The 72,089-nt window shown below is 37.5% G+C and overlaps 1 long non-coding RNA gene across 1 annotated transcript; it reads left to right on the top strand.

Annotated features, from left to right (window-relative positions):
* Nucleotides 1-30,088: 30,088 nt before the first annotated feature.
* LOC139699082 (uncharacterized) lies at nucleotides 30,089-71,412 on the top strand. Its single transcript, XR_011703050.1, has 3 exons — nucleotides 30,089-30,665; nucleotides 68,435-68,676; nucleotides 71,297-71,412. It is a non-coding gene; the product is annotated as an uncharacterized lncRNA (long non-coding RNA).
* The last annotated feature ends 677 nt before the right edge of the window (nucleotides 71,413-72,089 follow it).

Below are 72,089 nucleotides of genomic sequence, written 5' to 3'. Positions count from 1 at the left end.
CATCATATTTTCGGTTTTGTAAAAAATGATCCCTGGCTAATTAAGCCAAAAATCTATCCCCATTAACTGGAGGGATGAAGTAGTTAAGTCAATGGTGGGTAATATGTAGGTACGTTGCCCGTGTTGTCTTCGGAATTCCCAGCGAAAATAATTTCTCAAGCGTACAAGTTTCCGCGTAAGGACGTAATGCGTGAAATTGTTGTGGTTTAGTGTTGCACTCAATGGGTTCGCGGAGATGGACCATTCGAAATTTGGATCATATGAGATTAGAGGCCTTCCAAACCTGGAGGTAAATGCCGAAGATCAAGTGGCCTGATAAAATAAAAATCTTAAGGGTACACAGAAGAATTGAAGAGGATAAGTAAATATGATTTGCTTTAAAGAACACGTAGATACCCGTAAAACGGACAGACGCTGAGACATAATGGACCTCTTGGAACCGTAAAAAAGTGGAGACCTTACTTAGAAATATAGACGGATGGATATGTAGGACAAGTGAAGAGGACTATTGGATGGAATAGCTATCAGGAATAAGGAAGGCTGAAGAAAAACGTTCTTCCTAGAGAAATACTGATGATGATGGGCAAAACTGTATCGGCCTTAAAGAGATTACATGTGGCTATGAGAAATGAATGGTCACTTTTCTGTGAAGTTGATAATAATGGAATGCTTTTGTTTAACGGAATATTTTATTTAACTTCATCATAACCTGTACATCCTGTACACTACGTATGGTGTTGTTGCTTAATGATATACCGATGCAATTATTAATGCCATTCTGCGTACTGTTTCATTTACATCTGCACAATACCCAGTAAGCCGCCTCAAGGGCGTGCGGCGGGAGATTTTACGTCACTGCCCGTGAACTAGAATAAAACTGCATGCAAAACCAAATCATGATATCTCTACGTAAATATTAGTTTGTTTGACAAACGTTAATCACACGAAAGAAAGTACTTACATGCAAAAATATTTATTAACAAGATACGTACTTTCAAATCATGCTGTAGAACTGTTAGTTAGATAAGTCTGTAAAATAAAAATAAAAACTTGCAAGATATAGACGGAGGTTTACACTAACAATTCTAATTATCTCCTACGCGATTGCTGTCATGTATATATTGATATAGTATAATGGTACGGAGAGAAAACGACATTTTTAATATATCCGTCTACAACTATCTGTCTACTACTATCTACAAGTAGTTTTAGATATTGGATCTCCCTGAGTTTACGTTGGTGATCTGATCTACCATGGTAAGTGGGGGCTTGTAACATGTCCTTAACTTTCTCAGATAAGTATCCTGCCTCAAATTTACGCAGTAAATTCAAACTTTATTCAAGTCTACGGTCAACTAGTGGCTCACATCCTAATTCCTCCAATAGTATCGTGACACTGCCACCTTGTTCCTTATAACTGTTCACACACCTAGCCAGTATTATACGCATGTGCAAAATCCAGAATACTTTGATTTTTAAACTATATGTGCTTCAGTAATTTTTCAAGATTCAACTAGCTTTTGAATATGGCCATCAGATATTGTTTATTTCAACGTTTTTCGCATCTTAACGCAATTCCACTGTGTTGAATTTAATGTTTATAGGGAAGTGTATGTAATACTCAAACGTGAAAATTGTCATAACAGACATTATTACCTTTAACTGGGTAATCAGATGGCAATCAGTTGAAATTTCATTCATATAACCTCCTTAAGTCAGCGGTCGTTCTCATCAATTCATATCACCAATTGGTTACCTTAAATCTTCATAAAACCGAACATATCTACATCTACATAATACCCCGCAAGCCGCCGCAAGGGCGTGTGGCGGGGGGTGTTAGGTCACCAACTTAAAAAAGAAAAATACCACATGCAAAAAAAAAAAAACAACACGGAAAATTACACCCACAGCAGCGCACACACTCATGCAAAAATCCCTTCATCCAATACTCATGCAAACACATATACCGCAAAACAACTAAAAAACTGCACCCCATGATGCAGCGCGAAAGACATCCTACAACACGGAAGCCAGGACACAACAAGCAAGAAATTGAAACATCACTACCACATGAAAATGCACCACGAAACACTCTACCCCCAAAGAGTCTATAAATGGCAGGGAATGCGACCCAACGTTGCAGGTAGCAGGAATTAGCCCCCGCGGAGAGGGACGAGGGATTGAAAGGGAAACTTAAAAACAGATGAACAGAACATGAATGAAGTCATTCGGAAAGAATGGGTTATTATAGCAAAACACATAAGGTTAGTGGAATAGCATGCATTTAAATACAACTAATTATTTTTTAGACGCTGAGGGTGGCAAGTGGAATTTTTGCTATCTATAACCCGGCAGTTGCTATCCCGTATTGTCCGTGGGAAGAAGGAGTCCTTGAGTCGGCTAGTTCTGGCATCTATTTCCCGAATTTTATATGCATGATCCAAGCGACTAATGTATGTAGGAGTACGAATAATTTGCGAGACCTCGGTGCTGAAACATGCGGATCTAAATTTATTTAATAATTTCAATCTTGCATTGAATCGTCTCTCAGCCAATGATTCCCACCCCAAATCCATGAGCATTTCGGTGACGCTTTGCGTTTTATCGTAGGAATTTTTTACAAAACGGGCTGCCCGGCGTTGAACCTTCTCAATTTCCCGAATGAGACCTTTTTCACTCGGATCCCACACGCTGCATGCGTATTCTAAATGAGGCCTTACAAGAGCGTGGTAACAACGTTCCTTGACCTTCGAGTCACTTTTTCCGACAACGCGTCGAATGAATCCCAATTTTTTATATGCTTGACCGCAGACTTTACGTATGTGAGACCCCCAAGTTAAGTCTTTTGTGAATGTGACACCTAGGTATTTTACCGTATCAACTACTGCTAGGTCACCTCCAGCTAATTTGTAAGCAAATCCCGTTGATCTTTTAAAGAAATTTACCACTGAACATTTATTATAATTTAGAGTCAATCCCCAGTTAGAACACCATTTAGTAATGCAATCTAAATCCTGCTCTAGAATAAAACGATCCTCATCCCCAGATATCTCCCGATAGATCACCGTGTCATCCGCGAACATCCTAATTTTACTTTTCACTTCGCGGTTCAAATCGTTAACAAAAATCAAGAAAAGCAACGGCCCGATCACACTTCCCTGAGGTACCCCCGACGTGACTCGAACGCTGTCGGAACTAGCGCCATCAAGGACTACCCTCTGTTCCCGCTCCGAAAGAAAATCTTTAACCCAACTTATGGCGCCCTTGTTTATGCCCGCGACCTTTAATTTATGAATGAGTTTACCATGTGGGACCTTATCAAATGCCTTTTGAAAATCTAAGAAGATGGCATCCACTTGCCTACCTCTCTCACCCGATAAAAGTAAATCATGTGTAAATAATCCTAATTGGGTTTCGCAGGAGCGAGTTTTCCTGAATCCGTGTTGATTGTCACTTAAAAAGTTAATATTGTCAAGGTGTCTCATTATTGAACTGACAATTATGTGCTCTAAGATTTTGCAACAGATAGAAGTGAGAGATATAGGTCTGTAATTACTGGGATCCTCCCTGTCACCACCTTTAAAAATAGGCGTTATTTGCGCGGTTTTCCAAATCTTGGGCACTTTGCACTCTGTGAGGGATTTGTTAAATATAAATTCAAGGTACGGGGCAATGTTTGGAGCTAAATGTTTTATCACCCTAGCTGGTATATTTTCGGGACCCGGGGATTTGTTGGGTTTAATCTCGTTAAGCAATTTTAGAATTCCTTGTTGGTCCACTGTTATTTTTTCCATGGGTGGAGTATGTATTGTTTCTTGGAGATATGCGGTGGCAACATCATTCGAGAAAACGCTTTGGAAGAATGAATTTAAGATGTTAGCTTTACCCTCACTGTCTGTATGAATTATATTGCTACAATCCCTTAAGCAAGCCATGGTTTGTTTACTCCCATTTACTTCCCTAACATATGACCAGAAAGCTTTGGGGTCAGTGTCCAAGTGCTCGCAAAGTAATTTGCGTTTAAAGTCCAGTAAAGCGCTACGTAATTGTGTTTTGGTTTCAACTTTGGAGGATCTATATGTGTCCCATAATTGTTTATTCTCAGGGGATGATGTGTTCACGCCTGCCCTCTTTACCCTAGAGTGTAGCATTCTCTGCTTTCGGAGGGCTTTTCTAACGTCTTTATTGTACCACCTGGGGTCGCGATTTGCTTTAACGTATTTTATAGGTATGAAATCTACGATTCCTTTTTGCATGATATTGACAAATTCTGTCCAAGTTTCTTCCACGTTGACATGACTTAAGCGGGTTTTGAACTCGGGTAGTGAAGAGTTTAGTTGATTGGCAAAGGATTCAAAGTCTGCTTTATGGTAATTATAAATTTTTCTTTTTGGTTTAATGATCTTTTTTATTTCTATGTCCAAGTGGACATTAATTGCTTTATGGTCACTCAAGCCCTCATCAGTTGATACACTAATAATACGTTCAGGCGTGTTTGTTAGAAATAGATCCAATATGTTCTTTCCACGGGTGGGCATGCGTACTGCTTGATGGAGGGAGTTTCTTTGAACCAATTTTATCATGGAATTGCAAGATTCGCGATCGCGGGTCCCAGATTTAACGATATTGTTGTCCCAATCTATACCAGGGAGATTAAAGTCGCCACCAATTATGTTTATGCTGTTATTATATTTACGTGTAAAATTGTAAATTTGATCGTTGAGGGTGTGAAGTGTTTTCAAATCTGAGTCTGGAGGTCTGTAGAAAGAGCATAAATTTATGTTGGGTTGATTGGTCCGTATTAAGGTGCACCAAACACTTTCTATGTTATTATTCTCAAATGAAACTTGCCTGCTTTCAAAATGACTTTTAACTGCCACGAAAACACCTCCTCCGGGTCTTGTATCTCTATCGTGTCGGTAAACTTTGAAATCTATTGGGAAAATTTCTTGGTCATTTATGTCATTGCACAGCCAACTCTCTGTGCCTAATACTATATCAGCGGAATGAGTTTGGATTATGTGTTCTAGATCCGCTGATTTGTTCTTGAGGCTTCTGCAATTTATAACAAGTATAGTTAAATTATTTTGATGTTGAATAACGTCCTTATTTGTGCCTGACTGTAATTTAGGACGCCTTTGTGGGGAAGTGCGTGTCACATGTCTTTCTAAATCAATGCCAGTTTTGTCGGTGACTTTTATATTTTTATTAATAATATTATACGCGCTATCCCCAGATGTTACTGACCCACTAAGTGACCTGCCCTCTATCCTAAAAAAGGCCTACAGTGGTCGAGTATCCTATCCGCTACCTTACTCGCCGCTTCCGCCGTGTAATGGACCCCAGATCGGTTAAGGGGAGTCCTGCAAGATCGGAGGGTTGGCCTCAGGTCGACGAAGGAGGCTCCTATGTCCGAGCAGAATCTCGATAGTCTCTGGTTTATGCCTTCCACTCGGCTCCAAACCAGAGACCCGCGATCCTCCCTCGGAACGATGCTGCAGACCGTTAGTCCCAGCCGAACCCCCTCGACGCCCTGGACGCGCTTCACCTCGGAGCTCAGTTCCCTAAGGGAACGGAGGACCTCCTCGGATCCACGGTCCGTGACGTCGTTGGTGCCCACATGGGCCACGACCTGCAGCCTAGAGCACTTCGTGCCTTTGACCGCCGCCTCGATTGCCTTCGTCACTTGAGGGACTCCTCCGCCTGGTATACACCAGGCGGTCACCCGTTGATCGGCGCCTACGCGGCGCGCCCTTTCCCTCAATGGAACCATTACACGACGGACATTCGAGCTACCTATTACTACAACTCCCTCCCTTCCCGTTCCCTGACGTCTTACCCTAGGCAGTGCCCTCGGAGTAGGGATAGGGGCTGCAGGTACGGTGGTGCTGTCATCCGACAGCACCTGGTACCTGTTGGAGACGGGGATGGTATCTGCCTCCGCAGAGTCCAATCCACGCCGCAGCGTTACCTTCCCCTTGCCCCGAGAGACGACCCTCCAATCGTCCGACCTACGGACGTGAGACACTCCCTCGTTGGGAGATGGGACACGGGGTAGGTCTCTAATCGCCCAGCCACGTGTTGCATTCGGACGAATCCGTGCACCCATATGGGCGTGGCGGGTTTTCGTATTCCCACCCCGAGCACCATCTCTCCTGAGGGGAGTCCTCCGGCCAGCGATCTCCGATCGAAGCTCCCGCACCATTCTCTCCAGCATGACAATACGGGCCCTTAAAGCCGCGCATTCGCCAGTGCCTTCGAGCATGGCAACAGGGGACCTAGATGAAGCCATCTTAAATAACAACCGAGTTCCCAACAAAAGCTAACTTGTATACGCTACGCTAAAATTTCTAAGAGGGGTTAGTTAAATTTACCTCAATCAATAAGTTACGCTTCGGAAGATAGTAAAGAAAGGAAAGAAAAAAGATGGTAAACAAAATAAAGCACTCACCGATAACCAATTAGATTCGACGGACAAAAACCACCGCAAGCCACTACGAGTACCCACTAGGAATACCACCAAACTATTAAAAACTAATAACAAGCAACACAAAAACTAAATAAACTTAACTATTTCACAAAATTAAAGCTAACACTAAACTACACTTCACTAGGGAAGAACAAACACAGAGGTACAGAAGTATCAGCAGGCACGCAGGTAGTCTCAGGTAGGGTCGAACCGGTTCTAGGGAGCGAGCTCGAGCACGTCTGTTCTCGGCAGAAGCCAGGCAGAGAGTGAACATATCTCTGGCGTCATTCCGCTGACAATGCGACTTGATATTCTTATTACATAAATGTAGTTTGCTTACCTTGTCAGGATTACAACCAATTGCATTTGGCATTGAATTTGGAAATAATAGTTTGGTTTGACTTTCATGGTAAATATCCTAATATTAAATAGTCAAACTGTTCAAATCGTGGAAGAACATGGAATGATCTACGATAATCTATTAATGCTCTATAATCTATCAGCTCTGTTGAAGTCAAATTGTAGCACTGGTATTTAAATGAACAATGACGAATCATTAAAATGAATAAATTATGACGTAAGTGTAGTTATCATTTCTGTTCAACTTCACTTTGGCTGAACTGTAATTAATTTTGGCTATTTTATTTGTATTTTTATATTAAATCCCTAAATTATTTGCGCAGTAAAAATTGCAGTAAAAATTTATCAATTGAGAAATGCTATATTTATGGCTTTACAAAAAAATAATTTAACTGATTAATAAATACTTTTCTATATCAAGAAATGCACCATTTGTAGTCCTTTAAACGGAATATTGTACATCTGCTTGTGTTGAGTAACAGGAGAAATGGAACAAAACGATGCTATATACTTTTATGTGCATCAAAGTCACGATAATCTCTTACTAAATGTTAAGAGCCTATCGAGTGTAAATTATATTTTTGGTGCTTAAGTTTTTATCTAGTAAATGGTGTGAAAGCTGCCAAAAAGAATTTTTCCATTTTTATTGCAAAAACGGTTTTATGCTTTTTTTTTCAAGGTTTCATTATTATAATTGATTATAAGAGCGTTCTTCTTTTGTTTGTACGTCATTGCGAGTTAATAATGACATCTCTCATGGATAATACCTCTCTTCAATACTTCAATATTGTATTTATAAGGTTTCATTGAGTTCCTGTGCAACATGTATGCCATCGTTCGTTCCTCTCCACCATTTTCAGACGATTATAAATTCGGTGAATGGGCTATAATATTGTTTTTTTTATTTGCAAACCGTGCGCACATTTTATCGGAACCCATTCCTTTGAAAATGAGATACAGAGCGAATAATATCTTCGGCGTGGAATATTTTTCTTTGCGCCGACGATGAAAGCGTCGCCCGTTTCCCCGCTAGGGATTTTTTTTAAAGGGGAACCACCCTTCCTCACCTCTCTCAATCTCCTGTTCTCTTCATCCATTCCTTCCACTCGCTACGACCAACCCTCCGAACCCCCTCCCCCCCTTTCCCCTTCTCCCCATCCGTGTCTCCCCCATCCCTCTCGCTCTCCCGTCACTCACCGCATTCCTTTACACCTTATGGCGTCCTAGTGCACCCGTCGAAAGCTATCTTCGGAATTGCAGCGCAAGATGGCACCACCTACCTCTCCACACACTCCCCCAACGCACACCCTTTAACACACTCACGCACACACAACTCCATGATAGCAACCCCCTTTACTCTCCCCTGTTATCGTAAAACGGGAAACTGGTCTTCTGATGAGTGTAACGCAATAAACTGCATGCGCGAGAAGCTCTCTAACGTTAGAGTTCAGCACGTCAGTGAGCTCTTGAGCGTATCAATGACCATTCTTGATGCACGCCATTTTATGATTGAAATGTGTGACGTTTTTTGAAGTCTTTTATTCAAACCAAATGGATTTTTTCGGGAAATACGCGTTTGATAGACATGCACAACACGAGAATATGCTCTGACGACATTAAGCAATTTAAATTCACTGGAAGTAAACTATTTTCACGATTAAAGTTATGTTTTGGCAATTGCGTGAATACTAATTCTTATCTTTATGAACCTCTTATGCTCATGCGGACCTTTTGCTAATTATAATATCTTTTCCTTGATTTTTGTTTTTCTTGATAAATGGCTATTATTTTATTCCATATTGTACAAGTATACACATTCTCCTTTTTTCATAGAATTCCATATGCTGGTGCCATTATTATCTTCTCCGCCCACGTTTTCCACTTTCGTATAATTTCGTTAACCACTTTGTCTCCTCTTAAAATTTCTGTTACTTCTTTGATTGATTTCCATCCAAGAATGAAAGTTGGGAATTTTTTCGCAACTTTATCTGTGGTTTAATATTTAAAAATTTCTCTAGATATCATTTACCATCATAGATGCCTCAAAAATGAAAATTAAAACTTAAGTATTCACATTTTAGTACTAGTCATCATTTTGATTATTTGTATTAGGCCTGTTATTTTTAAAGGCTTTTCGGACTAAATTCTATCTTCTCTTACTCAATAGACTAAAAGACTTTTGAAAATTTCAGCTAAAATGCGTGAAATTTTCCTTCTGTTTTAAATTATGTCATCCTAAATTAAAGAATAAAGGAGTCCTCCTGTATCTTGTGAATCCAGGCAATTTCGTTGTATTTAATTTATCTTCATTTTATCATTCATATTTTGCTCTAATCAGGTAAGAAATGTCTGGAAAGCGCCTTGCTGGATGATTTTAGGTAAAGTTTTTCAACCCTAAGTGTAGCTAAATTTATCATACCTCTATTACTTTATTCAGACTAACCCCTTTCCGCGCAAATATCACTGATTCCAAGCGATGAAAATCTAATATTCATTTATTACCTCCCTTAAAATCAGTGCTCATCCTTATTGTTTATTCCGTAACCATATTTGCCCAGTCTAATTCATGCACATATTTTGAATAAGGAGCCTAATTTTGCTACGTCCTCCCGTATTATTCAATTCTTTCTTCAACTTTCTTTACTCATCTTGTAGAGTGCCTTCTCGGATCTACAATTACATCTAATTTACATCCATTTAATCTAATACATACATTTAATCTAATACAAATACATCTAATTTACAAATTATCATATTTAATTTATATCTAAAGATAAGTACCTGCATTCTCTCTCTAAATTTCACCTTTAATATGCTCTAATGTCCCTGTCCTGAACATCACCCCAATGTTTCATTTCACCATTGTATCAGTTCTGTGTCTTATTTTCTGTCACTGTTCGGTTATTTTATGACGACTACGGAGACGTACCTAGCCTCTCTCCGGTCTGGAAACGACACCCGCCCCATTTGACTGAGTCCCGTAGCTGCCAGTATTCATTACTCTCTTCATTCTGTGCATCATATTTTCATGGGATGCTATTGAAGCGGCTTTCCGTTGCCTCACTCGAGAATGTCATTAACTTGGCATTATTGCTTAAATGGCCGCTCCAGGGCGGTCAGATGCCTTTAGCAGCCATGTAACTAAGGTGCTAACTTCACGTGGGCAACCTTTCATCTGTTGCCTCTTTGACGTGGGCGAACCTCCCATGAAAAAATCATCATTATTCCTCTGGTATAGTTCTAAGAGTCTCGAAAACTCACAGGTGCACCCACTGCGTGAAGGATTTGGTCCTTTGAAGGGTTGAATGTTCGTAAATGCTACTTGACGACCATTAATTAAAATGGAGGTTTGTTTCATATGTAGAGAATGTTACGAGTACTTGGAACCCAAATCCCAAAAGATTTAAGTATTGGAAAAATGCGCATTAATAAAACCAAAAATAAAAATATTCATTGAACCAATATATGACATTTGGTATGTGCCAAAATGGAAAAAAAATTAATGCAATAAAATAGACAGGATTTTATGAATTAACGAAAAGAAAGCTCAATCGACAAAAAGAGGACAGGTGACAAAGTAAACATGATATGGAATCAAAGCTTTACCCTAAACATTGAAGGAATTTGTTAATTTAAAGATTCGATCTTTCCATTATTAATTTATTATTTCGCGTTGGTGGAAGAAGGGTAAAATATCACAATTCCTGAAGCATATTCATATATGGCATGCATTCGTGCATGGTTCATATAACGGATCACGAAATACTTAATGCAGCGCCATGTGTGTAGAAATGCCCACCAATTTTTTGAAACAACGCAGGAGATATTTTGGAATTATTAGTATGTGTCTGTATATATATATATATATATATATATATATATATATATATATATATATATATATATATATATATATATACATGTATTGTATATTCGGAACTCAAATTAAAAAGGGATTAATTATTTAGCTGGTTGTTATTTTATTATCGTATGCTGTAATTATGTGTAGATTTTGTCTGCTCTTTATATTATTTTGGAGTACTCTCCTTACATGTTAAGTACACTTCGGAATGAATTTTCATTGCCTGCTGACCACCGAAAACCAAACAATAGAATATCTATTATCTACGTCATGTGCCTACGTGGCTCTGTGACCAGATGGCAATGGCAAGGGACGAAAACGGGTCGCGAAAGTACATAATTAACTACTCCCAGGTTGTGATTTTATGGACCCATTTTCTTTTCTACATTATGTTAAGGATCGTCAGTCAGCAATAACGCATTTCCCTGTATGCACATAACCCCATCATTATTTTGCCGAATTGATTTACGCGAATTAATATGCAGCGGTAAATACTGCGAGGACCATTAAAAAAATGTTCCGTGCCATTTTTACATTGTAGTCTATTCCAATTCTTATCCCATGCTGGCTTTTTTCGGTATTGGGTTAAGTTCCGCAGGAATTTTTGTTAGAGTAAAAGAAAAGGATGAGTTTTTCGCTGCTGACACCTCGCATAACAACTCCGCGTCAAGTATCCCCGGAAGGGATAAACCTGCTACTTCCCTGGTTGTCTCTTTGGGTAAAGAGGTTGCAGATAAACTTTTAGGGTTTTTGAGAAATTGAATTCTAACGGTATTTTTCTAACCAATGTCTCTCCTTTACTGATAATTCAAAGGATTTTCCGTTTATTTGCTCGTTGATATGTAGCAACCAAGTTACGATCTGCTTACAATGGAAGTGCTGCGAATTTTGCTTGAGTTTGATGCCCAGTAGTAAGGTGTGGTAACAACACAAAGGCTGAATACACATATTTCGCAATGACGCTCAACCATATTGCTTCGTTTAATGTTTAAGGCAGGAAGTGGAGATGGGAAATGATAAATGTGGACTTTAATATTTATCAGAGTAGTTCTCCCTGAAGTCTTACGATTATTTTTCGGAGACACTACATCTTGGTTAACAAAAACAGATTTAAAGCCTCCGTTCTTTCCTCGTAAATTAATATCTCACTCATTTAAAAATTGCAAAATTATCATTATTATTCATGGCTTCTTAATTTTCTTTTAGAGTAATTTCATAGTATGCTAATTGAAATCAATTTATATCAGTTTAAACTTTAGGAAGGTACTTCTTTGTTGTACAGAGTTATTATTTCACTGCTAATCCTCGTAACGTGTCCTGTTTTGCTGAAAAAAATATGCTCCCCTAAGAGATCAGGCCAAAGAGACTTGTTTAAGGGGATGTCACCAGCAACGGTTCCATGATTCCAGTTCGATTGCAAATAATAAAACCCGTCGCAAATCTTACATTAATACTGTATCGTATTAAAATTTGTTTCGGCTGTCGGACAGATATATTTTTTTATAAGATGTACCTCTGTAATATTTTATAGCTTTATGGAACAAAGTTAATAAAATTTATCATATTACATTCCTGGCATCTTTGATCACAGACAAAAATCCATCAACCCCCATAACTCCCTTCTCTGTCCTTCTTTTTTATCATTTATGCCGTTTATTAAACTCGTTCCAGTGTAATTGGACGTTCAATTCAGAGTTTCATGTTATCACGATATGATTTCAAATCATAAAAATGTGCCAGAGGCTCAGTTATTGCCAGATCCTGAGTCTTTAGGCATTTATAAAAGATCGGACGAAATATTGGGCCATTGGGAGTCGCTATCTCAAACGCGACTGATTGATGCCTTCACTCGTTAAACCCAATGATTTAAATTTTAATGCCTCTTTGCAACATCGCTTTCTCTTGCTCGCCATCGCGTAATTAACGAGGCTTATTTTATAATTCTTAATTCATAGAGTTGATACTTGTTTTTCGCCCACACATTTTGCCATGTTTTTCAGTCATTAGTAGAATATAAAAACAACAAAATCATTGAAACGCTCGTTTGTCTGAGTGATAACATGAGTGAAAATAAAAATGTGTTGCAATATTTGAAAATCTCTGGTTATTACTCTTCCTAATTAACCCAGACATTTCAATTATTCCTCCCGATTTTTCGATCTAATTCTCCGCAAAATGTTTAACCTCCGGCTGTTTTATGTTAACAAACATAGTATGAGTTCCGTCGAGCTTCCTTAATTAAATAAGCGAATCATTCGGTAGAAGAAATTTTTACTAATGTTATGATCTTTTACTGTTTTAAGTATATTACTCTCTGTTTGTATATGTGCCTCACTCAATTAAGAAATATTAATTCGACTAATAATTCATTGCAGAGACTATTTTATGCTAATTTAAAGCACTTTGCACTTCATAGTATTTATTATTTCATAGCATTTATTTTTTAAATAAAAGATATGAAAAATAATTTTGCAATCGTAAATTTTTAAAATGAATGGATTATTTCATTTAATTCAGGAAACACAACGCTTAATTTTATTATCCCACTCAAGGATTAAATATTCAAATTTATTTGAATGCTCTCTTCCATTTCTCCGAAGGGATTATTATATTCGTCGTTTTAATGAAATTATATAGCATATCCGTGACAGTGGGTGAAAAAGTAGTTTTAATATAATATCAGGCATTTTGTTTTTTACAAACTTAAATTAACCAGCCGCTGTTAATAACGGCGGATGATTATACGAGGGTCATCCGGAAAGTAGTACCCGTTCGTGAAATAAAGACACAAAAGTAAATATTAACAAACATAAAAAATTTTATTTGAAAGAGGATACTTTAAACTACTTCTCAACATAATCTCCAAGCAAATTAAGGCATTTGTCATAACGTGTGACAAGTTTCTGTATTCCTGCTGCATAGTCCTTCGCCGCCAGCTCATTGAGATACGCGAGGGACCCATCTTGCACAAATTTTTGCATAATGCAGATGGTGTTTAACAATTTCATGAACAATTGTTCGAGAAACATTGGGAAAATGCTCACAGATGTCATCAATTGTGACGCGCCGATCGTTCCTCACGAATTCGTCAACTGAGCTCACCAGTTGGTCTGTAATGACAGACGGTCTCCCCGAACGCTCATCGTCGTGTGTGTTCCCCCTCCCCATGTTGAAGTTGCGACACCACCGCCGAACAGACGACTCGTCCATTACATTGTCTCCATACACCTCCTTTAATTGGCGATGAATATCACATGGGCGAACGTTTCTTGCATTGAGGAATTTAATCACTGCCCTCACTTCACAACTGGCGGCGTTCTCAATTTTTTTAAACATTGTAAACAATCACAGAAACAACACAGGCAATGCTAGCGTCACGCAACTTGGCTCAGAGAAGGCAGACAAGCCACTGAAGCTATCTGACCTCGTCCAGCGGCTACTCGCGTCGTCAGCACTTCATGCGGCACGAACGGGTACTACTTTCCGGATGACCCTCGTATTTAAGTGCAAATTTTTTTTGCAACCTGCCTCCTGAATTTAGGCCTAACGCATGAAAGTCATGTTTCCTCGACGCAGGATTACAAGTTCCGATATAGGTAGTATAGACAGATAGCGTTGTTCATAATGCTCTTTATCTCTGAATTGAAAATCACGCGACCTATGAGACTTGAAGGAAGACCCGATTGAGATGAAGACAGATTAGTTGAATCGGGTCTTGATCGAATGATTGACTAGTTGACCCAATACTTAATGAGAAATCTTGTGTGCATAGATTTTTGGAATGGTACTTCATTTTTTGTTTGCAATTTTAACCTAGTTTGTGGTTGACGACCACAAGACAGAGAAATAAGCTAGAAATAGAATTCCGTGAAGTTAACTAATCTTGAACCCATTACCATTATTATTGTTATTGCTTGGATACCATGCCAGTCACATGGACAATATCATAAAATTTTACTCCTTAATACAAAAATGTTCATACAGCTTGTTAAATATAATTAATGATTGGTTATATGTAATAAACGCTGTGAAATAGTTTGAAAAATATCATAACCGTTTGCTTTTTATCCTATAATAATCACGCAATTAAAAAGTAGACGGGGTCAATAAAAATTGAAGAAATTCCTGAAAAAGTCTTTATGTTTCGGCGTTCCTATATTTCTTATCTCAAAGATATCAGAGTGATATTCCAGGGTTCACTGGCATCTTTTTTCTCCATTGAGGATTTTGAGGGAACAGGATTTTGGATTCTAGATTTACTTTGTTGTCTCAAGGGTCTTCTTTCTTTCGGATGTTCTTGTTAATCATGGAAAGGCTGCTGCACCTTACCTTTTTGTGCTGGGGTTAGTTACTCTGTCTTTATGCTTTTCCTTCAGTTTACAATGAAGTTCTCTCCATCAGCAATGGTATGTCTTTTTAATGTAAAATGTACTTTATTCCAAGTCTGAAGGTTTTTTCAATTCTGCCTTAACGTTTGTATGCATTTGTGCATGCTGGTAAAGATTGACATTACCATATTCTGCAGAATGTAACCAATGTAGGTCGTTATGTAGGTCACTGTGTTGATCTTTAGATTCGGTAAATTAATGTCGCGAACTTGTCAGTTGGGTGAAACATTGCTGCCGCAATTTCTCCGCAGAGTATTGAGAAATTTTTATCTACGGCAGGATGTCCTTGAGGTACGTGTAGGAACTACCAAATCGCTATTGGTAAATTGGCAACTATTCTAATAGTATTGTTTTGGTTTCATTTAGTTTTAATTCATGTTATTTATTTTTTTAATATTTTGAAATTTGGCTATCTGTTTCTCAATTTTAGAATAAAAAGATTTCGTTTTAGCGCTTCTTTGTCACTCTGTATTTTAGCGTTGGTTGAAATGTTGGAGTTTATGCTGTTTCACTACGGAGGAAAATTTTGCTTTTAGTTGCAAATTTCCCTCTTCTCCTTCCCCCCCAAACGCATTATTTCGATCGAAACAGCGAGCCGCCGTGGGCGTAGAGCGAATCGCTGTATGGTGTAAGCCCTAGGGTATCCCTTTTTGGAGTTAACGCTTGAATTCTGCTGTATGCCCGTTATCCTTATTTTATGCGCTTATATGTTAAATTACCTGCTCGTGTCATCCATTTGATAGCGATATAGCAAAGAACGCGTATGTCAAATCAAGGTCGGCTGAAATACTCCTAGCTAGATACGTCTATGTGTACTCGTAGAAGATATTCTGCAATCCACCATGGTGGCATATAGCTAGGGGATAGTAATGGCAATGACTCTAGATGTTTGTTTCATGATTAATTTCGTCATAAATGAACTGGGGTGTCCTATCAACCCCTTAACTGTAAGAACAGGACTCCTTAAATGTCTTACAAATTGATATAGTTGTTTCAAAAGTATGACTTGAGGAAAAACTACGACGAAACTTTTCCTTCATTTTATTAGTTTGTCGCCGCCTTCCATAGGGAAAATCTTGAGTTAAAGTATCTGTACAACTATATTAACCCTATGTGGCACTTATATTATCTTCAAATGAAAAGAGACTTCGTTCTGGAGCTTGTGGTTCTAAATTTCGAATGAGGGATTTACACTTCATCCGTCATTTTCTTCCAGGCGCTGAATTCAGTTCTTTTAAAAGTACGCAACGAGTATTAAGGCGCTTCTAATAAAAGTCTCTGTCGTGGCTGCTTCCTAGGATTTGCTTCTGCAAAATATTCAGGACACAGCTATTTGGCTTGTTAGTTTGCATACGATAGGATACCAAGTAATGTACAATGCCCAGAGCAAAGCTTAATTTCTTCGTGAATTATTGCGTGTCAGATGTGCTTAATTTTGTGAATTGAATCAAATATTGACTTGATATTATATTTATCCTATCCATTTCCAATGTTTAACTGTCGCTGGGAGTTTGTTTTGTCATATGATTGCATATCGGCTGAGCTGTTTTATTAGATTTTAATATTTCGTCGAATTCCAGCTCAAAGTTTCTGGTAATAAGACTCTGGAACCTACGTTAGTTACTTGAGTATATATATGCATATATATCAACAGATACATATCTACATATATATATATATATATATATATATATGTATATATATATATATATGTATATATATATATATATATATATATATATATACATATATTAATGTGTGTGTATATATATATATATGTATATTTATATATATGTATATATATGTATATATATATATATATAATATGTATATGTGTGTCTGTGTTTGTTTGTGTGAGTAATTGTTTTGCATTTTCATCATTTTAGATGGTACCTTTCCTAGGTTTCTAGTGAAAGGATAAAGAGAAGTAAAATCTTGGACAGGTTTTATTGTGATTCCCGGAAATTCCCGGAAACGTACATTTATGATTTTTCATAAATGCTGTTTCAGATGCCGTTTTCAGTAATAAATACACCCAATGTTGAATATTCAAAATTTTTGAAAGCTAACAAATTTGTCGAGAAATCCCTTAGTTGGTAACAATCCCAAAGGGTGCAAGAGAAAATGACGGATGAAATATTACATGAAATTAATGTGATTTAATTTTGGTTTCAGAAAAATATTCTAGTGAATAAGGCACTCCTGTTCTATGCTTAAGTTCTTGAGTTTGAATGCAGCCCCGGACCTGGATTGTTCTTATTACACAATGGCTTCTTTGTTTTTGAGAATATGCAATGATATTACCCCAACATTTTGAGCGTATTATGGGTCCATTGACACCTACAGTAATTTTGAGTTTTTACTTGTAACATTTAAAAGAAACCATTTTTTCTGGAATCAAGAGCTATAATAATAAAAATCAATACGTAAAATAACTTGCTATTCAGATGCATCGTAAAATAATGGTCAAGTGGATTAAAATTCTCAAATGCTTCTAAAAATTATCCACGCATTTTATTTTATTGTTGTATAGGTTGTATTCCGTTTAGACTAGGTGTTGGATGACAATATGCTTAATATCATGTACGTATTTTTAGCCTATTTCAACAAAAAACATCCTGAGACCCGACGCTGTTGTAAACCCTTATTTCTAACTTCATTCCTCCCATCATTCAGTCAAATGTTCCTATCCTTTTCCTTCTTCTCCGCCTTTGCTTGCCTAACTTTACCTTTTCTCTAAGTCTCCAACATCCCATCAGTATCAAAATGCTCAGCATCCTCCTGTTCTGCCTACTTTGGATTTTCCCCAACGATGGCCTCTCCTCCCCCATTATGCTCAGCTCTTTCGTGAATGTTTTCCCTTCATTTATATTTCAAATTTTCTGTACTCCGCTCTCGCATATCAAAAGTCTCCATCTACGCGATTAATCTTGTTTCGACGCTTACATTTCACGCTTTACAAACCCGCGTTCAATATTCATGCTTATTAAGTTTTATCTTAACACCCTGACTTAATATATCTGTCATCACTTCTCTTATCTGGTGAATGTTTCTTTACATAACGCTATTCTGTCTTATATCTCTAAAACTGTGCCTATCTTGGTTCATAGCCCTTTTGGATTAGGTGAGCTGTTTTTATTGCCCCAGTTTATTACCTTCGTATTTGTTTTTTTACTTTCGTGGTTTGTCTAAAAGGTATCGGGAGAGTTTTGGAAAAATTAATTTTTTCTGACATTGCTATAATGCCTAAAAATTCTTAAAACTAAATCCCTTAAGCGTCAACACACTTTTGCTATTGGTTTCATGCGACTTGAGGGCTCTCTGGTAGGCGGGTTCTGAGAGGTCTTAAGTATATGCATGTAAGCTTCTTTGACGGCACGTAGGGTCTTATGTTTGTGTCCTTTGACGTAGAATTTCACTCCTGGGATTAGGAAGTAGTCCGCTGGTACCAAGTCGGGACTGTTAGGGGGTTGGGAAATCGTTGAGGGTCTTTTTCAACGCATTCCAGAAGGTTTTGTAAGCAGACACACGACACGGCTCTTGGTCAGTACTCAAGATCTTTGGGATGAGTTTAGCGCAGATCTTTAGCATTGCCAATTGTTCACTTATAATAGTGTGCACTGTCATATCATCAATGCCAATATGATCTGTGATTATGCGCACACCTAATCGACGGTCTAAAATAATGCACATCATGCACACGTTGTCTTCGGCTCTTGGCTCTCTTGTCATCGCCTAATATCCCATACTTGCAGTAACAAGATATTCCATTTTAGTCAAAATGTTTTCGAAAATTTCTTGAGATGCTTCGGTATTAGGGATTTGACTTGCAGATGGTGTAAAATGTGAATCGTTTGCTCTCAAATTTTGCGTGTAGAATTTGATATGAGATGGTGAACGTAACCTTGTCTTTTATATATATATTTCTTTTGGGTACTCTATAATTTAGCATTGTAAATTGAACTGATTACGACTGAATTAATCTATTAATTCAAACCATAATGTGTAATCGATAGCTATTAACAAAATTATAAGCAGTAATGATCGCTAAATCAACGAGGATACTCACATTATTTTCTTGGTTTATTCTTAAGGTTAAATTTCAATTCTTTGACTCCCTTGCTTAGTTTTCTAAAAGTTCATTAACACATTGTGTACGTCACGCCTCTCACCTAAATCTTATCAGCCTATATTTTTCATTAGGAAAAAAGCTAAGTACACTTAAATTTATGTGATATTGTTGGAATATGTATGCTGCTGTCGCTACGGTAACATATTGCATAGATGCCCTTCCCATGAATGTGATTCGTTAGTTGAATAAACGGTAAAAATAATTATAAGGTATACTACATTGGCAAACAATAGTATCGTAGCTGTAAAAGGAATAGTTTTGATTGGAGGTCTTCATATTGTCTAAATGGGGATTTATAGAAAGCTATTTCAATTTTTCATGCTAACCGCACCATATTTCATTGAAACATGCGTAGAAGTTTTTCAGTCGACAAGGGAGATATTAAATCCACAAATTAATGAATAAAACAAAGTCCACGGGTGCGGTTAAGGAAGGAAAGAGAGTCAGCGAAAGTTGGTCTACATCATGGTATTAAAAAGATTGCAGTTATGAAAGAAAAGTGAGCTTCGGGAGGTGGAGAGACGGAATTTCGGGGCGTAAAGGAGACCGTTATTTCAACTTGGACGAGAAGCACGGAGCCAAAAATACTGAAGTGAGAAGGTCGTCTGGGCGGAAGTATTCGCTCATAACTGCAGGAATTTGAATTCTGTTGGAGGAACTGCTGGAGGAATTTGAAATCTGCTATTACTCAGTTTTACAGGTATTATTCTTGAAAAATAATTACCTGTATTTATTCTTGAAAAATAATTACCTGTATTTATTCTTGAAAAATAATTTTTTACCAGTTTGATATCTGATTCAAAAGAAGGATCAACGCCATTGTTGTGTTGTTGGTATGGGTGTAATTTTGAAGGCGCGAGGTGCCGTGTTACTTTATAGTGGAAAGGACAGCTACGCTGACTTTCTATTTGAACGTTTGGCTTTCCAGTTCGAGCAACGCCTACGACAGACAGGATAGGAATCAAAGAAAGTTACTCTTTGAAATGCTCATTTTCGCAATTCATCATGGTTGTTCATTTCAACAATTTACTTACAGCTGTCCCTTGAGGTCATACGTTTTCATCACTTCAAAATAGGCTTCTTTCGCATGCATTTTATATCTCGTGATTCATTCTATCCTTGGACTTACTACGTAGCTTCTTCCTGCAATGGTTTCTTTTTCCCTGCAGACTTCTGTAAACTATAGTTCCTCAGGATGGGACCCATTTTCTCTTTTTCTCCTATATTTCCCGTAGGTTATTGACGTTGGCTATCGTCACTCACTATTTGGAATATTTTTTCATTATTACTCTGGTTTTTTAACATAAATTTCATCATTCCAATGTAGGATCGCTTTTTTATGGGGGTATGGCGAAAATAATCATAACTACTATCTGCCATAAATATTACCAAATCTACAAGAGATCAACGTGTCGAAAATGATTTTGGAATATATAAATATCTTGGTAAGTACTTAAAACCGAAAACAATTTTTTTTCCAGAGACACAATTTCAACTCATAGTAATAGGAAGTTTTCTCTTGAGTGCTGTGTTTCAGCATTGTTGTGCAGTCACAGATTTATTCCTATATACTCGTATTTGTGTCCCAATGCTACTCGCGCAAAAACTAAGCACGTACGTTGCCGAAAATATGGAATAATGAAACCAAATTCATGGTGTATTCATGGTGTCTTCAAGTTATAATGCTTAAAGTCCAATCAGTACTATAGAGATCAATAAATTTTAATAGGATGGGTCATCTCAAGTATTCAAAAAAATTGAGAGACATCCACCCGGCTAAATAATTTCATAACTTCACTTAATTAGGTAAAACGACATTAAGTTAAATTATAAAAAGGTAGTGGTATACTGTTTAAATACGATTAATTCGCGGTATATGACATCCAGGTTGTCTAAGCTCTATTTCTTAATATTTCTACATCTACATAAATACCCTGCAAACCACCAAAAAGGTGTGTGGCAGAGGGTGCAGCACCAGGAGGGAAGGGTAAGGGATGAGGGGGTTAGGGTTTTTCAAATGGATGGGGAAAGGTAACGGGAACCTGCAAAAAATATATAAATATAATCGTATAACCATGCGCAGTCGCTACCTTGTACGGTAATACTTATTATGTCGAGCCAGCTCCTGGGGGATTTCGATTACAAGCATTCTGGTCTCTTATTGTTCTTGGAAAAAATGACCATTAAAACCTTTCTGTCTTGAGGTCAATCTCTCTAATCTTATATTCGTGATCCCTCCGCCCGTAATACGTTGGGGTTCGTATTGTATTCTTGATGTCATCGGAAAAGTACCCATCTTTAAATGTTTTTAATAAGTTTATTCTATATTGTAAACGCCGCTGTGTAAGGGAATCCCAGCCTAAATTTTCTAGTAAAGTAGTTACGCTACTGCGTTGGTCATAACAATTGTATGTTAAGGATCTGATTTTAATATTCGTAGTTATCGAGGTTAATTTACAACAGATTGAATTAAATATTTAAAAAAAAATGCTCGGTATCTGCACTTCTAAAAAACACAGTGTTATTTAATTGTCGAGCCTTTTTTTATTTGTATTGACATAATTATTGCATTTTGAATTATTGTTTAAAATGATATTGACGACCACAAAATCAAAATCTCAGTTACTTATAATGTATAAACTCACTATTTTTTAGAATAAAAGCATTAAGAGTATTTAAATAAATAGGTACAGGGTACGTTCCGAAAGTAATGCAATTAATTTCTCACGCCCCTCATATTTGTCGAAGTGAGATCGAATCACTTGGTGGGGGGGGGACGCTAAAATTTGACGCGAAACCAGTCTCAATGCTCTCCAAGCTGGCCAGCAGCAGGATATCAGTTATTGTAAACCTCTGCGGGTCGACCGTGTCAAGAAAGACCAACCGAGGGGAAATTTTTAAGCAAACTTTTGCTACGCATGGAAAATAAACCTGATCATTTGAGAACATCATTGCTGGTGATGAAACCTGGGTTTTTAAATACGACCCAGAAACAAAACGCCAAAGCTCTGAGTGGCACACCGACCAGTCTTTAAGCGCTGAAAGGCAAGAATGAGCAAATAAAAAGTGAAAGCAATGCTCATTGTCTTTTTCGACAGTAAAGGAGTGGTCCATAAGGAGTTTGTTCCTCAAGGACAGAGAGTTAACGCTGCCTACTACGTAGATGTGCTGGAAAGTCTCCGAAAAAGAATCATCCCGAAGACAAAAGACATCTCTACTACTACTACCTGGCAACTCCATTACGGCAACGCGCCTTACCACAACGCGCTACGAGTCCGCGAGTTCCTGGCCAAACACCAGTTGCCAACGCTGCCCCATCCCCCCACAGTCCTGACGTCACCCAAGCCGGCTTCTTCTTGTTCCCTCGGATTAAGGCAGCTCTGGCAGGAACCCGTTTTTATCCATAGAAGAGATCGAATCAGCCGTGAGAAAGACCTCACGAGAGGTCCCCGAGGACGCCTTCCAGGGCGCTTACCGGCCATGGCTGAGCCTTCTAAAAAATGTGTAGAGGCCCAAGGACAGTGCTTTGAAGAATTTTAAGTGTTTGTCAATAAATTATTTAAAAAATAATTGGATAAATTCTGGAACACAACCTGTAAGATATAAAGGTAGTAGTCGAGAATATCGAGTAACAACTTTCTAAGCGGTTGTTTTGATTTTTTTATGAATCATTTATTTTCCTTTTTTTCGTTTTCCTATTTTTAAAGCTAATAAAAAACAATAATTTAATTTTTGTTTTCTCTACGATTACTTGGCATTGTATACATATTTTCAGCCACAGGAACCAGGGTCCATTTTAGCCAAGGAAATATTTGTTCAATATGATTTCAGTGACAATTAATTCGATACCTGGTTGAAATGTAAGCTAGTTGAGATATTAAAGTAAAACAGTTAAGATTTACCGATTGTTGTAAAAAGATCCAGGGTTAAGAGAGAAGAATATTAATTTCACTCTGAAAGAGCTGAAGCAGAAAATGTTTCTAGTTATATCCAATTGCATAATGATGAGGCTCAAAATTAGGCCCGTCTTTACGTAGGCTACGTAGGCAATTTCAACTGAGGGCAGAAATTAATCATGTACCTTTACCTCCGATTGATACATGTCTACCCTAATTTACCTAAAAATTTTACAATTACACGAAACCTTTAATCGATGATTGTAGCTCTACAGAAGTTATCACTGGGTTTCTACAAAAATATTAAAGGAAAACGGTTTGTTTGGAATTTTTATATCTTTAAAAAAAGGAAAGCATACGTTTGAAAACTAAGTCGGATTGTTGCGTATAAATTTGCAACCCGTCTCGCCTTTAATGTCTTTGTCCCTTCTCTCTTACTGGCCTCCAATTAGGCGAAGGGCCTACGTCGCTTCTTTTTTTGCGCCACAAAAGTCCTGTTACAACTTTGGGATGTCCTCCAAGTGCGGAAATTCTTTCCAGGTAACAATTTTGTCTTCCTTTTTTTCCTCCCTCTTATCACCTCACAGTCAACACCTGGCTTTTATGGCATCATTTGATAAATACCACAGGCTTGTGATATCTCCACGGACGATTCATGATCCAATTACCTGCCTCCTTGTTTAATTTTGTTCATTAATGTGGGGGGTTGACTCTTAGTACACACAAATGCAAAAGGAAGAAAAGGCCAAGGTAGAACTTATCGTCACTTGAGCCACTGCTCTCTTTTAATAGGAAAAATGGGTTGATAGAGTATGTGTTTGTTTGCTTCATTAAGTTTTTAATATTTTTTATTTATGATATTGCTTTTATTACCTTTAAAAATATTTTTTAAATACACTCATAATTATGATGTTGAGGAATATAATTAGAAAACAATTTGCTGGAGGAAATTGGTTAATATGCTTTACTGCATAGCAGTTGTAGAATGTTTTCCACAGTATTCTTTGTTCGAGTAACATAAACATAACACATAAAAACGGCATTAAATACTCTGCGCAATGATCTCTTGAAATGCCTTGAAATTTCAAGCCTTCAAAGAACATATTTTTTGTACTGTACTTACTAGTATTCACTTACAAAAGTTACTGGAGCTGCAGCAATAGAGCATGTTGGGTGAACTAAGTATCCTTAATTAAATTTGCATTGGTTTTTGTGATCGGATCGCGGTTCTTTCAAAATTCTTGATGCACAGTATTTTATGCACCATATAAAAGTTCATTTCATAAACAAGGTAGTCCGTTGATGATATCTATTCAGCTAAATATCCCTTTTTCGTATTCTGCTTTACGATTTTTACGTGATGTTTACAAGATCACATATCCTGATTTATTTCTCAACCTTTTGGGGAAACGCATCTCGACTACGTACTTCCCGTTCCTCTTTTCATCGTGCAAGTCAATAGGTGAATGAAAATTTAAAGAGCTCCTTGGAGTACTGTGTTTTTCAAGCTTAAACCTTAGTATTCCTTTTATTATCCCTAAAAATGTTGTAAGAGTGTAGAAAGTTTATGCGTAGTTTTGATGCCCCACTAAAACACTGAACCAATAGTAATACATTCTTCAAAATCTTTATGTACGATTCATTTGCTCGAAACATCGGAAAGTTCTCTCTTCTTTAATGTGTGTGACTTAACGGATTTATGGAATATTTTGTATACTGCCTGGGATGGGTTAAATGATATAATTATCCGTTATGCACTCCCTTTAACCCTCACACATTGAAGTCTTTTATACTTTTCAAGAGCTATTAACATTTGATGGAATCAGGGCCCTTATCAAATTAGCATTGAATGCACCTCCTCAATAAATATTGAGGTGTACATTTTATGACTAATAAAGTAGGGCAAGATTCTACATATATCATCTCCATTTTGAATTTTTATTTTGTACGTCATGCAGCAGATATGCAAGGAAAATTCCTTAAAAATAGCAAGTGTTTTTTTTGCTGATTTTTTATCGGTGTTCTCAGTTTAAAAAGACTTTAGCGTATTAATTGTTTCGTCAAAATCTTTCACTTGATTTCGGCATTATTTCGTATATATTTGAATGTAAATATTTCAAAAGTTTATTCATTAAATAATGATTTAGTGCTATCAATAATTATTTATTCAAAAGTTTGCCTGCTAAAAAAGGAAGTTATACCTCTTAAGCTTTGCCTAATCCTAATTAAAAATTATTTTCACTGTTTTCACTGGTGTTTTGATATATAAACTGTATTGATTGTTATATTTTCTGCACCATGTTTCAACATATTTAAAAAAATACTCAAAATAAATTTTTATTCTTTGCTTTGGGCATAGTAAAATGTTTATGTAATGTAAGTGAAGCAATAGCCATTTAACTTTGGCTATATTTCATATTTTGCTATTGAAAAAGCATAATTTTTTTACGATCAGGAAATGTATATCCAGGGTATGTGTTCAGTGCCGCTTTTAAATAAATCATATAATCGAAATGGTAGCAACGCTTACATTATTAATTCTCTTACCCTGTCAACAATTTAAAATTGTCGTTATTTTCCGTTCTTTTTATGGAAATTTCATGAATACTCAGCATTTCGTCATTAAAGATAGCTGCCTAATTCCTCGCTTTCTAACTACTTTCCGTTATACAGGAAACGGCTCGAACGGTATGACGTAGAATTCCTAATCCCCAAGGGCGAGCCAAAATGAAAGGCGTAAAATGAAATGTAAGTGACTAATGATAATATTTTTTCACATGCGACAAAGAGTTGACTGGGAGAAAGGGCCGGCTGACATAATAAATGTGGGTGTTTTTAAAAGAGGAAGTGTGATGGGGATGGTATCTGAAATCAGGTTATGCTAATTAATATTTATGCTAAAACGACGACATGATAGTGTTTTGTGCTAACTTGCGCTTATATGTGGTGAATATTCACATAGTCGTATTTCATTTTCTGTGGTGTATGGTGTATAAATATTTAAAAATTGCTACTTTTCATTTGATGTATTATTCAGTGATGAAGGACTTAAAAATTACCATTAAAATTTAAGTTTTCACAGATATTTTATTTCAAGTAACGGAATCCAGCCATGTATCATGTTTCAATCGTGCATATTTTCTCCGAATGGCAATTTGTTTTTCTTTATTTTTGCTGGAAAATTAATTGAAAAATGTAGCCTAATTATATGCGTAGGTATAATTAAATTAAGTTTTAAATTTATTTCAATCAAAATTTAGAAAATATTGCTATAATCTGAGAAAAATATGAAAAGTAGCAATTGAATATTCGGGTTTCAAATTAAACACTGTAAAAACAATTTTATATATTTTTGTGATATTAAATTATCATATGCGTAGTTATAATTTGAGAACATCAAGATTTTGTTAATATTAATATGTAAGTCTGAGATAATAGTCATCGTTGTATAATATTTTGCTCAAAACAATCTTTTACTCATCGAGAATTTAAAATCTGTGACATATGTGTGTATCACATGTGTTTCGATTCATTACAAGTTTGAAAAATCACTTGTTTAATGGAAAACATATGCGTAGATAGATCAAAGAAATGGGAGTTTCTATGTTTAGGAACAGTACTACATTTTCAGAACATTTGCCAGTAAGTTTAGAGTATGCCACTTATTCTTCTAACCTACCTCTTCAACATGAGAAAAAATATGCACTTTTCCACGGATTTGTAGAAAAATGCAAATCTGAGGAAAAGTGCAAAATTTTTTCTCGTAATAACGCACTTCCATTGCATCTCGGATGAATCTGTTGAATATATATATAAACCTCTTCACTCTCGAATTCTCCATTTAGATTTATCTGCATCATCTAGAATGGTGTCGACCACTGAAGTCTATGGGATGAAGGAAAAAATTTAGTCTAAATCCACTTTACCACGATAACCCACCGAAAACGTTTAGGAAAACAACACAAAAACGCTGGTAGTTTATTTCAAATGTCATCTAACTGATTTGGTGGAATTGGAGATAAAATAGTTACTTTTTTAGTTATAACAATTTTGACCTTTATATTTGAGTGTACTCTTTGCAATAGAGAAATATGTGGTGCTTTACCATTTCACTTCAAATAACAATATTTGAATTCTCAATAATTAAAAAGGGATTTATTTGAGTACGATGCAAGTAGTAAAACAATGATTATTTATTACCACACCATGAAGAATTCAGGAATGTTGTATCTTTGAAAATCTTGGCTATTTAATAATTCCAGTGAATGAAAAGTATTGATGAGGGTTGGCGGCGGAACAGCTAAGGTCCTTTGTCCCTCTGGGATAGGTGGGTAATTTGTTAGGAGTATGATCTTCAGGGCAATGGAGAAAGGCTAGTGAGAAACTCGGCATCCGTATTAGCGCACTCTCAACGATGGCGCAAATGGGGTCCACAATTTAGCGTCCCATCCGACTAACGGCGTACCTACTTCACTTGAAGTGTTCTCCAAGGAGTATCCCAAGTACGTATCGGAATAGCTCTGTAAAATTCTGCCACATCGGGGATGCGAACGCGGATTCTCGGGGTGTGAAGCGAGTACATTATCCACCGCACTATTCCGTACTCCATCATAAAAAATCCATGAATTCTCTTTAAGAAATTATTCTGTGGGGAGAAGCGCTACATTTTGTCGAAATGTGAAGCCTGATGTAGAGATACCAAGGATTAGTAATACTTAAAAACAAAGCCCGCGAAAATAATGAACACTCATTGCACTCTTGAAGAACAGGGCGTCGACCGAAAGATGTAAAAGGTAAAGTTTTTGAGTAGACAATTCCAGATCTGGGGTGCGATCGGAAGTGACGGAATTCCCCGAATTCTCCAAATCAAGACAGTTCCTCCCTTTTGCATGGAAATCCGGAAAAAAAGCGAGCGCGGTTGATGTCACGACCTGGACTCCGGAAATTTTACCTAATTTCCGGTACGCCGCAGAAAAAAAACCGGGCGGAGGGGAACCCTCTCATCCGTGCGTTTGTAAATTGACCCGTGAACTTTGTCACCATGATATCGTCATCGTACCTTCCCTCTCCATCCTGCGCGTGTGTGAGCTGAAGCGGAGATTGTGGCACGAGGTGTGGTTGGAGTGTCATCACTTTTTATATTAGATGACGCGGATCTTGTTACCGATTTGCCAATGATACTTGTACCAGACGATTATCATGCCACCCAAGTAGAAAATTATAGTTTGTGTGACACCTTAGCAATTTTTTATTGAAGGGTTAAGAATGCATTTCAAAGAATATTACCCTGCGATATTTACTATAGAATAATACAATGCGTGCATATTACTTGAAGGGCAGGAGGAATATTTTTGAAATATTAGGTTGGGAACTTTGGGAAATTTTGATCAATGAATCAGGCATTTCAAATTAATGGAAATTGTAGGCATAAAATATAGCTTAAAATGGTGCTCGTTGAGGACAGTAGTTTACTACCTGCGGTCTACAGGTATTACTTCAAGAAATCACTTCGTGCAGAAGTAGAGTATTAATAGCTTTCTACATGTATAACTATCAGTTTGCCTGATGTCGTCCGCAATCATGGTAAATATTTCTTGTCCGGACGCTAAATGGGAAAAGGCTGCGCATTATTAGTTTATGATGTTTATGAAGCTATTCTTTCTCATTTGATGAATTAGGTTTTTTTTATTTTACTTGTGTGGCGTAGAATTAATGGGGAAAATGCCGAGAAATATGTAATAAAAAAATGTTTCCCAAGATTTCCACAGATACAGTGCCAAACATTTTAATAACATCCGGGTTTTAAAAAAATTATAAATCCTTGGGTCTTAAAATGACCTTTCCTTTATTTTCCCATGATTCAAAACTGGATGTTTTAAATTTACCTCAATTATACGATCAAAAATTGTGATGCCAACGTGAATCAAAAAGAGGTGGGACGTGATGGTATTTTCCCAAGTTCTTCTTCTGTGGTTTTTCAGGAAGTTCTAATTCTCTGGGAATAGCAAAGCTGGAGTTTATATAGGGGTGATCAGAAGAAGCACCTCCAAGTGAATTCGAGACAGTTGAGAAAGTCTAATGCTTTGCACCTCGTATTGTGCTATCTGCACCCCATATGCATATGCTGTGTGTGTGTGGAGTGTATTTGCTTGTGTATGTGGGGGGCAGGGGAGATAGGTACACATACGTGTATGTATATATATATATATATATATATATATATATATATATATATATATATGTAGATATATATATGTATATATATACATACATATATTTATCAATTTATTTACATATTTTAAATTACTTTGAAGCACTCGCCTTCCAGGCCCTTCTTTTCAGTTTGCCATGAGGTGTAAAAAATTAAAAATGTTAATGTTTTGAATATTTTACCAGAACGGTAGTGCCAGAGGAGTAGATCAAAGTATTATTCCTTTTACTCAGAGAAGGACAGATGGAAATGCATAAGCAAGCATGTGAGTGAGTGCTTTTTCCGCCCTTTTTCGACAAGGAAGAAAGGGTCTCATCCGACAACAAGGGGGTAGGGAGAAAGAGAGAGAGGGAGAGCAAAAAAAATGGAAATACAAGTCCCGCTTGAAATGCGTCCGATGACCTACTTGCCTCCTTTTCTAATGCACTATTTGACTACTGCTCAGTTATTCATTTTGTCTTCTTCCCTTTTACAGCTCGGAGCAGAGAAGCTGTGGGCCTTTTCACAGCCGGAAAACCTGGAAGGGGACATCAGAGGGGCGGGGAAAGAGGCAGAACAAAATTGTGGAGTGGAGGAACATTGACTACTCGACGTGGACTTAAATAAAGGAGAGGGGTGTGAGAGGAGAAAACAAAAGGAAGAGCGCACGTGATGGTTCCACGCGATACGTCACTCCGTCCTCTTCATCTTCTTCTTCTTAGCCATCGGACGTCGCAGTGAACCCGTTTTCCGTTGCTCAGCTTGCATTTTATGTGTGCGGGTGCGAGATTTTGTGTGAGCGGTGTCTGGGAGCAGTCGGGGCTCATTGTCCTGCACACACCGCCCTCCCCCGAAGACTGGCTGCTAAAGGTCGAAGACAAGCCCATCCCCCTTAAATCCAACTCTCGAAGCCTCCCCGTTGCCCCCCTCCACTCCATCAAAAGTGACGTCTCAGGGTGAGAGGAATAAAATAAAGACCTCTTGGCTGGCGGTGACGGAAGAGGTGGGAGGGAAGTGGAGGAGGACGAAGAGCCCTATTTCTTCGAAACGGAGCCATCCTTGACGATTCCCACACGCCACCGAACTAAAACCCACCTCTTTAGGACCGTCTCAAAATGTGCCTCGGGAAGATATGGTCCTTTGACCTCCGACTTGGGCGAAAATCTCCCGCCCACACCCTCGGACGACCCCCTCTCTCCGTCCTACGCTCCCTCCCGCCCACACTCTGCGCCCCGCCAAACCACCCCGCCCCGGAGACCTACGGCCCCCGGCACCGCCGCCAACCCTCTCCTCTACTACCTCGAATATTCGTCTTCCTGGTCTTCGCGTCAGTGACTTCGTGCTCGGGGACCACCAGGACGTCAACCGGTGAGTTTTGCCAAAACTTTGCTCTCTATCTCCCCCTCTCTTTCTCCCTTCCCCGCGAAACCTTTCCCATGACCCCCATGCCGTCCCCCTGCTACTTCTCCCGTACTTGGCCCTTGTTACCGACTCCTCCCTCGCCATTTCCTCCCTCCCGATTCCCTTTACGCTTCCCGCCGTAAACCGCCTTTCCACCATCTCCCTCTCCCCTCTCCCCCTCGACTCGAGGCGGTCGGATCTTTTCCTCTTCCCCCCCCACCCAACAACCCCTTCCGTGCCCACCCGCCCTTTCCCCATCCGTCAACCACCTCTGTTATCAACTACCCACGCTCTCTCACCCACCTCGAGGCACTTATTCCTCACACACCTACTCCTTCCCTTGTCCTCTTTGTCCGCCCTCTCTTCGGTCCCGGCTCACTTCCTGCCCCACCACACCGCCCCTCTCTTTCTCTCACTTGTCGATTCCGCACCCCAGCCTCCACTCCATTCCTCAACGGCGAGGAGGAAGAGATGGTTTAGTGCGTCCTTTATAGGATTGGACAAGGTTTTCTTATCCTTTGGGGCGAAAATTTCAATAGACAGGTGAGTGTGACGGTTTTCTCACAAGTTGAGGCAGTTAAGCTTCCTCCCCCCTTCCCTTTTCCCGTCGACTCCCCTACCCCTTCCTTTCCGAGCCTTACCGGCCGACACGAGGGAATTTGGTGGGGAGTGGCTGTGGGTTGCGAAACAGGTAACTAATAAAGGAAACGCCGCAGATTAGAAAAAGTATTCAGAACATGGCGACGGCTATTTTTCTTCCCTTTTTCTCTTATTGTAAAGAGGATTAGTTGATGCGGAAATCAAAGCTCTTATGCATACTATATATGATGTTTTTCTTGACACAAAGTTTGGGTATTCGGGCCAAATTGTATCCTGTTCGTTATTTTGACCTTAAGCTGCAAAGTTTGGGAAGAGATAAATCGCATTTAGGCTAAATTTGCTCCAACATTTTGTTCAAATGCGCAATGTCTCCTCGATGGTAGGCATTGTTAGCATATGGAGATAGTGTTAATTGAATTTGTAACCCCGGAAGAAAGTAGATTTTATGGCATATAAGTTGATCAATAGTATAAGAATTCTGTCCATTATGCAAGCAATCCTTGCCAAATCCAGTATAGTGTCCTAATGTTGCTACTTCATGTAATGAGTGAAGGATTTATATGTTATTCATAGCTTGAAAAAAAATTTGAGCAATTGTACCCTTGAAAGTGACTAAGTTAATTTTAGTGTTTCTCATGATTCAGCGCATTCTTAATTCGGCAATATCTTAGAACTCCCATGAAGGCGAGCAGATATATTTCAGTGCTTCAAGTTAAAGAGCAAGCATGTTTTGTGAATTTAAAATTACGAGAAATAGTTTATGTAAATGTTAAATCAAAATTTTTGCACAGAAATATTGCTCGAAGTAATTTGTTTTATCCGTATGTAATGTTTTGTGTATGTATAAAATAAGCAAATGGATAGTTATGTTTTGGCGTGCATTCATTCAACTTAGAAATTGTTAATATGGGCGCTGAACCATTCCGGTTGTTTTATGATTAAATTGTATTTGAGTAATGTTTTTCCTGAATATTTTTTTCCACGAAAATTCTTATGGAATATTTATAGTTTTCACAGCGCTAAAAGACGTCGTGGGAGTTTTAATTTGTTCTTTAATAGCTGGGAGAATCTCTTTTCCTTACTTTGAATCGTGTTTCCGAATGAATTTAGATTCCCGTTACCACTTGCATTTAAATGATGCGCGACCCTTGATTCATTTAAGGGCAACCCTCCATTTATTTTTCAGCTGACGTTTTGTAAATCGGAAAACGCGGGTTTGATCATTTTTTTGAGCTTAGGACTTATCCGCCTTTTCGATACAAATCCCTTACTTCAACCCATCACCCCGTCTTGAGCTTTTAGCCGTCTTTTCTGCTTTGAAGAAAGCGTTCGCACGGCTAGATTAAAATGGCCAACTCTGCATGGCAGCTTCTTTGCTTTGGGTATGAGAATAGTTTATTCATATTTTAACCATTGATGCAGAACATTAAGGTTGCTGATTTTCTGCATAGTCATGTTCGGCGTAATATTTTGAATACTTTTGAATTTTTACATCAATTACTGGCACATCAGTCTGGAACCATTGAATGTTATTGAGGCATTAACATGGATGTTTCATATTCCAGATCTTAAGCATGAGAGGATATTGAAACTTACGAAATAAAATTCTCGTGTGGGTTACAGAATAAATTCCTAAGTGTAAGACATCGGAGTACTCAGCAGTAAAAATCAAGTGATAATGTAGTCTAAATAAAGTAATTCACAAGTTGAGGAAGAGGACAGATACTATACTAAAAAATGTTTTCTTTTACGTGTCTTATTTTGCCTCTGTATATTATTATTTGGATAACGTAATTTATTTAATGGTTTGTGACTATGTAGATTGTATTTACCTAAGCGTTTGTAAAATTGTGCTCTTTTTTTGGACCACTTCAAATCAAAGCAATACGTTTGTGCATCCACGCATATCAGTAATACCTTGAATCGTTGTATTGATGTTACCATATGAATATATGAAACTCTTGATAAAGGGTTCATTCAGTTTACCAAATCTGTAAATTATTATTGAGGTTTTTCGCACAAGTAATCTAAGGTAGATTTCGGATGTATATGGACAACTAGTGTGTGGAAATATATTTCAATCTGTGGTGAAAAATAAAAGATATCAATCGTTTCTCCTCAACTACCATTTCTATAAAGCATTTAAAGAGGTCAAATGTGAATTTATGGCCTATTTATAACTTGTATGGACTTTATAATAGTAACTATATTTAGTGTTTTCATTATGAGCTCTTCGTCGTTAAGGGCTTTTGCTTTATGAACTAAAATAGCCGATTTTGCCTATTAAAATAACGCCTTAAGATTCGTAGCAAAATCTCTTGCCGAATCATAAAAAATACCTAGCAAAATTTTAGACGAGTTCAAATTGAAATTTGAGGCATTGTATTTTAATGAACGAATAGCATAGCATAACAGGAGAAATAGGATTGTATTTAGTCTGAAGTCATTTCTTATATTTTTTATTTACTCTTCCCCCGAGTGGATGATTAATTACGTTAAGTGCATGCGATTAATAACTTATTAGTGTTCCGTAATAATTCCCAGAATCTCTATTATGCCTTATTCATCAAGAGCTGCCTTATAATTTTCCTTGCACATCACTCATTTCTTAGGCCCGTGTTAGACTCCGCTGCTCAGCATAGTATGAGGCGAACGTGATATGCATTCCGACAGGGAAAATTGCCAATTTTTTCGAAGAAAGGGATTTAAATATTAAAGAGAGAAGGCTTTTTAATGTGCAGAGGCATATATTATATTCTTGTCAGTTTTCTGTGGACAGTATTCTCTAATTTTTTAGTATAGTCTAAAAGAGTCCCCTTGTCTTGCCTCCATATTTTTTATCATCGATTAGTTTAAAATTCTCTACGAACGAACAGTGCTGGCAATGCAGGCTTAGTTGTTTAAGCTAATGCATTTGGACTTACTTTTTCAGTTTTAACTGAATCGGAAACCGCCAGATTTTACGAATAGAAAATGCAATTTATATGTTGTAACACTATGATTTTTTCGTTAGATTGTTTGGATTATGGAGTTTTGCTTCTGTTAGGGTTATTACGAACATATTCATGTACTTTTTACGATATTTGCTGGCTACCAAATTAATATTCATTTATTGAACTGATAAAATGTTTCAATTCTCATTCATAACTCTCCTTTTCTCTTCTGAAACCTTTCGTACTGGTGATAACTTGTAATTTTTCCATTAATTTGGGACAGGTAAATTTTATAAATCGGTTATAAAATTCGTGAAACAATATTAATTCTTATGACTTCATAATTCTAAAAATGAATATTTTTGATGTTTTTAATTTATGAGACATGTTAATATCAAAACAACAAAATGAATCAAGTATAAATTTTTCTGTTAAATATTCATTTTCTTTATTTTCGTATAGATGTATTGAAATTATTATGGCAACATAAGTCAATTGTGAATAATTTATGCCGATTAACTGTGTTTCTTCTTTTCTTCGGTAAGTATATATGTTTGTCGCCCACGGGTACTTAAAATTCGTGAATATGGAAGCAATACCCGGAATTCGAATGGCTTCTGCAGAGCTGTCATTCATTACCCACTAGAACACTAAAATATTTTCTAAAAGCCATTGCGTTGTTTATACGCGCATCAAACTTCGATTGCAATAAAATCCTTCTATGGCGGAATGATTTAGAATGTATTGGGATTTTCTTTCATTGAATGTTGCTTTTCAGTATTTGTTTCAATTAAAAAATGCTTTCCTATTGTAATCTTTCATTCATGGATAATTAAGCGCTACGGTGGAATTTTGATGGATTACCAGAAATGAAAACACTAGCATGAAGAGGTGAAACCGACTTGCTATCTGAAATACAGGTACAATGTTAGTTTACGCGAATCGTGGGCCGTTTTAGTTTAATCATTGCAGGCTAATTTAAAATATCGATGCTATGAAAACCATATAATCTCGCCATACTTTCAAAATAATTTAAGGCGGGCATTAACAGAAACTCGTGAATATCGTCAGGACGCTTTTCATAAGGGGAATTAATTTCTGCGAAGAATGACACCCTCTAGTTTATTATTTAACTTAGAAAGATGAACTTTTTATAAAGCAGTAAGTATAATATTATTTGAAAAATATTATTAATAATTTAAAACTATTTTAACTTTCAAATGCCGTTTTGAAATGAATTAATTTCAAATCAACGCATCAATATAAAGCTATCGTTATTTATATTTCCCATGTGCAATTGCGTCTTTAGGAAGCAGCTTCTTATGTTTATCGTAAATGGCTGATTTATTTTAAATGAGCCCTAATCATCTCAGAGCTCTCAAATAGCAAGAAATGAGCGTTAATTATTACTGGTTCAGGGTGGATGACGCCCTCGGGCTTGACTTCCTCCGCCAAGTAATGGAAGATTCAGTGGCCACGCTTGTCAAACTGCCCGCGCACATACAAAATACATCTTCCAGTCCACCGCCTTCCCCCTCGCTCTCCCCCCACCCTACCCCGCACTCTTGCCCGGGATGAAGTTCGTCCTCCTTTGGCCCCAGTTTCCTCTTTCCCTCCACTCTTCTTCCGCCTCCTCAACCTTCAGTCCCCGCCCTCCCAAACCCTCGTTTCTCGCTTGCTCACCCGACCCCGTACATTCCATCCCTTCCTGTTCGTCCTTTCCGGAAAGGTTTGAGGAGTCTGTCATGATTGCTCCCTCGGGGAGTCCTCGCAGGGTCTGCGGGGGATCCTAAATACGAGTTCCGCCCCGTGCCGGCCGCGTGTGTGTGTGTATGTGCGGGGAGTTGGGGGGATGGGAAGTGAGGGAAAGCCGAGTGGCGTGTGCGCGTGAGCGTAGGAGGGACACGGCTTAAAACTGGAGGATTTTGAGGACGTGAAAGGGGAGTGGACGGGGTTGATGGTTGGAGAGTCTTTTTTTTCTCTCTCTCCCTCTCCCGTCGGTCCACAACAATATCCTTCCCTCCCGCCCTCCTCGGTGTAACTTTTACTCCGGTTTAAATTTACAAAGCGGAGCCAGGAATTCTCTCTATTTCAAGACGAGCGCTGCCGTCCAACTTAGTGGTTCCGGTGTGAGTAAGAGCGGCAGAGGGATCAGTGGGAGGGTGGGGACGTAAAGCGATGCTGGGTCTTACGTTTACAGTATCCCTTTTTTATTTCCCCAAGAAGGAAAGGGTTTAGCTTCTTTTCCCCGGTGGAAAAAGAGGGATGGGTGGCCTCTTGAAGGCATCGTGTGCTATTCAATGGATCGCGCTGTCTTAAAATGATTGAATTCTTTCTCAATCGGGTTTTCTTTTTCCTTTCCAGCCGCACAAATACATTCATGCTCTTCCCTCCTGAAATTTATAGGCATAATGGTTTCATAACCGTGAGTCTCATCTCCTCGAGTATTCCGCATTGGAGTGGATGATTCGAAATATTTTATCTCGCTGATGCATTTTTAATCATCGGTAATGCCCTGTACCGTTGGTTATCCATCGTATATCGCATTTTATTTTATTCAGTTAATCTCATTAATTGATGTCATTAACAGAATGGCTTTGGATTATTAATCATGACTTCACTCGCCTTTCATGCCAAAACTTTTTAGACTTTCGCAATTTTTCACGCAGAGATAATGTTTGCGAGGATATTAATACGGAGCTTGGTTCTGCATGATTTCGGAACTAAGTCACCGAGTAGAAAAGTTAAGCGCAGATTGGAGGATTTTGATATGTTGGTATGGTTATTAACGGACAAAATTAAATGGAAAGAAAGACAAGCGGAAAAGTATGGGGGAGAGGAGAGAAGGTTGCTGGAAAAAATTGAAATGATGGAGAGTGGATTTAGGTCATTCTGACTGACAATGGAATCTTGAAAGCAGTGATAGAGGGGAAAATATTGGGTAATAAAGGTAGAGGAAAGGAAAGAAAGGCATTTCAAATTGTATAATTTCGGGAAAAAAAACATGTAGACAAAAGTTGTTTTCTTATGAAAGTTATCATGTGTTATCTTGTGTTCAATGAAACACACAGGTGTAAGAATAAGATAGCAATGACATTGCGTAATGATTTCAGTGGGTTTATCAAAAAATCATCTCTCATTGCTGGACTAATTCTTGCTAGTAATAATAAAAACTTTTTTTGATAATATATCATGATATCCGTTTAAATACGGTATGTATCTGTAGAGGCAGATTCAACGGGGAATATTTCTTTGGGTAGTCGGAGTCATGAAAAGAATTTACTGTAATCCATAGCTTGACGTTTTTTATAAGTGATGCTCTTAATATGTTAAAGGAAAAATAATTCTATGCAATATTAAAATCTTTTAGCAGAAGACCTAAGATAAAGGAGGAGGAACTTCGCAATACCCTAAAATTGCATGCGTAAGGTGGGAGTTCTGGTATCCTAGAAGATAGGGGAGGAAATGTGATATAGAAAAATGGTCTGAGTACCATCGCAAAGGAGCAGAACCGAAAGCCCCGTTCAAAGGAACTTCATCGGGTGTATGCCAGCGCGCCTCCTGCGCTGTATGTTCTTTGTATCGCTGGAGCGTGCCTTATCACATTTTAAAGGCTCAGGGGTAATTAATTTGTGAATCAATGCAAATTTTTCACTGAATGCGGTCATCCAGCGAGTCAGCTGTGTTACAGTCTGATCGAATCTTTTGGTAGAAAAGCTGTATTGAATGCATACATGATTAAACAAGAATTGATCACATTGATTTTTAGGAATAAGGAATGAGAGGGGGTAAGAGGATGTGCTCCTTTTTAACGGTAATGAGTTTCTTTAAAATATGCACTTACATCACCCTTGGTGATGATCAGTAAAGAAAATGGGTACCACATTATATCGAGCATAGAGGAATCCGCAAGCTTTACGGGCATGAAAGGAAGGAGGAATCATTTAAAACTATATAAATATGCATGTATTGAAATGTATATTCGAAATGTGTTTAAGGTTTATTAGTAAATATTCTCTGAAGGTGGAGGAAACATTGGAGAATTTACGGGTTTACCAACATAAATTTAGGCTTCATAATAAATTAAAAATATGGCTAAAAATGCAAAGCTTTATGGAGGGTTTAAGGGAAAAGTAATAGAGAAGAGAATGGATGGCAAGTTGCTTAAATTATCGACGTGACGTGGCTGGGTCGTGTTGAATGACTGACTTGTTATGGGAAATAAAAGCGGAAATAATGGAAGCCTATGATATGGTGATCGGAAGTAATGCATTCAATGGGTTTCGGCTCAAACTGTTGGAAGTTTATGTTCGTTAAATGAAGAACACAATGTATGAAATGAAATGAAGAACGTAATGAAGAATATTTGAAAAATACATTGTGTTCTTCATTTAATGAATCGGGAGTAATGTTTAAATAGTCATGATATTTTCAAATAAAAGACAATATCGACCAGTTTTTAGAAGAATTGCATCCAAATATCGTAATTCACTGTTACATTTCATTATTCTTCTGCTTTTTGTTCTACCAATCAAAATATTGCAGGCGTAGAAGAGTGACCCGGAAGACATTTTCTTTCCAGGCATAAAATTGTGATCGTGCGCTATACATTTTGGTTTTTCTGTTGTAATTGCTACCATTCTGCTTCCCCTTCGTAATTAATGCGTCAACAATTCAGTCTATTACGCTGGCAGGTAACTAAAAGTAAATATTTTGTATTTTTTAAGAGGCGGTATTACCGATTGTTCCAATCAAAAGAAAACCCTTAGCTTTCATCGATGTAGTTTATATTACCAGTGGTGCTGACGAACGGAAATTTGAATATATGATGGATAATCGTCAAGAAAATATTTCTTGCATATTATTTTCAGTTATACGTTATAGTATTTATGTAAACTTTGCTATTTAATTAATTTATAGAAGTTTTACAAATGAATATAAGTGAATAGAAAAATATTAAGTATGCACATAAAAAAAGACTAGGTAAAACTGTACTATGGAGCGTAACTTTCTGTCGTTCGGGAAGTTTTATTTTATATTATATTCATATACACCCTGCAAGTCACCGCCATGGTGTTTATCAGGGGGTGAATACACGCCAGAATAATTGTACCCGAGCTTGACCCTACCGCGGACGAACAATGTTATTATGATTCCCCATCGTTCGTGGAAAAATGACATCTTGAATCTATCTGTTTCATACTTAATCTCTCTAATTTTTGCATGATATATCCTACCATAGTACTATGGGGTTAATAATACATCTCCAACATCACTGCTAAAAAGACTCACAATTTATGCAAGAGCTTCAATATGTAATTCAACCTTCGCTCCGTGAGTGATTCTCAGACTAGCTGCACTAATATTTTGGATACGCTCCTAAGTTTATCATGACACTTTTTACACATTTTACTCCTCTACGCTGCACGCGATCCAATTCGGCAATCAATCCAACTTCGTGATGACCCCATATTCTGGAAGCATATTCTAAATGAGGCCTAACCAGCGACAGATACCATTTCTCTTTGACCTTTTCATCACATTTGCCATGTACTTTACTTATTAATCCTAACTTTATGTAGCTTGTCCACCTATTCCCCGTATGTTCCCGCGGAGAGATCATGAGTGAGGGTAACGTCTAGGTATTTAATTGAGTCTACACATTCCATTTCGGTGTTACCAATGCATAGGCGTTCTGGTGGGAATTGCTCTTTTTCCAAAAATTTATGAATACGCACTTTTTTTAGTTTAATTGTAATTCCCAAGAGTTGTACCGGCGTTGTATAGCATTAAGGCCATCTGACATAGCTACTGTGCCCTCAGGATGACGGACATCACGGTAAACCACTGCATCATCGGCAAATAAACGTATTTTACTAGTGACTACGGAGTCAATGTCGTACGTAAAGTAGGAATAAAAGAGGTCCGATGACACTTCCCTGATGAACACCTGAAGTAACTCCTGCTGCATTTGAGCTAACTCCATCTATCACTACTCTTATAACCCATAGTTGAAAAAATTGATATCTTAGCCGTTGAGACAAGAGGATAAGATAAACGTGGGTGAAAGGCTTCTAAGATGTGGTTTTGGAAAATAATGAAGAAAATAAAATATGATGACGAAAGACCAATGATCAAATCCTAGGAATGGAAGTGTAAGGGAAAGAGGCTGCTGGGAGAAATTCGAAGGAAGCAGGGCAAATGGGTTGTAGAGGTACTAGGAGGCGGTTCGATGCTGAGAGCTGTGCTAGCAGAGTTAATTCTGGGTGAGCAAGGTTGTGGAAGGAAAAGGCTAAGCGTTTTGAATTAAATTAAGGGAGTTAGAAACTTTACCTATCTAATACCGAATTATTCTAGCATGAATTGTGGGTTTTGAGAATATATTAGGCCATCTTAGTTAGTGCTTAGGATTTCAGTAGTGGGTAGTGTCTTGGTCCAGAAAAATTGACCATTATGCCTGAATTGCACTAGGTGTTATGTCGTTTTGCAAAATTGATAAGCAAGCAGCATAATTGTCTAATTCCTGGTCTGTCAATAGCGTCTGTCATATTATTTTATTTTTAATAATTTATCTGTTATCTTGGACCCCTGGATAACCAAATTTTAGGATAATTCTATTTTCTTCTCAACCGCTATTTGAGGGTAGATTACAAACGTACAAAAACATACCGGAAACCTTTGGTTAAATTATCTCTTATGAAATTGATGAAAATATGTACGTGCCTCGAATACAAGTATATATATATATATATATATATATATATATATATATATATATATATATATGTATATATACTAATAACTGGCTATAAAAGTTTAATTATTTTGGCTGTATATGTAAGCAATTGGCTCGGCAAGTCGAAAAACCCGTGGGGCAAGTCCCGATCAAGAGAATATTTTTGCATTTTACAAAAAGTACTCAGAATCATCAATGATGGAGGATGGAGAGGATGGCAAATGATTATTTAGGGAATGATCAGTTTGAGTACAGAAAGGTGAGACGCACACGTGATACTGTAGCATAAATGAGTTCAGTGATAGAGGATAATATAGAATACACTCGGTATGTATTAGACTGTTTCGTAAATTTAGAGGGGTTCGATATTTGGTTGAACAAATTTTTGTGACACGCAAAATAGTCGTAGATTTGCAATATTGGCTACCCATCCGAAACCTGTACCTTTCTCAGACTGCTCGGATGCGAGTGTCGGAATTGGAAGTCTTCGGAAGAGGGATAAGACGGGTGTCCATTATTAGCTGTGCTTTTAACCATATTTTTAGAGGAAACAGTTGAAGAGGAATGAGAGGAACTTGGTATTGGAATGAAAGCCAAGGGAGAATTCATCAGATTAGTAGGGTGGCCAATAATTGAGTTTAATTTTGTCGGTCAGCAAAGGGCTTGCAAGACTTACTGAGCACAGGGACGTTCTGTATGGGTGTCAATAAACAACTCGTCAAAACTTTGATGTGGAACGTGGTTTTGTACAACGAGGAGATCTGGTCTTTGTGGCAAGATGATAGGCGCAGATTGGTGTATTTTGAATTGTTAGTGTGGAAATGGTTTATTAAGTTTAAATGGACAGAATGGGTAACAAACGAGGATGTGCTAGGCTTGGTGGGTGTAGAGAAGGGATAGTGAGAAATCAAAAGGATGCAGGAAAGTTGGAAGTGGAGCTTTTAAATTGGCTATAAGACGCCGAAGATTGATGTAGAAGATAAAGTTTTAGGCTAGCGAGGAAGGGATAGGAATAAGAAAAGGTATTTTTGACGGAATGGAGAGAGACATGAAATATGAATAGCCCTTTCTCAGCTTGTTTTTTGGGGGAGGCTTGGAAATGTATTATTGTTGTAACATTCTGTAAAATTTGTACATAAAAACCTACTTTAACCAATAGAAAAACAATAATAATAACAATTATTGAGTGAGGTCTTATACTTTTTTCCAAACTACGAGGCTGGTTCAAATTCTTAAGTATTAAATGTTACTCACAAAGCACTTTCTCCAGAATATTGAAAATTCCGTTACTTGTGATCATTATGTTTCTGTAGACGTAATTTTTACGTCAAAGCTAAGATTCAATGAACGCTCCTGAAGGGGTTCTTTTGTCCGCTGGAAAATTGCTTATGGTCCGTGGCCGAGGCTTCTGGGGCGTCGTTATCTTTCGACGTTAGACCGTCTTTGAACTCTCGCAAACCCGAGCATACATTTTTCACATCCAAAGCAGCATCGCGTTATATCTTTCGTATTTGACGACGATTTTAAATGGGTTGTGAGCCATGGAAGAGAAGAAAACGGACGGTTACATGCTGGTCCTGTGCACCAAAGGAAGCCATTCAAAGCATTTACAACTATTTTCGTCCTAGCCACGGCTTTACCATCCATATGCACTGTACTAGACGGCCATCTACGTCTTTTATTTCTAAAGGTTACCCGCGTTAATTAAACTCAACCACATCAATGTACTCCCAGTCTTGAAAAAAAAGTGGGTGACCTTAGAACTTGACCTACCTCATACGTTCCTGATAATAGTTTTCTCGTTGTAAGCTGTGTGTAACATTAAAATCGACGTGGTATAATATTTTTTATATTAATTCTGAGCCACTATTAAATATGTGCCGAAGCTGATCTGGTGTTGGGTATAAAAGAAATGAGAGTTTTATTCGAACAATTCTCAACCTATCTTTAAGAATCCCTCGAGCCCAATTTAGGATTTGCTCTCACCGCCTTGTCTTGAAAGTAGTGACGCAGTAACGAAAATCGAAAAAGAAACCCCGCCGCTACTTACATCCCTTTGTTTCACTAATTCTCGCTAATCCAGTCTCTCCGAAATCCTTTCCGCTTCGAGCGGTTTGAAGCGGATCCGGAATCGACGGGACTGCGGAGCGGGGTGAAATGGAAAAAAAAAGAATTTGGAAAAAAAACACGAATGAGAAACTCAGAGCGATGCCATATCGGTTCATCGCTTCACCGTAATGCTTCCTTTGGCGGTAATATCGCCCCTCACGCTGTACTCCCCACCACCTCGTGATGTAGGGGACCCAATATCCGACCGAGATCCAGAATAAAAAGGTTTCCATAAAGTTGAACCGCTATTCCGAAGTGAGAAAGGAGAGGGGCGGGAGAAGCGGAGTCATCTGGTGGGGAGAACGGGGACTCCTATGGGAATGAAATATGGCGAATGTGCCAGGTGCAAGATACAGCTCCCGATTGTATGGGAGAATTCGATAGATGACGTGTTAGATAGGCCTTATACCGCACGCCAGCCCCTCTGTTATGAGGTGGCTGGTGGTAAAAAAGTCTTTGGTTCAATATTATTTTATCACTTTTATTGTTTCGTTAAAGTGGATATCCAATCTGCGTGGGGATTATGCGTGGATCTGTTTTCCTCTCGGGTATTTGCTAGTTCTCCCGATTTCGCTTTTCAGTTTGCATTTCATGTATTAATTAGATGCTTTAAGTAACGGGTGTGGAAAGAGGAATCAAAACAAATTGGTCTCAATACCTGAATCGGGACGATAGGAAATATGTGATGGTCAAATTATGGAAATGAAATTCTACTCGTAGTCTGAGACAGTTTTTTCTCAAAGAGTAGCGCGAGGAACAGAATATATGAGTATTCGTTAATATTCTGTGATAAATAACTTGGATTTTTGTTTACTCAAGTTCCACACGTTAGTAAATCTCTAATTCCTAAAATATTAAATAAAAGTTATAAATAAATCCTTGCCCCATGAATAGATGGACTTGGGTTTTTTTCACACAAAAAACATGTAATGCTACCGGTTTTGTCGCATAGGTGACATAGTATCAGGTATCTTACGCCTAATGTTATATGTTTTATGTTATACCTGATGATATTGCATAATGTCGCTGCTCATTTATTCAGTGATCACGAATTTTTGCATGGGAGAGCCTCAAACCATTAAATTGAAATGCTTGCTCATTTATTTTCTATGTGAAGTATATACTTTGGTGTCATTTGCCAGGAACGATTGCCCAGCGTCGTCTTAGCTTTAAACTAGCTTCAAGTGGTTCAACGAAACTTATTAAAAGATAATGTTCACAATTGAGCGTATTCAAGTTTATTTTTTTCAGTTGTTTCTGGTCAAGTTTCAACTCCATCATATACTGTGTAGACTAACGAAGCCATGACTCATTCCGTTTCATTGAAGAAGAATGTAAACATACATTAGACCATCGATGACTGGAAGACCTATACTACGTTCCCATTAAAGACAGACAGTTTTAAAAAAAGGCTAAATTTCTTTTTAAAAATTTGAATAATATATTCAAGTGCATGAAAAATGGTTATATTGATGTTAAGCAAATGATCAATACCCTATTTCCTTCCTAAAGGCAAGATTTTCTTGCAATTATATGAATGTTTTACGTCTACTTAATGGACAGAAGTTTACAGGCAGAAACTTTATGTTACCAAGTTATTCTCGATAGTCACTGAACTTTGCAGGCGGCTTAGATATTATGCCAATATAAAGTGACAAGACACAGAAACCCATGCGCGTGTTCACTTTTATCAAAAAATTATGTATGCTCACATTTTATGACTCGAATTTATTTTAAAATAGGGTTCCATTGGTGAAAGTAGCTCTTTTGTTTTAGTTTTTCTTTTTGGTGAAGAGCCTTTACTTGAAGGTGTCGATTCCTGACGTCTTTCCCCGATGACACCAGGCTCAACTGACCTAGGGCAAACGGTATTTAGGTGTGCCATCATTGAGGTTTAGAATATATTAAATCGTTATCACGAGAAATGTTAATGTGGTTTTGGGTTCTCATTGCTGCTGTTGCCGTCTACTTGTTCATAATGTAAGCGCAGTCATGGTAGTTTTAAGATTTTAGGAGCTAGAATTCTAGGATATCAAAAACTTTCTATGCCTATCCGAACAATTGAGAACGCGGTGACAGCCACAATTATTATCCTTCTAAGTAGACGAAAGCACGGTATAATATACTATTAGGTAATAATGGTGAAGAAACACTATAAAAGTCTGTAATCCAGAGGGAAATAGGGTGCAAAGAATAAATATCCTTCCTTTATCCTTATTTCGGTCAAGAAAGTGGCATTCACAAGGAGGATAATATGTGTTAGAGAGCTAGAGATAGGATAAAATATTGGGGATACGCTTCCTAAAGTCAAGCGGGTGCTTAAGGTGCATAAGGATGAGTTGAACAGAATTCCGGGTGGGATGAGTGGATGGAATTTGGGAAAGCTAGTAAGGGTTAGCTGGCAGGACAGAATGCAGGATGGAGGGAAGTGTCTTGTTTGTATGTTTTGTTTGATATTTGTTACTAATTTCGATTATAAGTGAAAGATAAAATCGATGTTGCTACGTCATGATACTTACTTCATTGACCTCTTTCCCCTGTAATTTACCATCTCTCGATTTTGGTCACAATCTTGCGTCCCTCTCTGACGCGTGATTCCAAACTGAAACTCGTTTCAATCCTAGGGAGTCACAGTCTGACTATACAAACTATGCATCGGAATGTGATTGAGTTTAAAAAAATGCTATGTGCTTTTGTTCAAACGACCAGTGGTCACAACATGAGTGGTGGTCAAGGCATACCAGCATCGGAAACAGTGACTGATTGTCTTCCTAAAATTGACAGTTGTTCCTATTTGAATGAAAGTTCAATATATTTACGTCTCTCTCCGGAAAATTTTGTGGCATTACGTGCATCAACATCATTTTCCACAGAATAGTTTCTACGGCAATAGTGCGGAAATTACACTTATTCGATCCAAACCAGTTCTAATGTTTTGCATGAAAAAATAATCGTTTACTTTTGACTTCAAAAACCAAAAATAACGGGAATATTTTCCACGGCAGTAAGTCTTTTCTACTTTAATGAGTCCTACGTGGAGATGCGGTGATGAATTCAGTGTATTATCTGATATGAACTTTTAAGAGGTTACAATGAAATGATGCCTCGAAACATATTTAATTAAAACGAATTCCACTCAATCAACGTAAGGGTTTTAATTTGAATGTTAATAAAAAGGTGTTAATTAATCAAAACCATAAGGGTCTTTAGAAATTGATATAAAGTACTTCGAGCTTATCTTCTGGGAAGACTTTTAATATTCATAATGTATCAACATTAGCATGAACACGTACTGTGCCACTGAATAATAACCACACATCATTCTTTGTAAAAGTATTATAAATGATGGCAATGATTTTTAATTTTTTTAAAGATTAAAAATGCTAATTTATTCATAAAATTATAATAACAGTATTAGTTATATTTTTATAATCAGTGGAAATTAAATTCCTGGGAATATAATAGTCAATTTAGAGTTATATTTACTCGTGCTTTAGAGGCATGCTCCCGGGGAATGTTTCTACTTTAAAGCTGACTAATTTTTGATGATTACATAATTACTTCTGTATTTTATTTGCCAAAAAAATTGAGAGGTTGTTAGTTTCTATATCATTAGTTCCCCAACAGTGGCTAATAGGGAACGTTGAATTCCTGAAAAGTGGAAAAAAACGGAAATGAATAAATCCCCGAGAAAAACGTGAAAATCCTTCCGCCGGACGAAAAACGGCATTGTGGAGCATTTATGAATCTCAGCACCAGAATGGCGTTAAATATAAGGAGAAACATCCGTGACTGCTTTCTCCTACCCTAAAAATCCTTTTTTGTTGAAACACCTTGGTAGCGCATTATATACTTTTGGGAGATACCTGCATGCTTTTAGGTGTAGTACAGTCCTTATTATATTTTGGTGAGTTTAGCATTTGAAATAACTCATACGGGGTAGTTTGTATTTAAAAATACCTTTTAAATAGAGAATATATATGACCACGGCTGTTGGAATGCGTTGAAACTTTAAATCCTTGGGGATGCACTCTTTATGGGACACATAATAGGTAGGAGGAACTGATTGGATTTAGGAGACAGGCATGTTAAAGCAAAAATATAGTTACTCTTGCTTGAGGTTTTGTTCACCTCGTTGCTTTTTCAGCCTCAAAAACCGGCTCACTCAGGATTGAAGGGGAATTTCCGTGTCAATGACACTGAAAAAAATGCAAAGAATGTTTTTGATTCCCATTTTTCATGCATCTACTCAGTGTCTTTCGTGGTTTGCTTTCCTGTGCGTTTTCCTTCGTGAGCTTTGAGTTTAAATATTTTTGAGACTCAAGAGAGTCACTTTCCAGCCAAAACCCGAGAGGGGGGAGTGAATCCTTCTTTGCTTTTACGCGTCTGGTATCCATATCACTTCAACCCCTCTTACTCCTTCCCCGGAACAATCCAGGTGTACACATTCAGAATTGGTATGGAAACGATTTCCTTCTCCGGTGAAAAGTTCTAACATTGGAAGACATCGTTTGGTACCCGAAGTGGGCGAAAACCGCAGAAAAAAATTAAAGAAATATATCGCCCATTATTATTAAGAATTATGGGTAATTAATATTCTTAGAGGGAGAATAAGTGGAGAGGAGAAGGACTATCCTCTCTTCGTATTCATATTCCTTGTGAACTCTCGTACCTATTGATGAAAATTGTTTTGCAAAATTGGTCAACACTTGTTATGCTTCGGAAATGTCTTTTGTGAGAATGTTTACTGAAATTAAGGAAAATAATGTTGTTTTAAGCAACAAAATAATCATGGACGCGTACGGAATGTGTGGAAAACGCTATATAACACTTAGACTACATTGTGGTTACTCGCTGATGTAGGAAAAGCGACATCTCTTCTCACAGTTTCACGGTAGGGGATCCTTAATCCAGATCATAATTTATTGCACTTTTAATATAAATGTAAACCAAGTAAATAGTCATCAAATACAAATGAAGAAGGGTTTTAGCCGGAAGAGAGAGGAAGGATTACAAGAACACAGTTGACAAGTGAGGACAAAGGGTTGAGCGTAATGGAAGAAAATTATTAAGTGCTGAAAAGTGTACTAACAAAATCCGAAGTTAAACAATGAGAAGCGTAAGTAGGAAAAATGGTAACCAGTGTTTGACTGGACCGGTGGAATAAAAATTGTTCTCATATGTCTATTTTGATTACTTGAGTTGGGACATTCTGCGTAAAATTGGATTCGTGATTGTAGGAGAAGAGACCCTTTTACGGAGGAATAAGGTTAACCAGATAAAAATGCTTTTTCATCTTCTTTGATCTGTGACGCCGAAGTTATTTCCTGAACGAACTGAGTTTTAGTCATTATTTTCCAGCTTACAAATGCTTGATTAAAGCTTGCTATGGTTTCATCTATATTTATTGCAAAGTCTGACTTTAAGGGCGGTCAAATGAATAAAGACTTCGGATGTGACTCCTTGGAATTGAGTTAGTGAGCTCACAGCGTAATGGGTGCATGAAAGGAAATATGCACCATTTTGATGTATCCTCTTCTTGGTAAATGGAGTAAACCTTTCAGTTATATTTCCTTTTTCATCCAGAAAGGAGCTTTGGTTGAGTCTCAACTTTTTTCAAGCAAGTTATTCAATCATTGCGAGCACATTTTGAAAGATAGTGGCGGATAAGGGCATGTGAAGGAAGGTGTGTACATGGAAATTTGTGAAAGCATTTGTATTTATTTTGAGAAGATGGAGGATAGAGTAGGCTAGAAATGAATCGTCAAAATCATATTTTACGGTAAATGAAGTTAAGTTGGAATTCAGATGTGTTTATTGTGGGCTTTCGAATATTAAGGTTAAAGTTTTACACTAATTCTTGGATGGAAAATATTTTAGTGTAAGGAATAAATGAGCGATAGGATTTTCATTTATTTCAATGTAAATTGCTATTGAAATATAACAGGTTCATTTCAAAATATATCCAATTTGTACTTTTACAGTGATATATATATATATATATATATATATATATATATATATATATATATATATATATATATATATAATATATATATATATATATTTATTTATTTATTTATATTATATATATATGTATATATCTATATATGTAATATTTATATATGATATAAGTGGATAACATTTATATAGAACTTATTAATTTAAACTGGAAAGAGTAATATATAAAGAATGTAAAAGTGAATTATTCGTGGAAGTCTACATGCTGATGCTGTCATTCAGGCACAACTGATATAATTGGCTTAGAGTCTGGAAAATACATTTTATTTCGAAAATCTTCTATTTATTTACTATAAATATTCACATAAGATTTTACTATGTAAGATTTTACTATGTAAGATTTTGGGTACTAAAAGATTTTCGTGTTACCAGTTTCGAGTCCAATCCACCTCTTACTTGAATATTAAGTGGAAATTTTATTCCTATAAAATAATCTGCCAACCGTTGATTCCGGCTAGTTGCTGTCATCTGTCATTAATTGATTTCGCGAGCACTCACAAAAAATGACCAAGTCTGTATCCATATTGACGAAGCAGCAAGCGTTTCGAGTGTTGGCCTTGAGAAGCAAACCTTTGACATTGCTTGGAAACCACTCATCCGAGTCGCACGTGTTGAGGGGTACTTGAGTATTGCCTTTGCACCGTAATTAAGAGGAATCCGAAAAGAAGAAATAAATAGGAATGCTCTGGGCTGAATTCGTTCAGCTGGATGTTGTGGTCATTCCCTCTATTCTGCGCTCTTATGTTCGCAGCCCTATGAATAGCTCTTTCATTCAATCTCGAATGGTGGAGGGGAGGGAAATGGTGAGTGAGTTTGTGTGCGCGTATGCGCTCTCGGATGAGAGAGAGTGACGGTTGATTGGGTACGTATTTCCACCACATGACCTACCGTACACCATATATTAAGCCTGACATACTTTTCACCCTGAAGAAGACAGAGAAGTAATCGGCAAGAGGCGTCACCAATCGATCCTAAAGGGCAAAGGAATTTTAAATATAAGTACCCTTGGTAAAATATCTTTGCTCAGCTATTTGAATAAATCATGGCATTTCCTCATTTTCAATGTTTTGTAACCTGTGGCTAATGGCGCTTAAGGTAATGGTAGTATCTGGCGGTAAGGTGGGTTAGTTTATCGGACAAAGACCTTACAATTAAAAATTTCTAAATTGGTAAAGACTTATTACGACCATAAATTAATTAGTTTCGTGCCGATGTGTAAATAAACCATAGTACTAGCTTATTAATGTACCCTTATGTGTGTGATTCGTTACCTTTCGCTTAGGGCCAAAATTGATTTTGCAATCTCTACAGCAACTTGGGTTCGAATATCAGGAACGTTCTACTTACTTCCGAAGTTTTTGAAAAGTCACCAGCTTGTGCATACCATTAACAAAATATATTTTTTCTCATGTGGAAACGAAAACGTTTATATAAGGTTTTTAAGTTCTACGAGTTCCCACTAAAGTAAAATGCCATGTCGCACTGTCGCTAGCTCGTGAAATCTTTTGTAATCCCAACCGAAATTTGGGCAAGTTATCGAAAAACGTCCTCCTAATCCAATGTAGGAGGTTACAAGACCAGTCTCCTTCATGGAAACAATACAATTTGGGTTGTTCGACCTTTTTGAAAAATTGATTACCAGAAAATGGTGGCTTCTCCGGTAGAGTTGAAAAAAGGGCTGGAAAAAATGTTGTATTCCCGAGCCACTCAAAACATTTCTTATCATGCGGTTTTGATTCTGCTACGTTTTTTATGCATGGGTTCCCCTCCGCTCTCATTCGCCAATGCACCCCACGACCTCGGGTTTAGCATTTTGGATGCATGTCGGTTTGCTTGAATCAAGTAGCCGCGTGTGCCTTCCGGGACAAATTAGAGGAGGTCGTAAACTTTTGTGTTTTAATTGGTGGAGCTGCCACACGTCCACTGCAGCTAACACGCTCAGCGTGGCATCAATTTGCTTGCACGTTTGGTCTCTTGTGTGCTCAATTTAAATTGCTAACCTTGTTCGAATCGGAGGTCTGCTGCAGTGTAATATCTCGTCTTTGAATTGACCGAATGCGAATAATTGTGGTATAAATAACGCAGTTACTAGTTGAGTTTTAGATTGCCTGTCCTATCGTTTTTGTTAGAATCGTGCGTATGATTCCAGATTTTTAAAAATTCGTCTACTCTTTCCTCGTTTTATGCAGCGCTTCTTACAGAAAAATACGGTGAATTATATTATTAATTTCCGCCTTCATCAAGAGATCTCCCAGTTCCACTCAAAGTAAAACAAAATATAGGAATAAACTTTTGATTAGTATTTATCTAATAACAAATTTAATGTTATTGGTATGATACTGATTTTTGGATGGCCACACAATGCACAACAATTAATTTCTTTGGCTCTCCTAATAAGGCATAACCTGACATCCTACACTACAATAAACTGTTATTCAATTTTACATACTTCCTTCCTTTCTTCATTCCTTGTAACTAGTGTTAGAAGATAAACTTACTAATGTTATATGCTATTCTTAACCCTTCCACGCTTGCCTCAAGTTCTATCCTCTTTCACATTCTTCACTATCCAAACGCCAATCGAAAAGGTCAGAACTACCCCTCCTGCCTCCCTTGGATTTCACCTCTTTCTCTAATGCCTAGTATGGACTAGTTTGTTTTTCTTTCTATTTATTTCATCTATTCCAACATCTACGCCCACATTTCCGAATTCTCCAGCATACGATAAACAGCTTGTTTCAATGCTCAAATTTCCGCCCTGTACCAACCCAAGCTCAATTACGAAGTTTTAACAATCGTTTTCGGAATATCTCTACTCAGCGTCCACGAAATGAATTCTCTCCTTTTGAAAGTTTTCTTTTTCTAAATAAATTCTGTTAATAAATGTTGAATAAATGTTGTTAATAAATAATGAATGTTAATAATATAATAGACTGTATGGTATCAAATTGGTGCTGTTACCCCCGTTTTTTATGTTTTTTTTTAAATTTTCATTTATCTACTACATGGAGAACGTAAGTTATTATACGTACTTTTCTTCGGATATACTGGCGTACTTGTCCAATGTAAATAAACATTTCTTGTGTCGCTGCCGTCGCTATGCAATTAGTGCAATGCTACTTTTTCCCTCACACACATAATTTAAGGGGCTCTGAATAGCCTCGACAAAAGTGTAGAAGCTCAATTTTAGAATAGCCGATGTCATAATATTTTGCTAGTTTCCTTTACCTCCCTTATATGTTGACTAACTCTTAGAAATTCCCCTAAATCTTCAATGCTAAGGGCTTCCATTTTTTGGTGATTCCTGTGTTGTGCAACTGCCTTCATCTTGGTTTACGCAGTATTAAATCATATTCTGTTTAAATTACACATATATTTTAATTATTAATTCTTCTTGGAATGAATAGAGATTATAAATTAATAGAAATTCAAATGTCGTCCAATGCGAGCCAATCCTAAGAAAGCCCTGCCGCTGGCTAGTAAGAAGTAATCCCAGTTAGATGTAAAAATATCAAAATATCACTTTAGCAAAGGTAACTACGGGAACGTTGTTAAAAAAATACTTAAATTTTGGTCATTTGCCTTAGGTCAGCCTCGATTTTTTAAGTATAATATCTGTGAATACAGATATTAGGAAGCCTGGACCTACTGACTTAGCAGGAGCAGAAGGAGTATATTCAATTTGTACTTCACTCAGTTTATACTACTGTTGTACAAGGTTATCTGCCAAATGCCTTCTGTGTTTAAATGTTCTTTCATATACGATGCACCAAGTTTTCTCTCAAAAATAATTAGATATGCGAAAATTAATAGTAAGCTAGACTGTACATTTTACATTGTAGTATTAGTAATGAATACGAGTCTCAAAATTTTGCTTTACCCATTGAAAAAAATATTTTTCTCTATTGGCTAGTTTGTCGGTCGCTCTATCTTGCCTAATTATTCCATCTATCCATGTACCGTAACCGAAATATCTTCCAGTTTAGTCTCATGTTTTGCCTCTAAATAAAGTATCTCATATTTGGTATGTTCCATATCAGCGCAAATTATAAGTTTCTCCTGCTCTTAATGCTCCTGGTATCCTCTTTTGTTTTTATTTATTGTACCTCACTCTCATAAATACCTATTGTACTCTATTTTCATCCCTCTACTTCTCGTAAAATAGTTTTAACTGCACCGGCGCTCCGTGAAGTGCATTAAAGTAATTGTTTACGTAGTTTTTGTTTATAGCAGGCTGAAATTTCCAAATTCTCCGGTGTGTAATTTCCTTTACATGATTTTTCGTTTTGGGTACGTTAAATATTTGTATTTTATTTTCCTAAATTCCAGTCTATGTAGAAGGAGATAAGGTTCAAACTTGATTAAACTTTTAGTAATTGAAGAGGACTGGGATGGTCGAAAACTTAAACAATACACTTGACTATGGTTGGGTTTCTGTCCTGTGTTGATTCCTTGGAATCGGGAAGGTTCTTAAAATGTAGTTTTTACGTTCCCTTGAAAGCTTCATGTTTCATAACTCTTCCTATTTGAGCTTGGAATGAGCTATCGTTAATACAATGAGCTACCATTTTGGTGAAAATATAACGCGCTGCGTAAATATATAACGGGAAGTTAAGCGTTTAAATGGCTAAACATGGAGTCTATGATCGTAATTATACTGACAAATGTTTTAAACTTAAACCATTATAGATGCGTAATTTTAATATCCTTCTTTCACAAATTCACTTATTATTTATTTGTTCTGAATTTCCTCCATCCAAAATTTATGATATTTAGTGATGTAATTTTGAGAGTTTCCGGAGGTACTTATCCCCTAAAATTTTGATTTGGGATGCCATTTTAAAGGCTATGATAGAGGGGAGAAGGTTAGACAGACGAGGTATGGGTAGTTAAAAGGAGAGGCATGTTGGATGTTATGAAATGATGTAGCATATGTGCTGAGTTGCAGGGTCTATTTTGGTGTGGGAGTGCCCGGTTGCTGGCTAGGCGAGGCTAAGAAATACAGGGTTCGTCCGGAAAATAAGTGTACTGGGCTCAGGAAAAAAAATTATTACACTTTTACATATCTTAAGCTAATATTCCTCAAAATATGACCCTTGTGAGTCGATACACTTGTTCCAGCGGCGTTCCCATTCCTGGAACGCTCCCGCGAAGGCATCATCGGGAACCTCTCGAAGACTCGTCGTCGACCTCTTCTCTGCCCTCCACGAACATCTTGTGCCACCGAAAGATCATGTTTCTGGACATGGCTGACTCCCCGTAAGCCTGGTTAATCATCCGACAGTTTCGGTAGACGATTTCCCAAGCTTTACCGCAAATTTGATGGAATAACGCTGCTCCAAAAACTTCGGCATCGCGTTCCGTGACGTGGGTCGAGCGTGGAGGTTCGCGTTAACAGAGCTCCTCACTACACCACAGCTCAGAGCCGACTGCCTTTTTCAGCGTCGCTTGCCAACATACCCCCCTCCAATCGCAGCCCGTCAGAGCGGTGCTGGGCGCGCCTGGAGCGGCGGGAAAAAAATCAGTAGTCAGTACACTTATTTTCCGGACGAACCCTGTATAGCGGCGTACGTTTTATCTCATCCAAATCTAACTTCAATAGTAGGCCACCAAAACAAATGAAAGTTCTGTAATAATTGTTTAATTTCGCACTATTTAATCTAAAAATCCAATTTGTGACATCCAATCAATATCATCATAACTTCAATATTCTTTGAAAGGACTATATCAGTAATTATCAAACAAATAAATGAAATGCGACTATGCTGAGATTTACTAAATATGATAGTCGATAAATGGCTTGGCTGACATAATTGATGATAATCATCGTGGAATTAGTGAAAGGCTTTATATCTGCTAGAAATTTCATTGGTACACTATGGTATTCATTGTTTATTTCTGGAATTCTCCGTGGTAAAATAAAGGCAAGAAAAAACTTGTAAGCATTACACTGATAATTAAATATTCCTCTGCATAAAAAAATTGGTTGATACAGGGTGGAGCAGAATGGACTCCTTAGTTTTAAAAAATCACTGAAGAGCGCGCAGGTAAATTAGCGGAGTGTGTGTTGGCGTTAGCTGGAGGAAACAACGCCATTTTTAGTAGTTACAATGCAGTGGTCTGGTGAGCATCGAGGCTTTGTCGTAGAAACGTTCTGTAAGAACAATGATAGTGTTGTGGTAACGCAGAGGGCGCTGTGGTCTAGCGATGTAGCGCGTTTTCACCTCTCCGGCTCTGTAAATAAGCACAAGTTTCGTTGCTGGGCGACTAACAACCCTCCCAAGCTTCATGCAATACCTCTTCATAGCCCCGAAGTGACAGTTTGGTGCGCTGTGTCCCCCATAGGCATTATTGGGCCTTACTGTTTTGAATCTCGAGGTTCAACTGTTACTGTGAACTCTGTGCGCTATTGTGAGATGCTGGAGGACTTTTTACTGCCCCAAAGGAAGAGAATATGGGCGGAAGATGTCCGGAATATGACACAGAAGCCTTTTAGTTTCAAGAGAATGGTGCCAAGGCTCATACCGTCCGTCGTTCACGCCAAAACCTGCAAGAGCAATTTTCCAGCCGCCTGATCCCCTGACAAGGGGATGTTCCATGACCCCCTCTCTCCCCGGATTTGAGCCCATGTGATTTTTTTCTTTTGTCATATCTCAAAGCTGAGGTTTACAAAGTTCGACCAGGGACCTTGGAAGCTTTTAAGGAGGCAATAACAGATAACATCGCTGGAATAGCGCAAGTTATGCTGAGAAGTTTTCGAAAAATATTTTGAACGACACAACATGTGCATCGCCCACCAAGGTGATGAATATATCACCCACCAACCTGGATGAAATAATTTTTAAAGTCTAATGAAAAAAATAGCTTTGAATTTATTTTTCAGGAATAAAAACCTTTTTTAATTATCTCTGTTTTTTTACAAATCAAACGTCAAATCAATGAGTCCATTCGGTGTCACCCTATACCAACAATATGCAATTTTCTATGCATATTATGTTGAATCATGTATTCGCGACAGGCGAGATGATTTTTACCCGTGTTTAAAGTATAATGTAAAGAAAGTGTTCGCAGTTCATCCGTTAGTCGGTGGACGTCATAGTTAGACTTAAGTAAGGTTTTGTTTTTGCGACATATAATGTAGTAATTCGCCTTTTAAAATAGTCAGACCCCATTCAATTAATAATGCTACCATAGAATTACGTTATATATTCTTCTATTCCGGAAGTATATCCAGGTGCGTTGGGATTTTAATTTTTAACTCGAACGGAATCTTCATAATCGCACACAATGAGGTCAGCATCGTGCACGTTACAAATGCAATGTCAAACTCTGGTGGTATTGCGTGAAAATTTACTCATAATGTGCGAACAGCCATAAAATATCCATTTTTAAGTTAAAGTTCCTATTGTGTTATATCATCAGTATAGTGGGTAGTTCATAATATTGCATCTTTACAGAGATGGCGAACTATGAGTGATTCATCTCTCGTATTTGTTCGTAATACCAGGAATATGTCTTTGCCTTAAGATTCGGTTAACAAAATCTCCTAATTTTTGAATTTACAGATTTGATTACGCGGGGCAATTGGCTCACTTAACTGCATTGATTTCACTTCCTAAGGGAAAAGTTATTTGTAAGATAGTTCGTGACTATTACCATATTTACTTGTTTCCCACTCAGAAGAACGGCTTTCGTATCCCATGGATGACTAGATTTTCCCATGGCTCTTCGGTCCCTACTTGGGCGTTCATATGGAGAAAATACGTAAATTGAAAAAAGCCATATGACGAATGAGATTTTAATTTAGTGACTAATTAGTATCTTTCGTAAAGAGGAGGACAATCGACTGCGGGTGGCTCTTTCTCTAGCTGCCGTTCCCCCGTTCCATGAAAATCCTACCTCTACCACATTACTCAACCTATCTCTAAGTCCCAAATGACCTCAGCTGTTGGAAACGTCCTCGAATTACTAGTAATGCTCACTTTCAAAATTGCGTCTGCTTTGAATCATCGCTTTTTAAGCGAAAGCGACGACTCTACTACCCAGTGCTTGAACTCCTGTTCTTGCTCTCGCGTTGGCACGCGGATACAAACGTTGATAACGTTAATATTAAATTAGTTTGTTATTTTATTCGAGTTCCCAGGAGGCAGAGTCACCATTATATACGCGTTTGCGTTGGGGAACGAGTGCCCATCCGTCAGTGACCCGACATCCTCGTTTTCAATTCAAAAACAAAAAGAATTTTTACCTCGAAAATGATGAAAGATTGGCGTTGGGGCGAAGGAAATGGGCAAAAGGTCTGCTCGTGGACCCTCGGAGCTGCATTGGCGGTGGGGCGTTGTTCCGTGACATAAATTCCTCCGTGTCTGCCATTAGGGGGTAAATGCGGTCTGTACTCTCCCAAGTGGTTACTTTGATATAATTTCAACCCTCGGCTTGGTGGACCCCTCGCTCTCTGCTTAATTAAATTGCCCGCACTTAACTGCGGGGAGTGAGAAAGATAATAAAAACGGTTGAACGAGTTGTCCGGGGAATCCCTAAAAAAATACTATTTTCCTCAGCACTTCTCTATTCTCATTTCCCAGAATCGGGGATATGAGGTGGTGGCCCGTTGAATTTTTTTTCCCACTGCGCTAGAAAACAAGGAGAAAGAAAATGCGCTTCCTACGACCGACGCCTTCATCTGGGACTCCTTGGCAATATCCCAGCGGAAACCGCGGACGCTTAGTGTCTTTGTCTTTTTTCGTTTCATATAAAGTGCACCTTCTTCACCTCACTAGTCGCAGTCATTCTGCGGAGTAATTATAAAAATATTCCGAACGTCCGTTAACTTTAGAAGCATAGTCAGTCCAAGCAACGTACACAGATTATACTTTGGAATCGTGTTTGTTAAATGTAATTGCAAATGATAAGTGGTATTTGAAAAAAATCAGGCACTTGAAAATATTTTAAGCATTGTTTTCCCTTCAATATCTTGAAATGAAATATATTTTATAGGTTACTTGTTATGGAGTAGGATGTTGGGTTGTGTTTTGTTAGGTGAAAAAAAATATTGATTAGGTAGCTGTGTCCATCCAAAACCTACCTAATTGGTAGACCTAATAATCATAATTTTATTTTCGTCATACGCTTCCATTTGCTGAAATATTGGGAAGGAGAAATATTGTCGTAACTTACGAATTAGGTCATGGAAAATGCCTTATATGGTATCTAAAATGTTTATTATTTTCGGTGAATTGCATTTATTTAAAGTTTTATACTTTTTTTTATTAAAAAATGATTCTGGCTGAAAAAAATTAAACTGAACGTGCATGGCTGTCAATCTCCCCATTATGTGTGAATCAGAAGTAGCTTCCTCTCTGTTATCACATACTAATAACCATTGGCACCAGCGCTGTTATTTCCGCTAATTGCGTTTTCTGACTGCAGAATGATCCATTTGAATTGAAACTAAGTAGGGTTCATTTTTTTAAGCTTTAAAACAGCGTTTCTTTCTCTTTAACGCTATTTTGGTCGCGTTGTACTTATTCTTTGTCTTTGCTTTTTTAGCGTTAGTCTATTGCCTCAAAAATGAAGTCCTATTCTATCTTTCGTCGCAATAGGTAGAATAAGCGCTGGAAAAGTTACTTTCTTTTCTGAAATTTCTTTCAGCTCTCTCTCTCTCATTTTTTCCCGTCGTCCGTGCCGTTTCCTATGGACTTCACGCCACGACCAACCCCTCTCCGCTCTGCTCTGTATTATTCAACCCGAAACATTGATCGCTCCAGATTGCCTCGGAAGGGGATATGAATTCCCATTGCATCTATTATTAAGGGAACCATGTCTTTCGAATTTTTCTCTCACTTCCGTTCACGCCGTAATTTCACGATACCTTTTTCCTTTTTGTGCGATCTATTCTATTTCTTGAATTCTCTGCTCTTTTGTTAGTGCGGTGTAACAGCCACCAAATCCAATGGATTGCGACTTATTTCAAAAAGATCTTTCTAGGCATATACCTCGGGTTTAAACCTCATTCAATTTTCGGCTTTCACAGGCGGTTATCCTTGTTGATGTTGAACAATCTAGAGGCTATTCCTGCCGCAATAAGGAGTCCTATGAAAATGATCCTATCTATATCAATTCATCAAAAGACGCTTTGATTTCTACCGTAAGCTAGTACTGCAAAAAACAAAAAATATATAACCAACATCGAAGATTAAAGAAATTTCTTTAAAGAATATGTGAATTTCCAAAACTTTTCTCCAATTCCAATAACAAAGGAGAGACGAAGCTGTTCACTCACTCTTGACTCAAGACTTCGACAGAATTTTTAAAAGTCATCTACAGCAAGATATGCTACATCGGCAACTGTAAATTGGAACGACCACTAGGGATAAAAAAGGTAGAAAACCCACCGACGAGAAATCCGTCATTAAATATATTCACAAAGCAGATCTAGTTATTCCTCATATTCCTCGAATTTGTCAGACACGTAGAAATAGGGCATGTGGAATCAAGATGAAAGGAAAATATCGGTCGACAGAAACACAACGGACCAGAGAGATCGAGCATTTCTCGGAACTTAATTAATGGATGTCAAACATCTACGTCCTGTTTCTTTTTCGTTTTATTCACTAACTTCAGCGTCGTACATCCAAATCTGCATGGCCCATGCAATCCACGGCTAGGATGTGTGGTACAGGGCGATTGAACCACAGGCGTGCAACATTGTTGTGCAACATGTTGGTTACTATGAATATGTAAAATAAATACAGGTACATGAATAAAACAACAAAACTACAACGTACAAAACAACTTATATGTACGAAAACTAACACTAGGCCATTAATTTGATGTTTACGAAAGTATGTACGTTTTAAAACAAAAATAATCTAATGAAAAACTATTCCGGTCCTGTTTCTCTCGTCCCGTTAGTCCCTCTGATACACTAAAATCCGACGGAAAAAAATGTCTCTCGCAAGGTTTTCTTAATATTCTCCCACACTTTTCTTTCCTTTGCTTCTCTCAACCCTCATTGGAGGAGCAAGGGGAAGTGGGACGGGAATCTTTCCCACGTCTTAGTCATCGGTCAAACCGTGTGGTTTTCCCGATTTTACTCAACCCTATTGCGTACCCATTGTCCTTCGATCCTTTTCATCACCGCGACGGTCGATAAAACTTATCAGTTTCCACCTCTACCTGTGACCCCCTCGCCCACCGTTCATGTATTTAAATCCACGGATATCTTATTTCCAATCCACTTCAACCTCATATTTCAGTGACTTTCATTGACCTGCTGAAGAGGGTTTTGCTAGAGGGCTGTGTAATCTCCTATTTCATCATTCATTGTTCCAACATGATTTTTAAAAAGACCGAAGACCCTAACTCAGTTCCTTTTGCATTTTATTCTTCCTGTGATGCATCTTAAGGATGGCGGCAGGCATCATTTGTTGTTTATTCTTTCATATTAAAAGATAGAGCTTTGTTATTCTCAGATTTCATTGTTCACAACTCATGTTTCTGAAGATGTCGCGTCACAGAGATGATGGGGTCATAAGCTTCAATATGTATTTGAAGACAAAATTGTGTCAAATCTTTCAACACGAATACAACGATAATCGCGTTGAGAATTTTGTGCTTCAAGTAAATTTGTGTGGTTTAATGTTCTTCGTGGATCTCTAAATTCCCTGATGACAGTCTTTTATTACGGCCGTGAGATTTCCTTCGGTAATCTGCATATTATCAGATGGGTATAAGACAATCCGTTTATTGCTCAACTGTTTCCTCATGTTTTTTTCTGGCTCGGTGAGAATACAAGCAATGATAAATGTATGCTTGGTTTTCCAGCATTAAGGGAGAATCTACGTTTACATTTTGAAGCCCGTATTGTGAATTAACATGCGTTGGTACTATTTTTAATGAACATTCGTCAGATAAAAACTCTACCCTGTGAAAAGAAGGCCGATTCAACTCGAAAGGAAATTCCCTACGGGTGCATCCCACCATAAAATTCTTGAATAAACGGTTTATTGCGTCCTTTTTTTCAGTCAGAAGAATACATTTGAAATTAGTTAACATAATACTCGTATGGTCTATTTTGGATGAATTCGAAAGAAAGCTGAAATCACGTGTATAATTCAATCATAACTCCATAAGAAGGACACATAAATCTTAGTTTCACTGCTTATGTTTTTTTATGGCTCATGCCTTTGATGACAATCCTCTTAACGATTGGTTATTACGGGATGGTTTTTTGAAAAATTGACCAATTTTCAGATCAAAAAATCTATAAGCTGATATGTAATATATCTTACACCATGTGGGAGGAAACGTTTATGGGAATATATCATAGAGTTTATAAAATCTCAATTTGAATGAACCTCTACATGACCCATGGAAAAACACTTGTATTTCAAGTGATATCACTGAATTTTCAAAGTGTGCCTTGAAGGAATTTGATGTTTTTCTCCTGATTGTTCGCTACGGCGATTGCTCGCGATAAAAATCTCCAAGCCGTAGAAATTCGGAAAAAAATGCATGAATTATTCTTTTTTAGTTTTCTGCTAATCTAGTTAATTGTTTTTTATTACAAAAAATTTTGTATTTTAGACCTATCGATTGGTTAGGGCAGCAGCGAACGGTATGGAAACAAGACTGCTAATGAGCGTCGGATTGCGAATCACTTCCCCGTGTGTAAGTGCTGCTTGCCTTGCGTTATCCAATCATGAGAACCCTGCTCTGTATTTTGGCCGTCATGTTTATCCCTTCACTTTTTAATCACCTGCAAGCAAAGTTTTACGAAAGAATAGAAAGTGATGTGAGCTACGTAATATTGCTCAAATATTCCATGCGTTGGGTGAGTGTCCATTGTGTAGGCAAATTTGAAATGTATTCCCTCGCGTTTTGCTTTTTCAGCCTGTTTTATTATTTAAAACTCTGCTAGTTTTCCTTTTATCCTAAGGATCAAAAAACGTGATTACTTCCTTGTTTCGAATCGCCATTGGATTTGGTTAAATGCTTCTAAATTATTTATTCCTCGTAAAAAATACGTTGTTCATACAATTTATACATATTAGAGGCCTTTGAATTTCATGCACGTAGTTAAATAATAATGACGCTCTATTCACAAGATTTTAACATAGGTAAATAGATATTGTATGGTGATCAAAAATGATGATAATGGACACTTCTATGTTAGCAATGCTCAAAAATATGTTTAAATGAAAATAGATACGAAACAACTTTTTAAATTATAAAAATTATCGATTTCTCTCATATCAGTAATGCATTTTTTAGATCATGCATAGATTAACCTCTCAAACCTATTAGTGAATAATGAAGATTTTGTTTTTCTACCTAAGGGGAGTTTTTTCGAATAATTTTGTAGTTCTGAGTAACTGATTAATGGATGTTTAATCAGTGCATAATAATTTATCATTAAACCATTTAGAGTTGCTAGCTTGTTTGGCATTACTAAGTGTATTATGACCTTTAAATTATTTGTGGATATCAATGTGAGTAAAAGTAATTTTGAAAATACGTTTAGTTAATCACAATACTTATCTCACTGGGTTGCTTTCACAACGCGCGAGACGGCGTTTGTGGTTGAATGACCTTATCTGAGTAGTTTCTTCACCATTAGTGGTCATTAGTGCAGCACTTGCATTTATATGTAATTGTAAACAAGCTGCAAGGCTGGTGAATTTCAGTCTACTAAGAATGGAAAACATAGGTTGGATTCGAAGTATGTAGTTCTAAGCTCGAATTTCGGGCAGATAAAATCTACGCATTCATGTAAATGGATGCTGCTTCATTTATTATGGACATTGTGTTTAATTAATTAGTCCCCGAGAATGTTATATTTAGATCAGATGTAAGTATACTTACCCCAAAATTGAGATGCGTTATATCTTACAGTGTCGTGCTTCATTCGTTATTCTCATACTTAACCAGGTAAGTCGAGCGGGTAAGGCGCCCGTCTATCTAATCCATAAAGGTTTATGGTTTGAGTTCTTCCCCGAGTACGTGTTTTGTGGCAACTCCGGTGGTGTACCACCAGGGAAAATTTAAGATCCAATTTAGGTTTACGAGGTACCAGTTGGGCGGACCACGTAAATTATTCCGAAATAAAAAATACGCCATGTATAGTTGTAAGTTGCGCTAATTAGTTACAAAATAATATCTGACGTCTATCCAGTCTGCATGTTGATATGGCTGACGATTTTTTCTATCCCAATGGGGCAAATCATTGAACGTGATAAATATTAGCAAAACCACTGCAACTGGCTGCTCAAATTATTCCGTATTTGTAAAATTATTTTTCCGTTTAACTCCATAGCACATATTTTGAACCAAATGTAATTGGGTATGTTCGACTCTTTGAATTAAACGTCTCTTTTATATTATATTTAATAAAAGAGACGAACATTTCTGCAATTTTCCATTTTATAATTAAAATGGAAAACTTCAAGATTTTCCGTCTCTGCTATTATGGAGATCACATCACATCTACCTTTAATTTCTATATTATATTTATGTACTTCCACTGGATCATAGCAAACGTTTCTTTCTCGATGAATAATGGGGTAGTTATTTTAGTTCGCATGTTAATTTGGGCCTATCGTGTGGATCCAAACTTTAGCGTTTAATAATGAAACTTCTAGAAACGCTACCGGTGTTATAGAAGGTAAAGGGAGTTCTCAAAGCGTTGCGGGAATCGCTCCTCGAGAAGTTGCAAAATCTGCACGTAGTGAGTCTCCAAACATAACTGTCCCACAGGTGAAAGCTTAACTTATAACGATCCCTTTCGCAACTGTTTTCAGCGTAATTATTATAAATCTGCGACAACTGTGCAACAAAATAAAACGGGGTGATGGGAGGAATTCAGACAGAAGCGGAAGCAATCCTGTCTCCATTTTTTTCGTTTATAGTTACATTGTTACTAATGAGCAATTCCTGATGGAAGTAATCGACTCAATGCATGAAAAATCGTTTCAGGATTCTGAACCACTGATCGATTCAAAAATTAATATTCTAAACCCAATACTACCGATTAATTCGCTTAAATTTTCAAATGTATTTGTTTTTAATTTGAGAATTCAAGTAATTATTCTCTTGGTCCAATAATTTTCTTATTATTCGCAACTTTTAAACTATTTTAAGTTTTGAAGGTTAAGAGTGCATTAGCTACTCTCTTCATGTACAGCTTTCAGTGTTTTCCTTCTTTTCTAACAGTCCTACATGTTCCTACTTTAAAGTGAATTCCTCAAATTATTACATATAATGTAATGTTTTGCCATGTAATATTTTGTCTTTGCTGCTCTCAATAAAGAATGCGATAAAAGCACGAAATAGTAAGTGATAAAGTGTAAAAAAGTTGGACTCAAAAGTGAAATTTATGACAATTTCATAGAATATTGTAGGAAATAATAAGAATATACCTCATTTTTAAGAATAAAAAAATCCATAAACATAAATGATTTGCCGTTCAAAAGGGTATTTAAATCCGTTTCTTTTTACGTTAATCAACAGGAAGGGGTAAATCAATAGAATGGCCACCGTCAAAATTATTTATATTAACTTCACGGTATGATTTATATATGTTATTGCTCAATGGAATCTGTTCTTGCTCGCTTTGATTCCTAAGTATATCAGATATAAATTTATTAATGCCCAGTAAGGCAAAATTCCTGTTTCCATGCTTAGAGATACATTCGGTTTTATGATAAATTGGATTCGAAATGATAAATTCGATTCTTTAAATCCTTCACTCAAGAGAGTTATGAATATTTTTGTAAATTTGGGTATCATTAAGTGTTGTTACTAAATTTGAAAAACGTTTGGAAGTATTTCTGCCAAATGTTTAAACTTTTGGAAGGTACGAAGCCTTCGATGTGACTTTTTGTTAGCGTAATTGTTTCTATTGATATATATCTCAAAAAAATAACCGATTTTCATTAAATCACCACAAGTAAATCCAATAATATAATTTACTCTGCGTATAAACCGGGTGGTATATATATCGTAAGGACGGCAAATATGAAATTGTTTATATTTTGTGTTAGAATCATATTGTTATCTCAGGTGTTATAACAATAATCGCTTATTAAGAAGGGTGGAGAGGCCCCCAAAATAATGGAGGACTCTGCAACGCAAGCGCATTGAGCAGATATAAAATGATTTATGATGGCCGTAAAAGATAAAAGACGTGGAACAGCATCCGGAGAGATGAATGAAAAAAGGTAGCAGATGTCCACCAACAGCCCATTTATTTTTCGACCCTGGTCGGTAAGCTTATTATTGATTGATCGAATGCACCGTGGAACGTGATCGGTAAACTGAGACGATGATATAGCCGGCAATGACTCGGAAAGATTAAGAAATGTCTTGGAGCCATAGCTTTGAGTTCTGGGGAGAGGTATTAAACTGACGCTACAATAACTTCCCTCTTCCATCCTAACACACAGTGTGGATATTCCAGGCATGCCTCGGCGATGAAGTTGTTAAGCTACAAAGATGGTTATCGGTCTGTGAAGTACCACGTTCAATTCAACGGCTGTACCCAATCTGTTTTATAAATCGACTTATTCTTTGGGCATACGGCATTCCTAATACAACGTATAGTTTTCAGCGAGACTTCATGGATTCTTTAAGAAATTCCGCTGAAATAAAATCATGTTGGCTTACGTTTAAAGATTTGAAGGATATATGTAAATGATTAATATTATCACTTGGCTTCCATAATGTATGTCGTTATTGTTTTTGCATAATTTAAAAGCTTAATATTATTGGCTATTACTTACCTTCCATAATTACGATGTACGTCGTTAATGTTTTTGCATAATTTAAAAGCTTAATATTATTGGCGCGATAGATAACCTCTAAGTAGCTAATAAGAGGAAAATGTTCCCCGAAAATATATATACATTCATATTTTAATCTTGTTGTTCGTGTTTGGTTCTTGCCAAAATTTTCAACTAAACACCAACTGCTGGACGAGTAATTAGGTAATGTAGTTAAAGGGACAACCTAATGACCATAAAATCACCGACTTTAGTCCTGCCTTGAGCATGCTTTTGGGTCTTGGTACTCCTGGTTGATAACCAGGAGTGGCTCATCAAAAACCCAGGGGCCAACATATAAATCCGTATAACAAAAAATTGAAATGGGTAATAGCATTATTGCATGCGGAAAGAAAGGTTAGTTCATGAGTACCGGCGCTATCTAGAGTTTATCGGAAAAGTAGTATCTTGCATAAAATTAAGAATGGACTCCTTCACCTATGTTTTAATTACCGTTTCGCACTCTCAATCATTACTACACGCTCCCAAGATTGTATTCACACAACCCATGTATTATTTTGTCTTACCCTTGTGTTATTTAATGCTTTTTTCAATCGCTACACCCTTCGATTACGTGTTTAAAGCCAATCATTCTAGCCCAATAACCAGTTCTTAGATAATTTCTCATACCAGGCTCTTAGGTTATGCTAAATTGGATGTAAACCAATTGATATCTGTATATCCGTACGTATATCTATATATTTTTTATATCTGCCCTCTCTCCAGATGTTATTTTTACTTATTCATGTTCTCTTCTCTTGAGGTTAAATGCGTGTCCCACTAAGACTTTGGGATTTAACGAAGTTAACTAAGTATGGACCTGATGAGCTTAGTACTAATATACACGTGTGTCTTCCCTTGGCTGCATTGGCGTAGTATTCGGTTAACCTAAATGCCCAGGAAGTAGCTCGCCTATTATGGTTACGTTTAGTTTAATATCTCTCAATTTAAGGGAATATTATTAACGCCTATGTTAGATTTTATCAGAGGATACCATAATGATCAACTCTGATAGTAATTATTTTTGTTTAGAGATAACGTATACCTGATAAATTTGACTACGTTTTACTATCATTAAGTTGTCACTTATTGCCGTCGTTAAATGATCACTCATTGTTGACTCACACAGAAATTGTTTTCAGTGACTTGTGAAGTAAGAAAAACCATTTCCATTCTCAGTTGCTCGACTATCCTTCGGAGAGGAATTTACAAATAATCATCCAAATGCATCGTGAATTTTTTCAGTATCTTATGAAACAAATTCATGAATAATTATTTTTCATTTAGATATAAAGAGTAATTTCCTGTGGCAGAAAGCTTATTTATTCGCGATCCGTAGCTTTTGATCACCAAAGTCCAAGGTAGCTGGAGGGCAAAATATCGTCTGGGATAAATGTCCCATTTACACTTACCTAGTATTTCGGTCACGTTACCTGGACATATGAGACTTATACGCGTATATAGGCAAATCTGTCATTTTCTGCAATCATGGAGTTTTTCCTGAATAACGCCATAATTCCTAATTACCCTGCTAATTCTTGAGATATTTCATGTAGCCAACAAATAATATATAAGGGTATACGAACGGTCATTTATTCAGTCGGGAGCACTGGTCTCGTTTTCGTTCGTGGAAGATTTAACGTTTCTCTTCATTTCAACCGACTTTCAATTACCTGCCTAATTTAAGAGACTAAGCCATTTTGTTCATTTCAGTGCGCCATGGTTATTCTTTTTTTGCAATTTTATGACGTCTAGCGTCCAGGATCTAATTTTTCTCATCTTAATGGGTGGTACAGTATATCGTACATATTTCTACATCAGTTACGAGCTTCCACGAGACGTAAAATTTTCTGAAAGAAGCACAGTATTTAAACTGCTGAATTGACTAATCTTAGGAGGGAGTTGATTGCGAAGTGTCTTTGTTTTTCATACACTGGGCATGCTCTTAAAGGACGCTGCAAAAGGTGATGTGCTATGTTCGTTGTTAAAAGCTAGTGATAACTTAGTTTTGGATCAGATGAATTTGATCTTTCTCAAAAAAATATCTCGAATAATGGTCATATCTCGTATGGAGTGTTATAATCTACAGAAAAATAAAATGTTACATAGTAACTTAGAATGTTGATATTTTATGTAATAATCTAGCACACTAATGGTTTAATATTTATATATCCTTGGTATTATTGCGGTTACGAAGTGTGTGAGGAGGAAAGAATCATGTCGATATATAGTATTCCAGAGTCGATTTTCCTTAATCTTTCTTTCTGGTCTAGCCCATCAGTGTAATAGAAGGATGAAATTAAAACCCTTTCTCTAGGCGTCGACCACGAATGGTTTGTATTTACGTAACGGTTTGATTCGTGGATGTCATCCTCACGTTTACAGTGACTCATAATCCAATTTATCTAACAATGATGACCTAAAAAGTACATGTGAGTAATGGGGAATGTATAAGGCGAAGATGTGGTGAAAATGTGAACGCTGTCTTGAAAGAGTTGTCTCTCTCTCATCCTACAGCCTCGACCGCAGCCATGCCGTCCGCGTGGGGTCCGTCCAACCCCACGCCAATGCTGCTCCAACGTGACCAGTCCGCGGACCAGGACGTGGAGGTGACGACGTGCGGGGGCGTCGCTAGGAGCCAGCGGGGAGTCCTGCAGACTCCCGGCTTCCCCGGCCCCTTCCCCGTGCCACTCCGCTGCCGCTGGGTGATTGACGCCTCCAACTACCCGGGGTCGGATATCGTCGCCTATCTCACACAGGTAGGCAAATACCTTTCCTCGAGAGCTACCTGGGTGCGATGTTGCCCTCCGGATTTTGCGACGGATCAAAGATTTTGCGGGAACCCTGGGGACTTGTCTCGTATTTCATTAAGGGCAGCCATCCTCTCCATCCGCAAAGCGGTGAGCTCATTACCGCCAGGCACCCAGGATTGGGGATCTACTTAAGAACCTACATCAGTGGTTCTTCTCTGTCGTTGGAGGTGAATTTGGTTTCAACTATCGTACTTCCTTGAGGCCGACGTCTAACAATTATTCTGTGGAATTACTCTTTGGGACTCTCTCGGAAATTACGTTTGATTCCTGAGCATGATGTTGGTATGACCATAATCATTATGAAGAATGAACGAAATATGAAACCAGGGTTCATTATTTAACATTATAAGTCAAGTTGAAAGATGACCCAGGATTAATAAATTCACGATGTTTTGTTATTATTTAAATTTTGTCGGTTCGAATAGTATATATTAATACGTTTACATTCATATAAGTTTAAATGAAGGCGATATTTTCATCATGGAATTTTGTGTACATTTAATTACGGCATGTTTTCGAAAGTAAAACCGGTGACTCTATTCATTGATTGATCTACCACAGTAGTGGTATTATTTGTCAAAAAATTAACCTTTACAATCGGTGGACATTGTATAATTTTTCATTGGTTAACTTTTTTATTAGATGGGTATTTTTGCATGATATCCTTGTTTGGAAAGTGTGCTATGGTTGAGATATGTCTTTCAAATACACCGATATCCTTATTCTCATCCTGTTGGTTGTAACTTCAGGGGAATTAGGCTGTACCTTTGCCTGTTTTTTATGTACAGCTCTAAAAGTTAGAGTTGAGGAACATTCTTAGTCCTCAACTGTAAGCCGTTTCCCTAACTTCGAACTACCCAACCATCTTACTCTGAAATTGGGAGACCAAATTCAGATTTCCGTTGTATTGCTGTTGCTGGATGAGGAGAAATTCGGATTTTGGTTCGCGATGACAAACTTAGGGTGATGTCGTGTTAAACCAAGAAGCTGCGAAACGTCCTTGATGCTATTTCAGAATTCCTGAGGTTCCCTGTTGAGTTAAGCGGTGAATTCCTAGCATTTCTTCTGAGGGGTTACGGAATGGAAGTTGGTCACATCCAGAATGTGGGTGAAGTTGTGTATTCAAACAAATTATGACTTACAACAAGAGAATATTACTGTTCATGCTATTAATCATTTTCGTATAAAATATTTTTGAGAATAATGCATTGAAACCATTCATTTAGTGATCCATGTAACATATTCATGTCTTTTATTGAATTACATTTTTTTCTCTTTAAATTTTATATTGGAAGACTTGTCATTTTTCACATTCTTTCACTTTTACATTTTGAATTTATGTCAACCTTTAATTATCACTCAAAATAATCGAGATAGAAACTCAGTTTTTTTTGTTATTCAATGGACTTTTTTCTGCATGTGACCTTCCAGGGTTATTCGTTTCTCCCAGCGTTTCTTGAGCTTTCGAAGTTCGTCATTACTGAACTTAGTAGGTTGCGTCAAAAACCATTATTCCATCTACTGAAATACGTCATTTATATTGTTAAATCTACGACCTCACAATGATTGTGAGTTACGGGAATAAGAAAAAGTTTCTTGCGGCGAGATCAGGAGATAAGGGCGAATGTGGCAAAATTTCAAAGCCTCGTCGCTTTGATTGCTGGTCACGCCGTGTTTGTTTCTGAAAATCAGTTTGTAGCCTTTGAACCCAGTGTCACATCACTGGGTTCAATCACACTGAGAACCTCTTCTCTTCTCCATACTACTAGTGACTTTAACCTACGGCTTCCTGAAACAAAATATCAAATTAATCGCTTTGATTGACAATATTTTGTATATCAGGGCCAATTTGTACGCAGAATAAATTTCATCCAGATACTTTGGTTATTTCTTAGTAATAATTACTTAATAACCTTACCCCGACGTAAATGACAAGCACAAGTATCTTGGTAGGATTCCATTATGGTTCATGCAGAAGTATCTGTAAGCATGATATAAAATTATGAATTATCAATTATAGGATTTGATTGTAGCATCTATTCGGACTATCATCTTTCCTACCCAACTCTGTATTCCATCCAAGCTCCTTGTACTGACATTTTCCTTTACCTGCTTCTCTTAGTTTATCGTTGCCCTTCCTATGTAATCCATCCCCTCCATGTATCATTCGATTATGGTTTTCATTAAGTCATCGTGCTTCAGGATTAATCCAGTGAATTTCCCTCTTGTTCTCTGTCTACTTATTTTATATTCAGCAGTCATCTGTAGCTTCTAATTCACATTGTCTCCAATCTTCTTTTCCCTGCTGCTCCTGTTGTCCCTAGAAAATTAGACCCTATACATACATTTGAACGAATAGATTTTTAATGTCTATGCTAGTGTCTTTTGCGTTCGCATTTACTTTTTACAATGGAGCGAATTCCTGATTCAATGAATGGTTAAATTGAATAAGGAATCAAAAGGTCACACTTGGCTCTTCTAATTAAGTCCTTTGTCTAAGGCACTTGCCTAGTCGCGTTGTATACGGACGTGATTTTCATCGGCAATAATTCACTTCTGATTCCAGGTCTTCGTGACAAGTGGCCTGCGCTTCGAATCCTTCGCTTACCTGGATGCGGATGGGAGTGAGGGGGGTGGATTTGGCGGGTGGCCCGGTATCATGGGATCCGGGGGTTCGCCCGTCGGCAGGCAGCTCATTCTGAGCTCCGAGTCGCGACCTCCTGCACTAGAAGAGGTCGGATGGATAAGGTCCGAGTCTCCCTTCCTCGTCGCAACCCTTAACTTGGACAGACTGGAAGGTAAGGATCACGAAATTCTCTTGGGAATACATTTCTGGGCTTAATTTTTTCCTTATATGCATTGTTTTTTCAAAATAACTCGAGAAGCTAATATGCTACGTTTCCTTGAAGCGAGTGTTTACATTTCTAGTTGAATACTTTGGGTGCCTATTACGTTACCTGTAGGTGCCAATTTATTTGGGCAAGGGACTCAATTCATGATTAGGTGATGTAGTGTACCAATCTATCTTTTTGTTTTACGTGGCATGAGTGACACGTGCTATGAAATTTCCAAGCATTTGTGTTTTAATTTGAAATTTAATAATCTTTCACATTTATTTTCAGTAAAATTCTTCCCTGCGTGTACCATTTGACGACATACATATTGTGAAAGTTATAATGGTATTAAATTAATGCTATACTCCGTGCGACATATTGTGATGCATACATGTTGTCATGCGTCATTAAGTAATATGATCATGTGTATGTAACAGCTATAGGTGCAATGGACATGCGACTAATAGAATGGCTAATGATATAAATGTCTCGGTGACAAGTTTTGGAAATGACTGTAACAACTTC

Source organism: Hetaerina americana, unplaced genomic scaffold (assembly GCF_022747635.1).
Source record: "Hetaerina americana unplaced genomic scaffold, ioHetAmer1.1.p SCAF_9, whole genome shotgun sequence".
In the NCBI taxonomy this organism is placed as follows: Eukaryota; Metazoa; Arthropoda; class Insecta; order Odonata; family Calopterygidae; genus Hetaerina; species Hetaerina americana.
This window is presented reverse-complemented; position numbering and strand designations above follow the sequence as displayed.